Genomic DNA, 72,089 nt, shown 5'->3' on the forward strand with positions numbered 1-72,089 from the left:
GACCGATGTTTTTGAGTTTGGGCTGAGCCCAGGTCTCATCGACAAGGTCGTAACGAGCCAATCGAAGTGAGATAAAGAGTTTTATTTTTTACTTTTAAATTCAAGTGAAATTTGAGCAAAATTTGGGTTATTTTTGGGTGAAATTCAGAATTTGATATTTGTGTAATATGCCGTTGGATGAGTCTCGAAATTATGAGCACAACGATATTTTACTTTCTTTAATTCGAGTTCCAGTTGGCCCGAAAATCGTAGAGCAGTTTGTTGAACTGGATCTGATTGAATCCAATGCATATGATCCAAATTATTATGGATTTGGATCTTATTTAAGACCTATTTTAATCTGGATTTAATCCAGATCTTAATCTAATTTCGTTTTGGGTATGAGTTTGGATTCAGATCCAGATCCAAATTCATGTCCAATAAAAATGTAGTTGTAAATTCAGTTTAAATCTTTAAATCATAGCTAACTAGAGTTAGAAAGACTCCTAAGGTAATTAAACCAACTTTGGAAATTCAAAATTAATTAATTATATTATATTATATTATATTATATTAATTCTGAAATTTTGATTTAGGGCTGATTAGGACTTCTTAAAAGAGTCATCATGCTTACCTAAGAAGACTCAAGAAGGATTAAGAAAGGATTTTAGAAATTTGGAAAGTTTTGAAAAAAAGTCAATAGGAGGAATTTAGAAAATTTTGGAAACAAGAGAGAGAGTTTCAAATTTTTAGAAACTCTCATTCTCCAGCCCTTTTAGAAAGGGCTGGAGAAGGTGGGGGCGTCACCCCCCTCTCACTCTCTTTATATAAAAAAAAGAGGGGAAAGGAAAGAAAGAAAATAGAAAGAGAGGAAAAGAGAGAAAGAAGGAGGAGCCCTCTTTTCCGGCCCATTCAGTCTTTTTCACCATTGTTTCTCATTGTTCTTTCAATTTTTGCAAAGGTACGAGTCTCCTCTTTTGAATATAAGTGAGAAATAGAATGCCGATTCTATTTTATGCAATATCTTGGATGAAAATCCATGAAAAAAATGTTTATATAGTTGATTTCTCAAAAACGCATGGAAGATGATCCATGGATCTTCCTCCATGGCTGAATTCTTGTTTTTCTTTCATCTTCTTCATGAAAAAAAAAATTGTGCATGTTATAACATAATTTTTATTGATGTAGGAGTGGTTCTTTTAGAACCCTCTTTGATGGATATCGATTCCTATGGATGGATCATGATATGGATTGGATAGATGCATGAAAATATATGTTGGAATCATATTGTATGCATGTATTTTTCAGAAAACGTGTGTGCAATGGTGTGCTTATTGAAAAATGAATATGCATGCATTGTTGAGTAAGTATTCACAAGTAAGCTTAATGTTCATGTTATATTTATGAGCATGCTCGTGCTCCAATTTATTTTGTAAGCACATGTGGATGTGATCGTGCTTTATCATGTACAGTTGAGCTATGAATCTTGTTGATGCATGACTGTGCAAGTCTGATTATGTTTCCAATATGTTTTTATTCATGAGTTATGCATTGTCCATACATGTTTTGAAGAAAAGATTTTTTTTTTATTTTCTGGGTAGTGCATGGGACTTTTTTTTTGTCTCACAGTCTGGTCGAAGACCAGCCAAGCCATGCTTGGCTGACCTGTCAATGCTTTGACAGGTTTGCTAGGCTCGGCTGGACTGAGTCCAGCCAGCCTGGTAGGGCCTGCTGAGCCACAGGGCTCAGGTTCAGCAACAAAGAAAAAAAAGAAGGGGGATTTTAAAAATAAAATTTCTTTTAAAATCTTATTTTTTTAAAGCTTGTGGGGCTGTCAACCATGCCCTGATAGCACACACACACAGGCCCGGGGTTGACCAGACCTGACCCAACCGACTAGGGTCGGCTGGGCCTGTTGGAGATCCGAGCCGGCTGAGTGTAATTTCTGCAAAAAAAAAAAAAAGTATACGGTGCATACATGTGAATTTCCAGAGTTTTTGTGAATGTACTTGTCACATGTTAAGATCAAAATTGTTCTTAGGCACTAGCTGATTATGAAATCCTTATGCAAAGTATTATTTCAAGCTTGTCTCTAGGCATGTGCATACATGAAGTTTATGTGGGTTTGCATGTATGTGCACTTGTCATAAGTATATGGATTTAATAAAAGCATGCAATGAATATGAAGTTATGAACTCATGCATATGCATATTCTGGTTTTTATGCACATCCTTAATGGTATATATAAATGTGCACTTGGAAGGCATGTGATTTATTTCAGAAATGGCTTATTGTTGTGGTTTTTGCATGTGGTGCATCGATGATTGAAGTGAATTATCGTGGGCTTGGTGGGCCCCAAGCTTTGGTTTGCTCCTTTATTTACTTTAAATGCATCGTAAAAATCATATTAATGTTGTGCTATATTGCATTGTTTTGTGCTTTTCTGCGGGCGAAGGTCCTGTGATGGTTCCCGCAAGGGAATATACGAGCTTGTGTTTTTGTTTGCATAGCAATGTAATATACGTTTTGAGATCTTCTGTCGTTAGAATGAGAATCTTAGAGTTTCGGTTTTGGGGAATTACGAGGATACAAAAACATTGTGTGCATTATTGATTACCCTTAAACCCGATATTGAGGTTCTTTTCTTGACTATAATTTTAAGGAGAATGTCACTTTACCTAGGGTGGTGTGTAGACACATCTGTTGTTTTGGTATACCAAGAAAGTGACATTATTGGATGTGGAGGTCCTTAGTGTCCCGACATTAGATGTTGAAGTCTAATATTCTAAAGGTTATTTGGTTGATGACTAAGTTTGGAACCCAATAATAAAATACAACTTATGTATTAAGTTACCCTGGAAACCCTACTTAACCTCATGAAATTTTACCCATTTGGTATATCCACGGACAATGGTAATAAAAATAGAAACTTAAATTATGTGCATTTAATAGGAGCATGCATATAATAAGAAAACTTGATCAAAGATAATAAAGTATTCATGCATGTACACAGACATCATGCATATTTACCTCCTTCTCTATTTGCCCTGTATGATTGAATGCAAAATATTTTATCTTGTTATATGTTAAATGTTTTAAATGCTTATTTAAACCATGTTCTTATTGCAATAGCATTTCTCTAAATTATTATATGAATTCTTATCTGTATTTTTTATGCTTACTTATTTCATTAGAGAGATTCATACACAAAATTTCTCAGATTTTTGACACCCCTACTTTTGTTGTTTTTCACAGTCTTAGGGGATCAATGAAGTAACTCATTTCTAGGAGAGCTATGAGTGTTACACGTTTGCTAGACAGCTTCACAGATGGACAATGTGACTCTGTTTTTCTTTACTTTTTTCTTACATTTAATTGTCTATGCACTCTAATTTCTTATGCAGTTGTCTCATGACTATTATTTTTTAATTAATAAAATTTGGTTTGATATGGTTTGGATGATAAGTGTAAGATCTCTTGTGGTTGATTGAGTTATCCAATTGTAAGTGAAACTGTAAAGGCCCCGGGTTTCTAGGAATATTTTTGCAATGGTTAAAAAAAAATATGTTTTTAAGGGTTATGAGTTGGGGTCGTTACACTAAAGGTGATGCAGAGTACTTTATGTCATTCATAGATGACTACTCTCGTAAGGTTTGGGTGACCTTTCTGAAGCACAAATCAGAGGTATTTGTGAAGTTTAAAGAATGAAAGGTTGAAGTAGAAAAGCAAATTAGGAAATACATCAAGTACCTAATGACAAATAATGGGGTGAGTTTACTTCTGATGAGTTCAAGTACTTTTTCAGGAAAGAAGATATCACATATCACTTTACTACTCTTGGGACTCATCGACAAAATGGAGTGGCAGAAAAGATGAACAAGACACTGCTAGAGAGGGTTAGATGCATGAGATTGTATACAAATCTTGGCAAGGAGTTTTGGGGTGAGGTAGTTAATATAATAACATGATTAATAGATCATCTACTACAACACATGAAGATTTGAAGACTCCAAAAGAGGTATGGAGTGACAAGCCTGAAGATTACTTAAATTTGAAGATTTTTTGGTGTCCTACATATGTTTATGTGCAGGATGGACAACATACCAAGTTAGATCATAAGTCTCATCAATATATTTTTGTGGGCTATGTTAAAGGTGTTAAGGGCTATAAACTTTGGAATTCTGTTGTAAAAAAGATTATTCTTAGTCATGATATGGTCTTTAATGAGAACGGTATGTTGAAGGCAAATGGAAGTGAAGTAAAAAATAAGAAATATGATAAAGTTTCGGTGCAAGTGGAGCTAGAGGAACAAAACAAAGATAATGGAGAAATATCTAGAGAAGAGTTGTCAGAAGCATATTCACTGGTTGATGTTTCACATCAAGATGTGCCTTCATATTTGATTACAAAGGATAGACCAAGAAGAAAATTCAAGCCACCTATTCACTATAGAAAAGATGATGTAATTGCTTATGCAGTTTCAGTTGGATCTGGGGATCCATACACTTTATCAAGAAGTCATTGAAGCTGAAGACAATTTAAAGTTATTGGATGCTATAAAGGATGAGATGCATTCTTTGCATAAGAATCATATATGGGACTTGGTAGAACTTTTAAAGGGTAAAAGGGTCATTAGGTGCAAATAGGTGTTCCAAAAAAAAGAAACACCCCATGAAGGAGAATCTACTAAATATAAAGTTAGGTTGATTGCAAAGGGATTTTCTCATAAGGTATTTGATTATAATGAGGTATCTTTTTAGTTGTAAAACATGCCTCTATTTGTTTATTACTAGCTTCGGTACTATGTTTTTTTGGAGTTAGAACAAATGGATATCAAACCAACTTTGCTCCATGATGATTTAGAAGATGACATTTACATGAACAAACCAGAAAATTTTTATAAGAAGGGCCATGAAAACCATATTTGTAAGTTGAAAGTCATTTTATGGGCTTAAGCAGTCTCGTAGACAATAGTATAAAAGGTTTGATACTTGCATGATTAAGCATAGTTATAGTTATGTTCGTAGTAATTATGATTCATGTGTTTATTATCATAAGTTAGTTGATGGCTTTATATGTTGATTACAACAAAGAATATTTTTTATATTAATGTTTTAAAGAATATGTTCTGTTCTGAATTTAAAATGAAGGATCTAGGTGCTACGAAAATGATCCGTGGTATGAAGATTAGAAGCAATAGAAAGTTTGGCAAGACAAGGCAGATATATAAAGGTGTTGGAGAGGTTCAATATGAATGGTGTTAAACCTCATTGCACACCTCTTGGGAATCAGTTGAAGTTAAGTAAGAATCAATGTCCTAAGAATGAAAAAGAAAGAGAATGCATTAAGAAAATTCCCTTCTAGTGCAGTTGGGTGCTTGATGTATGTTATAGTATTCATCCGTCCAGATATTGTAAGTGTTGTTATTAGGTATACAACTGATTCAGGTAAGGCTCATTGGGATGCAATAAAATGGACTATATATTATTTGAGAGGTACTACAAATATTGGGTTATTGTTTCAGAAGGATAAAGGTGGAGGTGCATAATGCCCATTGACAGGTTATGTGTTCACTGAAGGAGAGTATTTGACAACAATTAAGACAACAAAATAAGTTATCTGGTTGAAGGGTGTGGTTAGTGAACTTGGCATCTCACAAGAGAAGGTATTTGTGCATTGTGATAACAAGAGTGCAATCGACTTGGCAAGGTCAAAGTATATTGAGATCTGGTACCATAAAATTCATGAGTTTATTGAAGATGAGAAGATTTCTACTAGGGAGAACCCTGTAAACATGATGACGAAACAAGTGACTGATAAACGTCTCGTGTTAGACATTGTTAGCTCTAGGGAGAGGAGGCATAGCTGAAAAAGAGATGATTGGGCCACTATGAGCATTCAAGCCAAGGTGAAAATTGTGATGATATGCCCAGAATTTGTTCATTATGGGACAAACATGTCATATCATGTGCAGAGTCTTCGTGAAATTCTATTTTGTTTTTTCTTTTGTTGACTTTTTTTATGCATTGAGGAAAGTACTTGAGAGAGAGAGGGCCTCTCACTTTTTATATGATGGTGGTATTGTGAGGGGGTTTTTGTGAGGAAAAACAAGAGGGACAAGAGCGAGGGTGAACCATTGGGAGCAAGGGTTGTTCCTCCATTGAAGACCATCATAGATGTGCTTCCTTGGTTACACATATAGGTGATTGAAAGAGGGAGATTTTGTTGCACACATTGTTCTTATTTGTAGACATAAATGTTATTATTCTCTTGTTATGGTTTTGCATATTTTTGTGCACTAAGATTGTTTCTCGTTAACAAGATCATCTCAAACTCTCTCCGTTAACATAGGTACATCGTTGAACTACGCAAATCTTCTTGTTGGTTGGTTGCACCTTTGCTTACCATTAGGTAATGTGTTCTCTCTCTGAAGCTCAATCAGAGTCGAACCTCTTTTCGAATTCGTGTTTGGGCCCTACAACCACAACACTTCCTATAGGCCACCTTTTAAAACAACTCGCTAAAGTTCTAATTGTTTCACGTGAGCTTTAAACATCATCATTAATTTCCAATGTTAACTATGTAACTTTATGAGTCAACTTCGTACATCTTCCTCTGCATTAAAAACAAAACAAACTAATAGACTTATTTGAAGTCGCAGTATTTTTTGTGTCAATCTTTTTTTTCTAGACTCTGTACCAAAACAAAATATAATTACAAAAGGCACTCGTTTGAATTAACAATTCAGAAAATAAATAATCATGACAGTAATTAATGGCGGTTACTTGCAATGATTTTCTGCACTTTTTGTTGGTTGTAAATTTTAGGTGTTTTTTTCTCGAGAAAATTTGTGTATCCAATATAAAAAAACACTGCATGTTGCAACAATTTGTTTTTTTGCAGCCCAGATATTTTACAAGATACCTAGGTCTGATCATCGAATCTAATGATTATAGGAGAAAGCAAGCTAAGATCAATAGGTAGAAAAATCCCTAAACTTGATCACACCTTCAGCTTGTTGATTGGGCTCTTATGATTAGATGCTTGAGAAATCGAAGACCTACTTCACAATCCTCAACTTTGTCCACATTTGCAAGAACTCATTCTCCTGGAACTTGTACACCGGGCAATCACATCTAGGGATGCCTGTGGACCAAAGGGAAACGGGCCTCACCCCGTTTGGACCAAGGATGGAGGACATGAAATGGGGAATGGACTAGGGATGGAGATTAAAATCAACACGGATGAACTTACTTTTGCCCCTGCCCTGCCCCCCCCCCCTTTTCTGTTAAGAAAATTATTATTATACCTTTATACATATTATAAAATCATATAACTCCTATTTCTCTTCTTTTCTTTTTTATTCTTCTAACGAGTGAGCTCCCATTTCTCTTCTCTCCTTCCTTTAACGGCGGAAGGCAGCAGTGGTTGAAGGACTGAAGAAATGGAGCCCGCCTCACCATGTTTGTATCAAGGTTAGAGGACAGGAACGAAGAATAAACCAGAAATGGAGGTTAAAATTAAAACCCATGTAAAGATGGAGGGCAAAATTTTGTGACCGGGTAGAGATGGAAACCTTGTTCCCTGCACCCACCCCAGTCTACTGCCATCCCTATTCACATCCTCTGTTTGGTAAGCAGCATTGCTGGAGCAAGTGGGTTTGCTAAGTGGAGAGAGAGAGAGATGAGTAGTCTGGTGTGGGTTGTTAACCATGAGAGAGATGGCTCAGAGAGAGCAAGAGAATGATGTTAAGACCCGTGAGTGAGGGATATAGGAATAGGCCGAGTGAGACGGAGAGAAAGATGGTGAGGGGTTCAGAATCAACAAGGGGAGAAGCGAAGGACAAGCTCTATTGTGAGAGTCGTGAGAAAGGGAAAGAATAGTAGACAGAAATAGGGAGAAAAAGATAGTGAGAAGTTCAGACCTCAATAGGAAGAAAGCAAGGGACGAACTCGACAGCGAGAGTTATGAGAATGAGCTGAGAGTGAGTGAGAGAGAGAGAGAGAGATGGTGAAGGTTCAGAAAGCGAGGAGCAGGTAGGAATATCCTTATTTTTCATTTAATTTTTTTTATGAAAGGCAAGCTGGGGTTAGACCGCCCCCAATGTACCACTGGGTTTTTTAATCTGCAACGTCCCACCCCAAGCAGACATCTCCTTTTATTGTATCAAGAGAACATCTTAACGTTGTTAACCTAGTGGGCCAGGAGTACATAGGATGCGTGACATTCTCAATGGGACCAATTACTTTGTTAAGTACGCTTGCCCGATCACCATACCACGCCTCATCAAACTCCCTTCGTTGTTTAAAGAAAATAAAAGGTAATTTGCATATAAGAGCCTAATGTATAGTAAAACTATGTTTAGACATTCCATTTTCCAAATATTGCTTACTTAATATTATATATATATATATATATAGAGAGAGAGAGAGAGAGAGATGTGTGTGCGTGTGTGTTCAGCTGAGTTGCTTTTTATATCATATAATTCTAGTTTTTTTTATAAGCAAGTTGGGGTTAGGCAGACCCACCATTTACAAGACATACCATTGGGATTTGAGCTTGCAACGTCCCAACACAAGGTAACGTGCACTAACTGCTCCTACCAGACAATCGGAGCCCCTGTTGGTCCCTTTATATCATGTAACTCTAGTTAATTCTTTAAAACGATATGTTTACTTCTTTTATTTCCTTTCTTTATAATATTCAGTCTTTTTGAAGCTAAAGTTAAAGGCAAATAAATCATTTCAAAGAGTTAAAAATAACACTTATCTAATTTGTTAAAAATAGTAGGTGTTGATTAAACACCAAGTGGTTTCCTCAAGAAAGAAAATGAAAGGTGAAACGCCTGCCCGTCCCAAATTGACCAACTGAATAGGGTCATTCTTATTAAGACACGGATCCAGGTATGGCAACTTTTCACTTTATGGATGTTTGAGGGACAAACTGAACTTCATGTCCCTCATCTTCTTTGTATGTTTCATGGCCCTTTATTTGGTCATACACATCGTTTGCCCCTGGTAAAAATATGACTAACTCTTGGTTATTGGAACCTGTGGATCTTTGATTTTTTAAAGCAAAAATGCAGCTTTTTTCACTGAAAATTTGTTTAGAAAATGGATTTGAGATCTATATTAGAATTTGAGAAGATAATGAAAATTGTTCTTCATGACCTCGAGCATTTTTTCTTCCATTGAGCAAGGATCAGCTGGATCAAACATGTCAGATCATTGTTGTTAGAGCTGTATTGCGAAGAAGCGTATCTCATACACGAATGCCTTGAAAAAACGAGTTTGGTGTGGGAACCACCAAAACTTGAAAATAGACAATGAAAACAAGCATTCAAAAATTAGAATAATCTAAACTTATAAAATGCATAAAATAATTTAAATAAGCAATGAAATACGCAAACCAAACTTACCATGGGCTTAGGTACCCCTCTACACGATCACTGAGTGCGGGGGAACATGGACAACACTTTGGTAAGGTTATAGAGTAATGTTATTTGAGAGTTTGATTTCAAATCCTCTAAATAGGGTGAATGACTCTCCTATTTGCAGGTTTTGAAGTGTATCTGGATATGTTCTTACATATCTAAGATTCATAGAAGGATTAATGACTGAAATTCAAAGGATTTGAACTGATGGCTGAGATTTAATCTCAAAGAGGAGATTAGATGATAGGATTTCTTTTTAATGGAGGTCATTAAGTGAGGGGGGTGTCCTTGCTCTTAAAAAATGGACAAAAATGTGCGGGATGCACCAATCTTGAAGCTGCAACATTTATTGACGTAGAAAGAGTTAATGATAAAAGAGTTAACAAAACAAAAAAGAGTTAATGATTTATTGTTATATCTTTACCAAAGAGTAATAACGACAAATGATTTCATGTTATTAAAAATCGACAAAAATATGTTTGATAGGCCAACTTGCCATAACTTTCAATCCAAATATTCGTTTGAGGTAATTTTTATTGTGTTGAAAAGTTAATATCCTTAACTTTAATTCATTTTTTTGAGTAAAAAACTAAATTTGATATATTTGAGGGTTAAAAATGCTCTTAAAGCATGACCTACCTAAAAACAAGTTTTTAACTAAACAAGTCATCTTGTTTTGATCATAACTTTCTACTTTGAAGTCGTATCGACTTGATTTTTGGTTAGTTGAAAAAATGAAAACATCTAGATTAATTGTTTTTTGACAAAATCCTTCAAGATGTCGTCTTGAGAGCCAAAATGCAGTTAAAGTTAGCAGAATCTTGAAATATGCCAAAAACATTGGATTTTTGGTACGCAACTCATGACATGAAATGACTTGGTCAAAATTTGTGTCTACAGATGCTCATATTTATTGGTGAGCATGCAAAACTTGATCGACAACAAAGAAGTTGACACGCTGGATGGAAAAGAGCAAAAAAATATCTGATCTTGTAAAGTTTAAAAAAAATGAGATTGACAAAGACAAAGTTATAGATGGCTTGGTGGTGCAAAAAGATAGTTGGAGATGTGTACGTAGCTTAACATGAGGGATTCCTTGTTGTGCCTATCATATAGGCTGAGAGGTTTGGCCAAATGTGGTTGGACTGTAAACTAAGCTAGTACCTTGTTCCACATGAGGGCTTTCCCTTGAACTCGGTGCTTTGAGCGGGAAGTCTTGTTTGAGCAAGATCAGAAAAAACAAAACAAGTGTCTTATTGCTTAAGAATCACACAAAAGACTGGTGATGATTTTGCCAAAGATAAAGACTTCTTTTTGAACAGTCAAATATAGCGATAAGTTTTTTGAGAAAAAATTGAAAAAAAACTTTATTTGAGATATTTTGGGGTTTTTTTGAAAAACATGAAAAAACTCATGTTCAAAGATACATCTCATAGGACAAAAGATGGGGTTTAGGATGGTTTATGCACTCAAGAGAAGGGTTTCATAATACTCCATCAATATGTGGGACAACCTATGGACTTAATGTCCATCTATCTACATGATTATCCTAAGATAGGAATGGGTAGGCTTTTCCTAATGAGACACAGGGCAGTTGGGTTCCTAAGCACTATGTTAACTGCAATAAAATTTGTTAGTAACATGCAGAAAAATACATATAACATGACATGATGATGCATGATAAAATATTTTGATTTGACCCATTTTGATCAAGATGATCCTGAAGCAAGTTCTCAAGATGAATTTTCTAACTCATGAATGATCAATTTTTTTTGAAAAAAAATAATGCAAAATTCACTTGACATTAGCTTACTTGAAGTTGATATTATCATCTTGGACAGAAAAATGATTATGTTGTCAACATGCATTTTCAAACGTTCCTCACTCCCTAACTTAATGACCAGCCATTCAAGGTGGGAGGGTTTTGTCGATGACCAACCATATGTCTCAAGACAAAGAAGGAACCTTGTTTCACATGAGGCTCTCCCTGACATAGTGAGTAGCCATGCAAAGTGGGAGGTCTTGCCGACAACCAACCATCGGTCTCAAGACAAAACAACCAAGGAAAAATGTAACGCCTTCGATTTATAACTCAATTTTTAGAGTAATTTTTTTTATGCAAGGCCTTATCGATGACATTACTCTAACTGAACTAAGCTCTAAGGAGTCAGCTTGTGTGCAAGTGTTAGCGTTTAATAACTATCTATAACCAGTTCAAGAAAGAGACATCCAAGGACAAAAATCTCTTATCATGAAAATAGAAAGAGCATGGAAAACGTGAAATCGAGAATGTTACAGACACAATATCAAACCAACAACTAATCTAATAAATTTTATAAATTTAAAACTCATCATTCATAATGAATTAAATTAAAATATTCATAATAGGTCAGGTTCAAAACCAATAAGCCAATCTCAGAGTCTAGTGCCAAAACCCATATAGCATCCCAAAACAAGACTCAATCAATCCAGTTTGCAAAATTCGACAAGAATCATCTAACAAGTCTCCTTACCTAAAATGTTAAAATTATATAGGGTGAGAATGTCCCTAAGCATAAAAAATCTCACAAATAAACATTGCACAAACTAAAACATCATCAAATAATTTTATTTATTCAATAACTTAACTATGACATGCATTAATCAAAACTAGATACAATTTTAACAATTAACACGTGTACATCTAAATAATAACAGTTAACAATTCACACATGTATATCACATTCATGCATGGACAGTTAATCAATGAATGAACAGTTAATCAATGCATAAATTTACCAAAATCATCAAACATCTCTTTAATGCATGTGTAGCTTTTATCTTTCTCATTATCTTTTTTTTCTTAGATGATGCATGCATGCAATGCTCTATCTACGTGCATAATACAAAATTGTTTACTGTAGGTATTATACAGTCCCAACCGGAGTAGAAGACAATGACTCAGGGTGTATATTCAAATAATTTATGACTTATTAACTTGGCCTTGCATATCTCTTCGGGTCTTGGGGTGGGGCAATCCAATGTCGAGAGAGACCCACACCCTCAAACCTGATATATCAATATTCATTCAGCTGAAGTACATATCACCCTGTGACTGCAGTCGTAGCTTAGTCTCCTCTCTCCATAACTGAGAAAAGTAATCTTATGTGCTATACACAAATCTCACAGAGCCAAAAGTACCACTTACACTCTCCTTATAAGCCACAAGAGAATTAGTGCACATTTCACTTTTTATTCAATTAATTCTATTGCCAATCATGCCTTGTCACATTTAACCACTCATAGGATTAATGACTGTCAATTCAGGCACAATCAAAGCCACCTTAAGCCTCATTTATCTGTTAATCTAGTCCAATTGAATTCTAATAAATGCAATCCACACATGCATTTTCATGCTCAGATAGGCCAAACAACAATTTCTTATACATGCAATAAACATAGCATTAATATATAAGTTACACCGTAAATGCATTACAATATTCATTCAACCATGCATTCAGTGCACATAAGCATATCATCATGCTTCGCATATATTATGTCATGTTAAATATAAATATATCATCATAATATCATGCAAACATATTAGCACACCATGCAAGCATATTAACATATCATGGAGTCTAATTTAGCATTGAAACAGGCTTATGAGGGGTCCCTTTTATAACCCTGTCATCCCTTAGTCCAATTAAAATGACCTCTCTCTCTCCTATCCCCAAATCATGTGGATAGGGGGAGGAGTCCAACTTGTTTATGTTTTTATTTTAATTAAGTCCCCTAATGTTTTAGAGTTCCCGCCTAACTAGGTTACCCATTTTTTAACTTTAATTTTAACTAACTACTCTAACTAAGTTAATTAATTAACCAACTAATTAATTAAAGAGGTAGAGAGGTGGGGACATACCACCCTCTTCTAGATTCCTCTCATTTATTTAAGAGTCTCATTCATGTGGGCTCTCACATCCCAAGTGGGTCCCACATGGGTGGCATCTCAGATAGGGTCTAATCCACATGATATTGGATCCATAACACTAATAAAAATCTGATTCAAACTCCCAATTAAGAATCCAAATTCAAACTCTTAAATCAATAGTCTAAATTCATAAATTAAACCTAAACCCATATTGAAACTAAATTCTAGGGTTTAGATCAATATTTAATATATCCAAAATTTATAAATAAACTATCCGAGAATCGAATACTAATTTAATTAAAAATATTCACACTTATAAATTACTCATAAAAATACATCTTTATTCATTTAAAATTAAAGAAAAATTATAAATGTTACACTTACCCCTTTTAGAGCTCGAACCTTGCCGAAGTGTTGTTCATGTTCCTCTATGCTCATCGATCGTAGAGAGGGCTACCTAAGCTCATGGTAAGTTTGGTTTGCTTATTTTGTTGTTCATTTAAATTGTTTTATAAGTTTAGATTATTCTAATTTTCGCATGTTTGTTGTTTTCTTTGTCTTTTTTTGAGTTTTGGTGGTTTCCACACAAAACTTATTTTTTTAAGCATTTGTGTTTGAGATACGCTTCTTCTTCGCAACACAGATCCAACAACAACAATCTGACGTCCCTGATCTGGCTGATCTCTGCTCAACGAAGGAGGAAAGACTCGAGGTCTTGAAGATTGATTTCTATTATCTTCTCAAATTCGAATATGGAACTTGGATTCATTTTCTAAACAAATTTTCAATGGAAAAACCTATATGTTTTTTTTTTCAAAAATCAAGGATCCGCATAATAGCAATCACTGTGGGATAGTTCATCTAATCTGAAGATCAAAGTTGTTGAGATAGCGTTGCAAGGTTGGTATCCGTTTGTGTGTTTTTGGATCTGGATCCAAATTCATATATTTTGTTTTTCCTTATTTCTAAGTCTGGTATTGTCGCAGTGACAAAACCGTATCTCAGCATTCATAGCTCTCTTTTCCACGTTCTTAGCTTCTTTAAAAAGATGATGAACATGACTACATTTCACATGTTTGGATCATTTTTAGATTTCATACATACAACCTCTGAAAATCAACATGAACAATAAAAAACAATCATTTTAGTGATTATTTTTACCAGAAGTACCTGATCTTTTATCCGCATCTTAATGATCCAATGATAAAAATGCACATTTTTTTATTCATTAAAAAGCTTAGATCTAGAACTAAGATTGTCTAGTTTTGAGTCAGAATCAAAAACTCCTCTAGAGTGCTCATTTTTTTGGTTCAAAATTTGCCATCAGTATTTTTCTAGTTTTGTGAAACAATCAACCGTTCAGCATTCTCAGAGACTTATCCCTCCAACCACTCAGCATATCGTTGTCATCTCAGTGATGTTGAAAAGATAATAGAGTCCTATATTTCTATTTTTATGTTATTTTCCAGATTTTTTAGTGCAGATGGCCGAAAAATAGGTTAGAATAGTCAAAATAGGCATCCTCACGTCTGTCCAACACATCTTTAGAAGTGATTCTTAGCACCCGTATGTCCATTTCTAGCGTACTATACACCGTTTGAAAGATAATTTTATTTGCTTTCTTTTTCCTATTGGATGTTTTTTCAAAGTTTACAATCTTTTGAGTCAAAAACAAGTAGCAACATCTGCTATTGTTTTCTAGACTTAGGAGATTTTGGGTAAAAACACCTTTCTTTGAACTGGATCCAAATTTCTTGGGTTTCAGAGCCCCGGTTGCCATAACCTGTGTTTTCATCTTGTCTTTTGTGTTGTATATTGTGTTTGGATTGGATATATCTTTTTGGATAAGATCCATGTCTATATCCAAAATCTAATCTATTTTATTTTCTCAGGTAAAAATTATTTTGGACACAACTAGTGTTTTCTCGCGTGCATTTTATGTTTTTCCTAGGTAGAAACAATAGGCATATTACATGTTTACTTTATTGTTTTAGATTTAAGAAAATAAATATAGACAAATTTGCTAGAGAATCACATCACTTAGAACTTCTTACGAAAAAATTGAACTTTCAACAAAAATAGGAAATCATTTTGGGTGAAAATAGTGTATTGCTTCACACATGTTCTCAATACTTTATCCTCTTTCTTAGGACTTTGATTGTAGATACTCTGATTTTATGTGTATATTTTCAAAACCCTCCAACCCATCCTATAATTTGGATCTTCAGATCCCCCCAATAGTACCATAAGCCTACAACTTGGGTATATATGTGGTGGACTAAAGAGACTGATAACACACTCACAGTACCAAAAACTTAAATTCGAGTATTTCGCGAAAGGTTCAAAGCAGAGAAAACACGTCCCAATAGAACCTATTTAGAGAAAACCTCACAGATTCGTAGAGCATTCGAGAAGAACTAAAAAACCCATTTTTGAAATCTTGATCTGTGTGCTATTTGACTTGTAAGGACTTGTTTTTTCTAGATCCTAAACCATGGTTCCACAAAAGGATCTCATTGTTCCTCTAAGGAACCTAATTTTATATTTGGGTCACTAACTGACCTAAGTATGCAACTTGAAAATCGTTTAAGAATCCAGAGAAGCTACCCAGAGGCACTCAAGAGTTAAGAGCCTTGTTAGTCAAGTTTGCACTGCAACATCTAGAAGCACTTTTATCTGGCGAGATATTCATCATTGTACCTAGTGAGGAAGATTTGAATTAGTCAGGACTGGAAGAAGAAGAAGAAGAGGATAAGAAATAGATCTGATACACAGAAACAAATAAAGGTAAAGGTGTGAGAGATTAATCTGTCTTGGAAGCCGTCGAAAGTTCCAATGAAGTTTTGGGAACCATCATGCAAGGTCTACAACAACAGTTCATAGAAAATGAAGCTAAGCTGAGAAGTTTCAAGTAAAGCCAAAAGTGCAAGGCATAACAGGTGTCAATCTGAAAGGTTCGATCCATCTGGATCCCATAATCACCAGCGATACCAGTTGTCAGGAGAACTGATTCCTGACCCAATGAGTATGAGGAGCGTCTAAAATATGAACTAAGAACTAAGAAATGTGACTTGTTAGATGAAAATAACCAAAGGTGAAAGAACACCATATGAGATCCAAGACTTTATTTTGGGTCAAGATATTGAACCTTTAGATCTCACTCTGTTCTTGAATATATGCTTTGATTGTCTCAACAATGATCGAGCTTTGATTCAATAGTTCCTAAGGAGCATAAAAGGAGAAGCTTTGTGTTGGTTCTCATCCTTGGATGTCCATCAGATTCGACAATTCCTGACTCTAATGAATCTGTTTATCGAGAGATTCAGGTTCAAAGTGAATGTGTTGCTGACGATCAGTCAATTATATGATCTTCGATAAAAGAAATATGAAGATGTGCAAGATTTCATAAATTGATAGAGATCCATATACCAACGTATGATGGATCCAATCACTGAATCTCATGCCATTACTTTGATCATTAAAGGGGTTCCTCACCACTAAAAAATATAACACCTTTGTGGAGTTCATTGATGTAACTAGTTGGATGGAATAAAACTTTAAAGGGGGCATGTAGGATGGGATTCTGGTTCACTTAATATGAAAATGATAGATCCAAAAGGAAAGATCTACCCAAGATCCAATTCAGTGTGACCACTCATCGAAGAGAAATAAAAAAATCAAGTCTCCAAAGCAAAACCAGAGACAAGCCCAAATTCCAAGATGGCCTAGCGATAGAGAGTTCACCAAGATCCAACAGACTCTATCTCAAGTCCTGTATATTTTGTTGAAAAATAAAAATTTTGAATTGCCTAATGTGTCAAATCCTATTCAGATGAAAGAAAGGGACCACACAAAATTCTGCAAATATCATCAGGCCATGTGTCTTGACATTGAATAATGTATTCCTCTTAAGTACATAATCCAGGACCACCTTGACAAAGGTGAACTAATCTTGAAAAATGAAGAAGTTCAGGAGGAACCAAGTTGCATTCAGAATGAGGAACTCCACATGATTAGCAGACCTAAGGCAATATTGAAAATTTTGGTCATAATTTCCTGAGTCTACATTGACTTTGCTAATCAAAAAGAAGCCTCACAGTTGTTTGAATCACTACAACTTGCCTATCCTCAAGTCCACCAATATTAGACTCCAATCAAGGAAAAAGAAGAGAACACTTCTGGTCAAGTCCCAGAAAAAGCAATTGTGTTTGAGTCATCCATTGAGACCGTCATTATAAAAGAAGAATAAAAAGTCATGTCATGACTTTAAAAGATTAAAGTCCTTCCATGGCTCCATAAGAGGATAATCCTACCAAGACTCCCAAAAAAGAAAGGTTCGACTATGTTGAAATCAATCATTGTTTCTTCTGCCTTAAAGGAAGAAAAGGTGTTTGAAATTTCATCGAAGAGAAAGATCATGAATATGTTGATGTGATGGAAGATTTTGACTCATCCAACTTGGCAAACATCGATAATCATACTCAGATAAATTGTCTAGATCATGTCATGAAGATTTCTCATAAAGCTGAAATTCCCCAGGTCTCACTTGAGAAAGAAAAAGTTCAGTTGATGAGACTCTGCATGACAACTCAAAATTTGTTGAGAAATTATATAACATCGTCATACATATGCTCATGTTAGTCATCAACCTTCTAATCTCAACCCGGACCTTGAGCTGTGTTCATAAAGCAACTAAGATCCTTACATATTCAACTCAAACCTTAGTGGATATTTTTAATAAGGTGGAAGATCAATATCATCTGCCATTTCACAAAGCCACATTTGAGGCAACATCATAGGAAAAGTTCAACTCGTGTTTCCTTGATAGATCGAGGTTGAAAAGATGAGGACAAAATCAAAATATGAATCAAGAGAAAAATGTCATTGACCTATCCTCACAACACCTAAAGCCTATAACTTGATCAGATCCAAAGCGCGCCATGTTTTCTATATAAGGTCAAAAAGTCATAAGAGGTAGAACGACACCATTACTCTCAACCTCTTACAATCCAAAGTCATGCATTCATCATTCTCATATATTTTGGGAATATGAATAAGTTGTTTGATCATCTTTTGTAAATAGTAATTTGAAAACCCCAAAAAATTAGAAAATAAAAAATCCAAAAAAAAACTTGATAATAAAAAAATAAAACTTTTTCAAAAATTTCAAAATGATTGCCTCTTTTGTTGCAAAAGTTTTGTCATTTGAATGATTTTTTCCAAGCAGTCATGGCATTTATGAGAAATTCACATGCAATTCATCTTACTCCATGCATCATTAGCAATAGTTGGTTTCTTTCCATATTATAATATTGTCAAACTTGCTTGCTTGGCAAGCAAGTTTGACTTGTTATTCTTTTTCTTTTTTTTTCCCTTTTTACACTTTCCTTATTTTTTTGTCTTCCTTTCTTTTTAACATTCAGCCCATCCTAAAAATATCTAGGATGGGACGTCCTCACCCCTTGGGAGGTTTTTCCTTAGGCATTTCGAAACATTTAACTTTTCTACTCATGTCTTATTTTTTGGTAAGTTTTATAAACTTTTGATTTTAAAGTTAGATTTTCATTTTAACTTTTTTTAAAGTTTGAAAAGAGTGCCATATAGGATGGGACGATCCACCTACGGACTCCTACATTTTTATGAAATTTAGTTTAATTACAATTTTCATTCCACTTAATTAATTTCTAATTAATTAAATTGTAATTTAGATTTCAATTCTTTTAAAACTAGAATTTAGGATTAAGTGAAATGGCACTAAATGAAACTTAAATTAGGTTTACATGTAGGTGAGTGTCTCTACTTAAATTTTAGTTATATTTGTTATTCATTAGTTTTTTTTGTCTAATCAAATATTAAATTTCTCATAAATAAATTTTGACAAAGGGGGTTTCACTAGGGTCGATAGGTCCCTTGGGCGTGTGGGTGTATTTCCTATATTTAATTTTTTTTTCTAAGTCTCTCATGACCCATGGTATATCACTTAGTACGAATTATCATATTCAACTTATCTAGATTATGTAATTTCTTTCCTAAAAATGTTGGTTTCTCATAAATGAACCTCAAAAGCGATTTTCACTAGGGTCGGTAGGACTCGTTGTCGTTTTGAGTATTGAATTTTATTTTTTTGTAAATTAGATTTCAAACTCATGAAACTAAATTCAAATTTATTGAATTCACATTACATACATATTAAGTTATCCTAAATTCATATGAAATCCTATTTGACTTTATTTTGATGAAATTTACCAATTGTTTTATTAAGTTCTATCTTTTCATAAATTCATTTTTGAATGCAAAATTTACTAAAATCAACTTTAATCAACTTTAATTTTTTATAAGATGTTTCTTATAATTCATCTTAAACTAATTTGTATTTTTACACTTCTTTTTTTGTAAAATTCATCATTGATTATTATTTTATTTATTAAAAATACCCTAAAGGATTCACAGGTATTACCTCTAAATTCAATTTATAATTTCCAAATTTAATGTCAACAAAAATACAAATTATTGTATATTTCAAACTTGAATTAACATTTAATTAAGTCTTAATTTAGATTCGAATTAAACTCAAATCTAATTATAATATTCAAGACATATTTGTTAAATCAGAATTTAAATCCAAATCTGATCTAGATTCAATTTCCCAAATTGAAATCCCAATTTGATAAACTCTAGAAATTGAAATCGAGATTCAATAAGATTCCAAATTGTAATATACACTCAATTCAAATCTGGAATAATATTAAAACTCAAATTAAATTTTAGTTAAGTTCAGCTTAAACCCAGATTAAATTTGATTGAAATCAAAACCCTGATTTAGAATAAATTCTCAAATTAAAATTTATTCTAAAACTTGATTAATGCTTGAATTATAATTTATTTTTTATCTTAATTTTAACTAATATTTTAACCTTAAATTCATCATTATTTCTCATAAAATATCAAAAAATTATGGGTTTTACACTCATTCAGAGCTTCAGTAGGACAACACTAACAATGTATGCATATAAAGTACTATGCATACATGAAACATGCATTTCATAATAACAATCATGCTAGAGTTTAATCTTACATACATTATAAACACATTCATGCATAGGGTATCAAATTAGAACACACTCATGCTTAATATTCAATTATCAAGGGTATATTTGTAATACACATGCAAATACCTACAAAATCAAGTACAGATAATCAGTTATGCATAAGCATATAACCAATGTGTAAACAATTAATCAATGCATGAGCTTACTAGAAACACTAATTCACCCCTTATGCATGAGTAACTTTTTATCTATGCTATCTTTTCTTACTTAAATGATGTATGTCTTGCCTTAGCTAAATGCACAATACAATATTGTTTTTCTTTTTACCAAATATGTGGGTACTACACAGATAACCCGAACTCAGTGGCAAAGGCCCAAGGTGTACATTAAAAAAACTTGTGTCATATTAACTTGGTCTTGCATACCTGTCAAGTCCCAAGTTTGAGGTGATCAAACATCGAGAGAGAAACCCAATATATCATAATACCTCCAATTGAAGCCTTATGCCTCCAGTTTGAAGTCTTATACCTACTACCCCACAGACCTCAATGATAGTCATGTCCCCTATCTCCATGGCTGGAGAAAAGCCAACCTTTAGGCTATAAAATAACTCTTAGAGTCATATAGTACAGCTTACCCTTGTATGCACAAGGAAATTAATTTATATTTCATATTTATTTCATTAATTTTGTCATCAATTTATGTCTTTAACACATTTAACCAACCCATGGGGTCCATAGCCTCAAATTGGGGCTCAAGCATTATCTCACTTAAGGCACAACATTGGTATCCAACAACCACAAACTTTCTTTCGAGCATTTAAATGTGCATGCATCTTTCATGCCTTACAACACAACATAACACTCATTCACATCAAATGCACATCACAATATTATTTTGCATGTCTCTTAATCATGCAATATGTCAAAGCATCATGCACACATTACATTCATGTTATATATCAAAATAGCATATGATATATGCATTAAAGCATATGAATCATACATAAAAGTCAAAGTACAATTCAACGCCACACTAGGCATATATATAGTGCACAAACAAATCAATTTTAAACAAAGTTCACTTCTGAAACTGTTTCATGTTCGTGGGGTCAACTTTTGGAACCCGAACAATAAAACAAACACATAAGAACTATGTGAACAAAATTTTACCCAACTTGTAAAATCTACAAAAAATTATAAACTAAATATTTGGCCCTCAAATTAATTCAATGTATTCATATATATCTTACCTGAATACATGCAAAACCTGACCTCAAAATCATTAAGAATGAATTTGTAAAAAAATTATAATGAGTCATATATATACTATTCCAACCTATTTGTTCATTGTAATATCAAATAAAGCACCTTAAATAATAAAATAAATTTAGGCAATTTTATAGCGAATAGCTTGACATGTCCACAACAAGTAAAAAAAAAAACAGAGCAAAAAACATTACCAAACATTAATTAAAAATTTTGTATCACCTATAACTTTTGTTCCTGGACAAGACAAAACACAAAAAAATACAAAATCTAGGCCATCTTGCCCGATTTTCAATTCTCATAACATAATAAACAAAAATGCAATTTTTTTTCACATGTTAACATATATATCTAGCATCAACCATAAAAAGATTTGAGCAAAATAATACAAAATCAGAGGGATGTGATTTTTCTAATGAAAATTTATCAAAACAGATTCACTCTTCTAGATGGATTATCTACATCAACTTTTAGAAGTCATACCTCATTCATTCGAACTCAAATGAGTGCAAGGTTTGGACTAAAGTCTTTCTCTACGTGAGTAGAATGTCCACATAAATTTTCATAATTTTCTCATGGTCCATCTAAGAAAAAACAAATTTATAAACAGACTAGTTAGATTATCTTTTGGATAGATTATCTACATCAACTTTTATAAGTCATACATCATTCATCCAAACTCAGATGAGTGCAAGATTTGAATTAAAGTCTTCCTTTACGTGAGTAGAATGTCCATGTAAATTTTCATGTTTTTCTCATGGTCCATTTAAGAAAAAACAAATTTATAAAATGACTAGTTAGATTATCTTCTGGATAGGTTATCTACATCAACTTTTAGAAGTCATACCTCATTCATCCGAACCAGATGAGTGCAAGGTTTGGACTAAAGTCTTTCTCTACGTGAGTAGAATGTCCACATACATTTTCATATTTTTCTCATGGTCCATTTAAGAAAAAACAAATTTATAAACATACTAGTTAGATTATCTTCTGGATAGATTATCTACATCAACTTTTAGAAGTCATACCTCATTCATCCGAACTCAGATGAGTGCAAGGTTTGAACTAAAGTCTTTCTCTACATGAGTAGAATGTCCACGTAAATTTTCATAATTTTCTCAGTCCATTTAAGAAAAAACAAAACAACATGCTATTTCAATAACCACAACAAGGAATCAAGCCTACATCAATATCCACCACGAAAATTCACAAAAAATAATTTTGATCCATTAAAATATTGTCTAAAAATGTATAACACATCTAAACATGATTTTAATACAAATCTATAATTCAAAATATGATTCCTTATACAAAACATATCAAAACAACGTAGGACATAGTCTTTTTCCAAAATCGATCTCCCAAAAACCTATTTTGAGTTTTGAAATAATGAAAATACATAAAAAATCATACTCATATCTGGACCAATATTTGGTCATAGGATGCATAAGAAACTCGTCCCTATGCATAGGTGTACCCTATCTCGTATATGCATCCAAAGTTAGCGAAACCCTATCTCAAAATAGTCAGGTCTATGAGTCCTTTATCTTCATCTGATCATATTGTCCCCAAACTCTAATATCAATGGATGTACAACTCCACCTCTAAGCACTAATGGGTGTCTGACGTAGGGTTTGAAAAGGTTGGTAGAGAGAGAGGGAATGCCAAAATTGAGTGAGAGGTTTTTTCCTCTCATTTTATAGATTCCTCTAGAGTCCTTATCCCAAAGAAATTCATATCTCTATGAGAACTATATCCTTACAAGAGGCTTACAGACACTAAGTCTCAAATGAATTTGACGTTTAAATAGTCGATTCAATAACCCTCAAAATGTAGATCATCGTGTTGAACTTCGATTTAATCGCATGTACATAAATCGACCGAGAAAAATAATCAATTTTGAAAAACACTAATTTTTTGCCTATAATTAGGAATGAACTTTGGCTAATGATAGAACACTTAAATCACCACCAACTTGGGTCTAAAGGTAGTCAATCTTGATGCCCTCAAGATGAGGAATGTCAAGGTTGACTCCGATTTAATTGGTGAGTCACCGATCAGTTGAAATTTTTGTCAGAACAATAATGACATTGTTCAGAGCATCCCACCATATGGGTCAAATATACCAATTTAAATTTAAAATAAATCCAAATTTAAAGTAAGGTTTATTTATTAAAATATCCAAGATCCATTTATTAGATGATCTGAGATCTATTCATTATATTATTCGAGATCAATTTATTAGACCAGGTATTAAAATTATAACTATCCAAATCCACTCTAAATTAAAATTAAATAGAAATTCAACTTAAAATGAAACACTAAAGTATATTACATTTTAACTAAAATCCAAACAAGAATTTAACATTAATTGAGATTAAATATGGACAAAATTCAAGTAATTATTTTAAATAAAATTCATCTTTATTTCTCATAATATTTTTGAAAATTTGTGGGTTTTACATCCTACCCCTCTTAAAAAAAAATTCATCCGCAAAATTTGGTTACGGTTAAATACCAATTAATTATAGGTTTTAAAAAGTTATGACTATTCAAACTAAAATATAGCAAGAATTTAAGATATTTTTATCTTTATTTCTTAAAAAATTATAAAAAACAATGACTAATCAAACTAAAATCTATAAAGAATTCAAGATAAATTTATCTTTATTTCTTAAAAAGTTATAAAAAATTCTCAACTGTTACAATGGTAAGTTGTTAACTATTACTATTTACCTATTTAGATGCATTAATTTCATGAAAACCATAAAAAACAATGAGGTGGGTGCATGAGATTTCTGGTTTACCATTTACATCATTATCTTTGATGGAATAGGAAGAGTTTGCATGTTCATGTGCATGGCCTGCGTGGAATATGAAGTTGCATTACCATGCATGTATCCATCTAGAACAAATGGACTTGTGTCGGTCCAGACTAGTCAATTGGGCCAATGGACCGGGTCTTGGGTTGCTTTTCAATTTTGAGTCCATTAAAAACCAGTCATAAACCCAGCCCATTACTAAATGGGCCAGGTCATGCTCAAAACTAGATTGACCGAGCTCCAAACGGGCCTGGACCAGGCCGGCATGATGCCCACCCCTAGTTAGCATGGACTGTGTGAGGCGAAAATTTTGAAAATACTATTGTCATCGTGAAGTAGGAGCCTACATTATTTTTATCTAACCCGGCTAGAAAACAAGCTAATATGCTGCTGTGGCTCGGGTCATGTTCGACTCAAATAGAAGCGACAAGCTGAACATGAATAATAGATAATCCGCCAAGCTTGTTAAATAGTAAAAAATATATTTGACATCATGTAATACAATAAAAAACATTCAATTGAACTATTTAGTTAAGGTTTAGTGGTAAAATCTCATTGTTTTTTCATATAAAGAAGTCAGTTCGAGCTACCAACGGTGGCTCTGCTTGTCTGGTAGGAGCGGCTAGTGCAAGTCACCTTTGTTGGATTGTTGCAGGTTCAAAACCCAATGGGACGTTGTATAACTGGTAGGTGTCTGTCCAACCCCAACTTGCCTTTCTTAAGAAAAGCCAGCTCGGATCTCTTGTCTCGTTTACGAGCCCTATTTACATATAATATAAAAGACATGGCTGGGAGCCTGGGGCCTAGGGTTTTAGGGCTCTTCCATCCCAAAGCCTATCATCATCCCTTCCCATTTCCCTCTCCACCCCGCCCCCCTTCTCCTCTCCTCGTTATCTTTCCCTATCGTCTTTCTCTCTCCTCTGTCGCTCGCCTCTTCCCGACTTCTTCTTCAGTTTTCCTTTAGTTTTAGGGTTTCATCGGTTTGAGGGGTTTCGTCTGTCTATTCCCTCGAGGGTTAAGTTTTTCGTCTTTCTTCGATCGGAGGATGATGCAACCTTCTTCTGTACCCCCTCCGATGGGCCCGCCGCCCTCCATGGACCCCAGTCATCATCAGCAGCAACAGCCTCCTCCTCAACAGCCGCAGCAGTGGATGATGATGCCTCCTCCTCCTCCTCCTTCCTCTGCTCCTCACATGCCTCAGCCCCTTCCGATCCCTCCCCATCCACAGCAGCCCTCCTTCCACCCCCCTCCGGTTCAGGCACCTCCTCCCATGTGGAACCAGCACCCAGTACCGCAGCAGCAGCCACCGCCACTGCCTCAGATGCAACCGCAGCCCCAGACCCAGCCTCAGTATCCTCTTCAGCAGCAGCAGCCGGCCAACACCGATGAGATCCACACCCTTTGGATAGGTGATTTGCCGTACTGGATTGATGAAGGCTACCTCCACGGCTGTTTCGCACACACTGGCGAGGTAATGAAGCGACCTCTTTTCCTCCCACCGTACCGAAGTGAGTGAATCTTTATTTTTCTGTTTCATTCATCTTTTGCGCGTATTGATCCAACCATGAGCGACATTAAATCCCTCTAGCGAGATAGGGATTTCCATTTTCACCATCGATTCAATATCTCGATCTATGTCTCTTTCCAGCATAAGAAATTTTCTAGTCCGAAAATGATCACTCTGGTTGTTTAGCGGCTATATCTATAGTTTCTTCTGTTATTGTGTGTTTCAAGTGCAGAGAACATAGCGCTCGATCTTTTTTTCTTTTGCCATCTATTTCCAGTATCATTTGCCTAATCGACGGTTTGCACTTGTCCTGCATGCAACTAGCGATAAAGCGTGTATCTAGTCGTTATTGTATTTGGCTCTTCATCTTGGATAGAATGAGGGTTCCGACCGACAACATGTTTGTGTGGTGTGCTATCTTATTTGTTTGTTGGTTCTTCCTTTCATTCGTGCATGCATTCTTTGTTGCTTCTTCAACGTCGGACTGTTTCCCTTCAAAGTTCAAATAGTCTTTTTTTTTCCTCTTATACCACATTTCCCTTGCTTTCTCTCTTTTTTGTTTTCCTATTCGTGCAACATTGGGTATTTTTTATGCTATAGCACCGTATGCTTTCTTAGTAGCTTCTGGGGTTATGAGTTTCTTGTGTTCTATTCACGTGGAGGTAGTCCGAAGGGTTGTGGAGGCTCCAGCCTTAGTTGTCAAAAGCTAGGCGCAGCCCCACTGCCTGGGCCACCAAGTTCAAATAGTCTTTTTTTTTCCTCTTATACCACATTTCCCTTGCTTTCTCTCTTTTTTGTTTTCCTATTCGTGCAACATTGGGTATTTTTTATGCTATAGCACCGTATGCTTTCTTAGTAGCTTCTGGGGTTATGAGTTTCTTGTGTTCTATTCACGTGGAGGTAGTCCGAAGGGTTGTGGAGGCTCCAGCCTTAGTTGTCAAAAGCTAGGCGCAGCCCCACTGCCTGGGCCACCAGGTTTGGGTGGTGAGGCCCCATATTGCCGTCTAGGTTTTTTTAGAGCCTAGGCTTTTTTTTTCTTTGAAGACATCATTTGTTTTATTCTTAGAGAGTATTGTTCATTCACATTGTTAGTTGTATGGTTTGTTTATTCAAATTGTTAATTTGTTTGAGCAGGTTAAGGTTAGCCTTTTTAGGGGCTCACCGCCTAGTCCCTATGCCTATCCTATCATTAAACGCCTTTTTAGGGTCTCAAAGCCTAGCGCCTATGACAACTAAGGCTCCGGCCTATCCTATCATCAAACCTTCGATTAGGATTTTCAGTTTGCATGGGTAGAAGCTATTCTGCTGATGTTGTTTGACTGCCAATGTTTTGCACAGTCCTGTATGTCATAAATGTTCTCTGCCTGCGTGTATGCCAGCACCAAGAATGATCGTTTGGTTTATGGAAACAGGTGGTCTCTGTGAAAGTTATCCGGAATAGACAAACTGGGCAGTCAGAAGGCTATGGGTTTATTGAGTTTGTAACTCGTCCAGCTGCTGAAAGAATACTGCAATCTTATAATGGGACAATGATGCCTAACACTGAACAAATGTTTCGTCTGAACTGGGCTTCTTTTGGAGTTGGAGAAAAGCGTCCAGACAGTGGTCCCGACTTTCCTATCTTTGTTGGAGATCTGGCTTCTGATGTGAGTGATTATGTCCTTCAGGAGACCTTCAGGGGCCGTTACAGCTCAGTGAAAGGTGCAAAAGTTGTCACGGATAGGATTACTGGGCGTTCCAAAGGTTATGGATTTGTTAGGTTTGGCGATGAAAGTGAGCAGTTGCGTGCTATGACTGAGATGAATGGTGTGCTTTGCTCCACGAGGCCCATGAGGACTGGCCCTGCAACTACGAAGAAAACTGTGGGTAGTCAGCAGCCTACAAAAGGTATTTGTCAGAAGCATATGATTTCTTTATTTTCTGTCTTTATTCAATATAATTACCTATTTCACAGGACAGATGAGGCTTTCTTGGTATATTGGTTCATTGATGGCCTGTTCTGTTACCTTTTGTTTGTCTCAGTTGCAGTTTGTTTGTGCATCCTTTTTGAAGACTGCTATCTGTGCCTTCTCTGTGCTGTTATTCACTGCTTAGGTCCTTTATTTGATATAAGCTTCTGTTAACATATGTTTGGTGCATCTGATGCAGGCAATTTTTTGATTTTCCAGATACTGAATTTGCTTTGCTTTTGTTGTTTTCACCATTATGCACTTGAAGATAAGCAGAATTTCTTGCTTCAGTATATATACGAAGCCATTTCCTTTCCTTCCTAGTACTTTCCTTTGTGAAGTTGGGCACGTTTAATTGGGTTTGAAGGTTATGAGCACTTATAAAACTCATTGTCTCGAAGCAGGACGCCCAGAGGCTCTATTCACTTAGGGGCCGGCAACTGATTTTGGCAGAAACGCATACCCCTATAGTGCGTGCCCTCGTTTAGGTCAGTTTTCCTGTTTATGTCAATTCTATCCTTTAATTCCGCATTTATGTGGCATTCTGTGCCACATTTGCAATTATTTTTCTTATTACATTTTTTAATGTTTAAACAACTGTCAGTCAAGTTGTTATGTCCATTGGGAACTTAGTTTTTAACTTCTAATAAACTAGTAGTTTGAAGTTTAGTTCCTTTTTACAGCTTTGTTGCATTTGATTCTGAAGGATTTTTCTTTCTCTTTTTCTCCAATGTATAAGTCCCATTCTTGTTTCAAGTGTTCATTCTACTTAATAAAAAACATCTTTTTCTGCGGGTGGTTGTACTGTTTCAGATCTAAGCTTCCCTAATATCTATTGCTCATGGCTATCTGCTTTGTGCATAAGTCATACGTAATGCCAACAATTTTACAGGATAGGTTATTTCTTTCCACCACTCTTAGTTTATTGGTCTCATCTGTTTGACTTTTTTGTTTTCAGCCTTAATTTTTCAGTGCCATCTGATGCTTTGAATTATTATAATTGTGATCAGTTTTTCTCTAATGCATCTTGCTATATTCTATCCTTAGGCACTAGCTATTTTTAGTAGAAGAACCAGTGCCAAGTATGTTTTAAGTGTATTTTATACATGCACAATGTGTCATATGGACACATGCATATCATGAATTCTTATTGGTTTTCTCTGCAGGATGTTTGTAGTTGTAAGGTACTTTAACATCTCATAATTGTTATTGTCTTATTGAGTATGTTTGCCTACTGTGAGTGTGAATCCCTCCCATGGAATCAGGTTAGAATTTTCTACTTTACATCTACTGCAAATGTGAGGAAATCATTTTTCCAAATGATTCTGCCCTTGCATGTTTTGCATCACTTTTCTATGAAAAGGATATTAAACTCTGCAAAAGCAAGATTTCTTAGATTAACTTTTCCAGTTGAAATCTTGAAATGATATCTACAATCTCACTAGACCATGATGCATATCCATGTAGCTGCCATTTCCTTAATATATTGTTATATTTTTACATTACCTTTCTCATAGCAGACTTAAGGTTGTTAGACTCCAGGTCTGACACATGGTGATTGCATTATCATCATAGTTCAAAAGTTGCTTTCATGAGGTGGAAAGGGTTAATGCTCATGAACCACACTAGCGGCAGATAAACTTATCCTACATGAGAGTGATCCCTGAGGATGTGCTTCTTTTTCTGTTTTTTTTTTGCATTGAGCGTGAGCATTTTGCCTGAATTTACTGAACTGCACAAGTGGAGGTGACCAATTTAGTGGGAGGCCTCTTGGTGTAAGCGACCTAAATATAGTTGATATATTTGTTTTCGGAATTGATTTACTTTGAGTTGATACAATTGAAGTTTTGTTCTTTGGCATGAGTTGCTCTCACTGTTGGTGAGGGATAAATGAAAGGACTAGGATTTGGCTTGGATTGGGAACCACTGATTGGGTTTTCAGCACTTTGGTTTAATATTCTGGGTACTTGTGGAGAATGACAGGATGTCATCCCTTTATATGTTGATATTCTTTTACTGAGTTCAATTGTTTCCTTTTTCGACCAAATAAAATTGTTTAGCATATTCTATTTGTTGATGAATCTATTCATTTGGAAGTTTGAATAATTTATATAATCCTAAGTTCTTTAGTTGTGAGGATGACTTGATTTTCTTCAGCAGCCAAATGTTCTACTATTGAATGATATTGAAACATATGTTAATGGTTTTGGCATTTGATGTATGTTTTGTTAAAATATATGGTCATCATATATATGTGTGTGTGTGTGTTTATATATAATGGTTTGTGTAATATATATCTATACATATATATATATTTCTTTGTCCTTTGTAATGTCCATTGGGACATTTTTGCGTTTTCTTTCTTTTTATTTTTATTTTTCATTTAATTAAGGGGTAATAGGGTCCTCTCTTAAAGAGTTGTTATGATCGTTGGGGAGCTCCCAACGATTCTTTTGGGAGCCCCCCTTGGTCCCTATGAGATGTATAAAATTCTATTGCTTTCTTAAGCATTTTCAATATATTATTTGTTATATTTTAAACTCTCTCTCACATTGTTGCGTGTGGTACTTAGCCTTTTGTGGCTTATTGTATTTTGCCCATTAGTGGCTTTTTGTTCAAGTGCTTGTGCTTTCCTTGTAGTCACTTTGTGACATTGTTCTTTGCACTAGTGTTTAATTTCATGGCATCAGAGCCCCTAGGTGTTATTCTTGGGACTCACTCTTATATTATTTTTGTATGCTTGTGTTTTGCACATTTGTTCTTTTCTTCTCTCCTCCCTTTCTTCCATAATGGCCGATAAAGATGCAAAGATTGATCTCTCATTTAAATTGAATGAGACCAACTATAGAATGTGGGTGGTCGCCATGGAAAACAACCTCAAAGTTAAGAAACTTTGAGGATATGTATGTGGCATGTAATGAAATAAGCGGAAGAAACCAAGAATGCTAAAGCATTCACTATGTCCCACACGGACAAGTGCAACAAGCACAAGAGAGAAAATCCACTAAGGGATATACAAAGGGCCTTATAAAAAGGCTACACACATGAAAAATAATATCGCTGTTATTGAAGAGGAGCTCTCAAGAGCAATACACCATACATGGGGGGTTCCCCCTATTTATAAGAAAAGGAGACCAAAGGGGCTCCCAATAGAGTCGTTGGGAGCCCCCAACGGTCACATATGTGACCGTTGGGGCCCCAACGACCACATATGTGACTGTTGGGGGCCCCAACGACTCCATTGTGGGGCCCCTTTTCGGTATCCAAAAAATACAAAAATAAAAATAAAAATAAAAAATGGTGAAATAAAAGAAACAAAATAAGTACCCCTATGGGGTACTTTGTGAAATGACCATAATACCCCTATCGGGCATTATTACATATGTTTTAACACCCCCCCTCAAACTTTACGGGGGAATGACCGAAAGTTTGCCAAGGAGGAACAAGAAGCGAGGAGCAGGCAAGGCTTTGGTGAAGAAATCGGCAAGTTGATATTCTGAAGTGACATATGGCATTGTTACTGTCCCACGAAGATATTCATCACGTACATAATGACAGTCCATTTCAATATGTTTCGTCCTCTCATGGAAAGTGTGGTTGCTGGCAATGTAGATGGCACTTTTGTTATCGCAACAAAGCTTCGAAGCCCCGGTAATTTCGACTCCCATATCTTGAAGAAGACTTCGAAGCCACACCAGCTCCATTGTAGTAGTTGCCATAGCCCTGTATTTTGCTTCAGTAGAAGACAATGAGACTTTCTGCCGTTTCTTGCACCTCCAAGCAATTAGCGAATCTCCTAGGAACACACAAAAGCCAGTAGTTGAGATTCGATCATTTGGGTTTCCTCCCCAGTCAGCATCAGTATAAGCTAGTAAATCTAAGGAAGAGAGTGAGGATAGGAATAGCCCTTTAGTCAAAGTATTTTTAATATATCGAATGATCCGGAGCACAACACTCATATGCACAGATGTAGGAGCATGCTGAAATTGGCTTGTAGAGTGCACAGCATGAGCAATATCGGGCCTGGTGATAGTCAGATAGGTGAGGGAGCCTATGAGTTGCTTGTAGGGCGTAGGATCATCCAGCAGAACTCCATCCTCCAGTCGTAGTTTAGCATTGATAACCTCGGGAGTTTCCACCTTTTTATCATCTGAAATCCCAGATTTGGAACATATGTCTGCAGCAAGCTTCATCTGTGACAATATATACCCTCGAGGAGAGTATGCAACTTCTATACCAAGAAAGTACCTGAGAAAACCCAGATCAGACATATCAAAATTATGTTTTAACATATTTTTAACTTTAAGAATACCGCTTTCATCATTGCCAGTGATGATCATATCATCAACATAAAGCAGAAGGATGATGATACTATTACCTGCATGTTTAACAAAAAGAGCAGTGTCAGTATAACAGGAGCGAAATCCCAATTGTAACATGATAGCACTAAATCTATCATACCAAGCCTCAGGGGCTTGTTTAAGACCATATAAGGCTTTTAATAACCGAAGGGTTTGACCTTGGTTAACACTGATTCCCGGCGGAGGGTCCATATATACTTCTTCATTCAACTGACCATTAAGAAAGGCATTTTTAACATCTAATTGGAATATAGGCCATTTCTTAGATGATGCTACCGCAATTAAAGTTCTAACACTTGTCATGCGAGCCACGGGAGCAAAAGTTTCCTCATAATCGATGCCATATTCTTGTGAGTATCCCTTAGCAACTAATCTAGCTTTATAACGCTCTAGGGAACCATCACTTTTTGTTTTGACTTTGTAGACCCATCGACATCCTATAACTTTCTTATTTGGAGGAAGGTGAACTATTTCCCAAGTTTTAGCTTTATTTAAAGCATCTAGTTCAACTTTCATTGCTTCAACCCAATGAGGTATACTTTTTGCTTGATTATAATGGGAGGGTTCATAGTAAAAATGCAAGGCTATTAGGCAAGCTCTATATTTAGGTGAAAGAGTTTCATATGAGACAAACCTATTAGGTGGAATTGATTCTCTAGAAGAACGCCTAAGGGAGGTTTCTTCTAGGGGTTCATTAAGCCGCAAGAATTTTTCTAAAGCACTAATAGGTTGGGATTCCTCACGCCGAGTGTATACTTGGAGATTGTCACCATTAGTTGGTGATACATCATTATCATGAGAATCATGAGTATTTTCTAAAATTTCCGGATGACTCAAAGAGTCATCATTTGAATCTTCTAAAAGATCATTGATAAACATATAATCAATTTCATTTGATTTTTCCAATATGTCAAATCCATTTTCATCTTCTAAAAAGGTTACATCTTTGGAGACAAATAACTTATTGTTTTTATGATCAAAGCATCTATAGCCTTTTTGATTTTCACCATATCCTAAAAATACACATTCTATTGCTTTAGGTGACAATTTATCTCTTTTATGTAAAAGAACAAAGCATTTACACCCAAAAATCCGAAGACGATTGTAGTCGGGTGTCATATTAAAAAGTTTTTCATAAGGAGAGATATTATTCAATTTTGAAGATGGCATCCTATTGATTAAATAGGTGGAGGTTAACACGGCTTCGGCCCAAAAATTTTTAGGAATATTTTTAGAAATGAGTAAGGATCTAGTGGTTTCCAAAATATGCCTATGTTTTCTTTCCGCTAGACCGTTTTGTTGAGGAGTTCTTGGGCAAGATTTTTGATGACAAATGCCATGTTGTTTTAGATATGATTGAAAATCATTTGATAAGTACTCTCCACCCGAATCAGATCTAAGAATGGATATTTGACTTTGAAATTGATTTTGAATTTTTGCATGGAATTCTTTAAAGAAGTTAAAAACTTCTGATTTAAAGTTAAGAAAATAAATCCATACATATCTAGTATAATCATCAATAAAAGTAACATAATATGAATAACCACCTTTAGATAGAACCAGAGATGGCCCCCAAACATCGGAATGCACCAATTCAAAAGGTCTTGTTGTCACAAAGGATCTAATAGGAAAAGGAGTAGACTTCATTTTGCCAAAAATGCAATCTTTGCAATTGATATCTTTTTCTTTACAAAACTTGTGTCCAAAAGGAAAAAGATACATTTTAGAGTAACTTGGATGTCCAAGCCTTTTATGCCAAGTTTCAATATTTTTGTCTTGGACATAAGTACAAAATGAGGTATTTGGAAGCATTAAATTATCCATAAAATAAAGGTCTCCCTTCCTATGGCCTTGCCCAATCCGCTTCCCTGACCGGAGATCCTGCACAAAGCACCCTTGGGATGAGAACGATATTTCACATCCATGGTCGGCTATTTGAGAAACGGAAAAGAGGTTAAGATTTAATTTTGGAACTATTCTAACTTTTGGAACAAGGAAATTTTGAACATTTTTAGAATCAAGAGTCCCAACACCATTTATTTTGAGAAAAGTTCCATCGGCCGTAGAGACACAAGACATTTTTGAATTGGTGTGCACATTGGTTAATGCATTTTCATGAGGGATCATGTGAAAAGAAGCTCTGGAATCTAAAATCCAAGAGTACGTACCGAGAGGTGATGATGAGGCAATGGCGGCACCGGAGGTGGAAGAAGTGACCTTTAAAATTTGTTGAAGAGCCAAGGAGATTTGTCCAAGAGTATCTTTGAGATCCCCGTTCTTGCCGTCATCTTCTTTGGTGGTGGATTCTTCAACGGAAGCCACCTTTGGCTTGAATGCTCCATTTAGCTTTGGGCAAACTGGTTTAATATGTCCCGGCTCATAACAATGGTGACATATAATCATTTTTCTTCCACCACTCCCTTGCTTACCAAAATGCGGTGGTTTGTATGTTTTAACATGATTGTCGGGTTTAGATACGGCAAGAACTTCCTCTATGCTTTTACCCATGCTATGCCTAGTCTCTTCTTGAGTAATCTCGGCAATAGCTTCTTCTAAGGGAGGAAACGTGGATCTATGGAGAAGTGAGGATCTCACTTGTTCAAATTCGGGACGAAGCCCAAATAAAAATTGAAACAATCTCTCTTGTTCCGTTTGTTTTTGTCTTAGAACCACATCCTCCATAGATACCCATTTAGGCTCTAAAAGAGCCAATTCATCCCACAAAGGATTTAGAGCACTATAGTAATCTTGTATGCTCATGTCTCCTTGTTTTGTGGTTCTTGCTTTTTCTTGCAAGATCCTTTTGGGTAAACATACCCTTCATAAAAAACCAAGCTTCATTTGCCCGGCTGAATTTTGCAATATTTGCACATACCTTAAGTTCGACATTATTCATAAACCATGCTAGGATTTTTGCATGGTTGCTCTCCCAGTCTTCCATTTGATGATTATAATCTTCAATGGCCTTGAGACGAGCATCGCCTTCAAGTGCTTTCTCTTGATCTCCTTCCATCTTTGTGAGCTTAAGTTGGGGTTCCGGAACGGTTTCCATTACATAACCCCAAAGCTTCTTGCCTTTGAGATTATTCTCCATTGCGGATGCCCACATCATGTAATTTTTTCCATTGAGTTTGAATGATAGATCGATCTTGACTTCCATAGCTACACAATGAAGATGTGAGAAAGAAAGGAAGTAGAGAGAGACAAGATTTTACCTTTAGTAGATCTTATGGCTCTGATACCATGTAATGAAATAAGCGGAAGAAACCAAGAATGCTAAAGCATTCACTATGTCCCATACGGACAAGTGCAACAAGCACAAGAGAGAAAATCCACTAAGGGATATACAAAGGGCCTTATAAAAAGGCTACACACATGAAAAATAATATCACTGTTATTGAAGAGGAGCTTTCAAGAGCAATACACCATACATGGGGGGTTCCCCCTATTTATAAGAAAAGGAGACCAAAGGGGCTCCCAATAGAGTCGGTGGGAGCCCCCAACGGTCACATATGTGACCGTTGGGGGCCCCAACGACTCCATTGTGGGGCCCCTTTTCGGTATCCAAAAAATACAAAAATAAAAATAAAAAATGGTGAAATAAAAGAAACAAAATAAGTACCCCTATGGGGTACTTTGTGAAATGACCATAATACCCCTATCGGGTATTATTACATATGTTTTAACATGGCACGATTCCAGAACCTCAATTAAAGCTCACCAAGAAGGAAATAAAGAAAAAGCCTTGAATGAAGCCAAGGCCATTGAAGAATACCAATCCAAATTTGAAGATTGGGAAAGTGTGCATGCCAAAATATTGGCATGGAAATGAAACATGGTTCTTCATGAAAGATATGTATATACTCAAAGGGGCCTTCATAGGCATTTCTTTTTGCAAGAAAAAGTTAGAGGAACCAATCAAGCAGATATGAGTTTTAAAGACTATTATAGTACTTTATCCTCTCTATGGGATGAACTTGCTCTCCTTGAACCTCAATGTGAAGGAAGTGTTATTGTTATGAGGCAAGAGCAAATCGTGAGAGAGATTTTTTCAATCCATTCATGGGCTTCAATTTGAATTTGAGCAACTAAAAGAATCCCTTCTTCATAGGGCTTCTACTCTCGATTGGCTCTTAGAAAATATATTGATGAAGTTCAGTATTTAAACCAGAAAATAATGACTTATAAACCTCATTTTTAAAAAAATAGCTATAACAATGATAGATGAAGAAAAATTGTTTGTCATCATTGTAATGAACCGGGACATCTTAGACCTGATTGTCCTAAGCTTAAAAATGTGGCATTGGAGACAACTCAATCCATTCAAGTGAAGAACCAAAAAGGGGATGGAGACATCAAGGACTCCATTGCTCAACTTACGGAAGCTCAAATAATTTATGGGAAACAACTCTTCCACACCTACTTTCGATGGTGCAATTACATCAACTCCTAGTATGTTTTTTTGGATTCTTGATTCATGTGCTTCCTTCCATATCACACCAAATGCATCTCTTTTATCCAAACTAAGCTTTAATTCTTTTAAATCATTTGTTTCCACGGTCGATGGTATATCTTTAGATGTTAAAGGAATAAAAAACCTTGAATTTTTTTTAAGCAAAGACAAATCTTTATGTTCTAAAAATTAAAATTATTCCAAAACTCAATTTAAATCTTTTTTTGGTTTTTCAAATAACCGATCTTGGTTGTAGTGTCTCTTTTTCACCTACAAATTGCTATTTGTAGGATCTCCGGTTCGTGATGTGGATTGGGCAAGGCCATAGAAGAGGAGACATGGATTTTTTGTCTTTACCATTTAAATCATTTTGTAATCATGTTCAATCTAAAGATGTTCTCACTTGGTATAAAAGACTTGGCCATTGTAGTGTCTCTAAGTTGTATCTTTTTCCTTTCTTAGAAAAAAATTGTAATGAAAAGAAATTTACGTGCAATTATTGTATTCTTGAAAAAATGCATTAGCTTCCTTTTCAACATAACATCTTCATTTCTAAAAGACTTTGAGTTAGTTAGTTCAGATTATGAGGACGGACACCTGTCATGTCTAAAGAAGGATATTCATATTATGTTGTTTTTATTGATGATTTCACTAGATACACTTCGGTTTACTTTCTTATACCAATCTGATGTTTTCTCTATTTTTAAAGAATTTCATATCCTTATTCAAAATCAATTTCAAAATAATATAGCTATTTTTAGATTCGATTCCAGAGGAGAATACATGTCAAATGAATTTTAAAATTACCTTAAACAAAATAGCATTATTCATCAAAGATCTTGTCTCGAAACTCCCAAACAAAATGTCTTTGCCGACAGAAATCATAAGCATCTTATTGAAACCACAAAAACTCTTCTTATTTCTAAAAATGTTCCAAAGAATTTTTGGGTTGAAGTTGTTATTTCCGCAATATATCTTATAAATAGGGTGCCATCCTCATCTCTAAAAAATATTTTTGTCTTTGAAAAATTATTTAGAATTTTTTGTTGCAAATGCTTTGTTCTTTTTCAAGAACAATATGAACTTTCACTAAAAGCTCTTGAATGTGCTTTTATTGGCTATGGTGAAAATCATAAGGGATATAGGTGTCATGATATTAAAAATAACAAACTTTATATTTCAAGAAATGTGGCTTTTCTTGAGAACCAAAATGGATTTGAAAATAAAAACCCCAAGGAAGATGTTGATTATCCTTTTCTATTTGACTTATTACCTAGAAATGAGTCTAAAATTTCCAATGATACTATTGTGATGATAAAAATGTTTATGATAACAATTACCATCAAAATGATGATTCTCCTAATGAAAATCCTAATGATATCTATGTGTATACTTCGTGTGAGGGAATTGAGCATCAAAATACTTGACATGTATTCATAAAATCTTTTCTTAGAAGTCCAATTTTAGAGGAATCCCTACCTAGACGATCCTCTAGGAGTAGTAGACTTCAAAAATTTGTCATATGATACATTTTCTCCAAATTATAGAACCTTTTTAATGATGATCCATTCCTATAATGAACCCTTCAACTTTAAAGAAGTAACATTCACATTTGATAGATGCTATGAAACTAGAATTAAAGGCACTCAACAAAGCTACCACTTGAAAAATTGTAAGTATTCATTTTGGAAAAAAGGCTATTGGGTGTAGATGAGTTTATAAAGTCAAAACTAAAAGTGATAGGTCATTGAAAAGATATATAGCTAGGTTAGTTGCTAAGGGGGGGGGGTATGCACAAAAATATGAAATTGATTATGAGGTGACTTTTGCTTCAGTTGCTATGATGACTAGTGTAAGAACCTTAATGACCTTAGCATCTATCAAACAATGACCTATCTACCAATTAGATATCAAGAATGTTTTTTTAAATGAGGATCTTTGTGAAGAAGTCTATATGGATCCTCTCCTAAGTCTTGAGATAGGGAAAGGAAAAACCCTTAAGCATAATAAAGCTCTTTATGGTCTTAAACAAGCTCAAAAAGCTTGGTATGACCACTTTAGCAAAGTGGTTCTTGATAGTGGATTTAGTTCTTGTTATTACTGATATTGCTCTTTTTGTTAAGAATGCAAGGGACCACATAACTATCTTGCTGTGTCACATAGGTTCAGGTGCGGGTGCAGTGATACAACATTTTAAAAAAAACTTGGGTGTGGGCGTGCGGGAGGGTATATATTTATATGAAATCTCGGACAAACTTGGCTCTGTATGCCCAGATTGATTCAAACCTAGGTTTACTTTGACCAGGTCTGAATCCGACTAGTCAAAGCAAACCCAACGGACCCAAGTCCAATTCAGTCCTAGGTCTGCTTTAACCCAAGACTGTCTGGCTTGGGTCAGAATAGGTCCAGGTCCAATTTAGATGTGGGTTGCTTTTCGTGAGCATGATGATGGCAAATGGAACTTATCAAGATTGTGGAAATGAAATGAAAGCTCAGATATGGGAGAAGCAAAGGGTGTAAATTTCAACAAAAGTGAACCCTTCTTTTCCCGCCCTTCACAGCAAAAATATTAAAAAAAAAGAAATCCGAGGATCCAATTGTTATCGATTTAAATTTCAAAAAGAAAAAACACTAGAAAGGCAAGTTACAACTGGTTGAAGATGACAAGTGTCATAGTTGATGTGACAATACAAGGGTCACTTGTCTTCCTTTAAAACTTTTTTTTTGAGATTTGAGATAACTCTCTATATTCCTGAATTTACGACTTCGTCATTCTCGCAATCTTCGAACATCGCTCTTGTTCTTTGGGTTTGACCCTCTCTCTTTGTTGATCCATTTTCTTTGCTTTTTTGGTGATATTTAAAATATCTATTTATTTGGGTCGATAGCGATTCAAGATTGAGAGGGAAAAATCTTGGAGGAGGAGGAGGACCCTAGCCCTCCTGCACCATGTCGCGTTGACGCGGGTGCAAGGGCCCTTTTGTCGAGTTCCTGTGACAATTATCTTGCTATTGTATGTTGATGATATGATGAGGATGATAAAAGGGGCTTTGAATCTATTAAAAATGTTCTTAAAAATATTTTTGACATGTTTGATCTTGGATATCTAAGGTATTTTTTGGGTATTGAAGTTGCATATTCTCTTAGAGGATATGTTCTTTCTCAAATGAAGCTTGCATCAGATATTATCGTCAAATTTGGATTAACTGGTGAAAAGGTGGAGACTCCAGAAGTAATAAATGCCAAGATGAAAGCTAATGATGGAACTCTTTTAGAAGATCTTACTCCTTATCGTCAGTCGATTGGATCGCTTACATATTTATCTATTATCAGACTGACATTGCTTCATGCTGTTCAAAGTGCAAGTCGGTTTCAAATGCCCCTATTACTATTCACATGGCTGTTGTCATGCGAATTATGAGATATCTGAAGAAAACAATAACGAAATGATTATTCTTATCTTCTTCATCTCCAAATTTAATTGTATATACTGATTTTGTTTGGATTGGTACCACCGTGTTTTTCTTGGAGATTTAGAAACAACAAAAGGTGTCACTATCTTTCACTGAAGCCGAGTATAGGGCGATGACCACAACTTCAACTTAATTTGTCTGGTTAAGAAGTTTGCTCAAAGATATGGGAGTCATCATCTCTATTCCTTCAAAGCTATGTTGCGATAACAAAAGTGCAATCTATATTGCCAATCATCACACCTTTCATAACGAACAAAGTACATTGACATGGACTGTCATTATTTTTTAGATGATTTTTTGCGGGTTTTTACCAAATCTTTGTCATCCTCCGGGTTCTCCTTTCTTCTAAGCAAACTTTTGGTGATCTCACTAGGGGTGGCAATTTCTGACACGACCTGCCAACCCGACCCGCCAACCCGCCTCTTAGGCGGGTTCGGGTTGGGCTTAAGCCAACCCGTTTAATAAACGGGTCGACCCGTGTAACCCGTTTATTAAACAGGTCGGGTTCGGGTTGGGGGTATGCCAACCCGCCAACCCGGCTGACGCGTTTAATAAACGGGTTAGGCGGGTGGGTCAACCCGACCCGCCAACCCGTCTGCCCGACCCGTCTGCCCGACCTGTCAACCCGACCCGCGAACCTGAAAACCCGTTTACCCGACCCAACCCATTTATTAAATGGGTTGGCGGGTCGTGTCGGGTTACCCATTTATTAAACGGGTCGGGTTCGTGTTTGCCACAGCCAACCCGTTTAATAAACGGGTCGGGTTCGGGTTGAGGTATGCTGACCCGCCAACCCGACCCGATTGCCACCCCTAGATCTCACTATCACTTTGAGGGAGGGTATTAAAATATATGGTCATCATATATTTCATGGAATGCATAAACACACACACACCATATATATATTACGTTTTGTGTAATATATATCTATGCATATATAGTTTTATGTCTTTTGTAATGCCCATTAAGGGCAATTTAGTCTTTTCCTTGTCATGTAAATAGACACGTCCACTAGGGAGATTTTTTTATTTTTTTATTTTATTTCCCTTTTTCTTTTTCATTTAATTAAGGCATAAAAGGGTCCTCTCTTAAAGAGTCTTTTTCAATGACTCTTTTGGGAGCCCCCCCCCCCCCATGAGATGTATATATACAGGCCTTTGCTCCCTTTATTCCTAATGCTTTTTTAAGTATTTTCAATATATTCTTTATTATATTTTAAACTCTCTCTCTCACATTGTGTGTGTGGTGCCCAGCCCTTTGTGGCTTATTGTATTTTGCCCACTAGTGGCAGTGCTTGTCAAGGTTGTTAAATGCGATGAGGCGAAGCGAGGCGTTGAGCCTGCGCTTCGCCTCTGAGGCGTACGCCTCTCACAACTGGTATGGAAGTGAAGCGGTGGGAGGGGAGGCAGGGAGTGGCGGAGGAGCAGTTGGCCGGCACGTGGCGGTGGATCCACCGGCACGTGGCGGTGGATCCACCGACACTTGGGGTTAGCACAACCGACGAATCGGGCGGAGGAGGAAGACTTGGGGATGAAGGAGGGGGTTCTGGAGGTTGATGAGGGGCAATTTGCGCATCACAGCACGCCTCAGTACCTTGAGCGTGCGCCTCGCCTCTGAGGCGTACACTTCAGGTACTGAGGCGTACACCTCTCACAACACTGGTGCTTGTGCATTCCTTGTAGTCATTTTGTGACATTGTTCTTCGCACAAGTGTTTTATTTCATGTTTATCGGTTATCACCTGCAATCAAACTGCTAACAATAGTTATATGTAGCATTTGATGCGCTGATTGCATTTTCATCATTTATCTGGAAATGCCTAAATAAGCATTTCAACCCTCCATGTTCGTGCATCTCTCAAGTTTTCTGAAACCAATGCATTTTTTAATGATCTCCTCTCCTTCAAGACCAGCCATTTGCTTTGCCACCATAATACTGGAACCATCATTGTCCATTATATGATTTACTGATCTCCCTACCATTGACAAAACACTTATCACCATTGACAAAAGATGATTTCAGCAAGTGCATCATGCTTTACTGGTGCCTGTTTTCATGTAGTGTGAAGGGGCATCATGTTGCCATCAGCTACCGCATTTTTCGTGGTCATCACCACCACATACAAACCATCAACATCTCCACAAAATTCATATTAATGTCTGGTGATGATAGAGGCACATGATGGTGATGGTGAATAGTAATAACAGTGATGATACATCATTTTTGTTGATTGATTCCATCATGCTTGAATGTAACAAGGAAGCAGGACGTCCTGTTGATTTCATCATGTCTGTAGTGTGATATGTACTGTTAGGAATACATTTTTTGGGATATGTTTGTAATTTCATAAGTTTATTTGCGTTATATTGTATTAAGGGTAGTTTGGTAAATCACAAAAATCCTAATATAACTGCAGCACTATATATTCATCAGTCACTGATATCACCAATAATTTGAAAATATTGTGATATTATTGGCTATTTCAAGGTAGCCGATAATATCGGGAATATATCACGATATTTTCAAAATATCGCTAGAAACAAAATATCACAATATTTTTTTAGAACATTTATTTTTTTATATTAAGTTTATATTTCCTATTTTTTTCTTCTTTTATATTTTAGAACCTTTATAACATGTTTCTTTATATTTTTGAAAGAAAAATAATCACAACTTATTATTTTCTTAGCTTTTTTGTTGTTATTTATATTTTTTTTTTGAAAAATTTGAACTCCCAAGATTTTCCCTAGATATTCCCGAGATATATCAACTTTTGAAAATCTCTCCGAAAAGTACCCTAGCTTAGAAATTACCTTTAACGATATAGGTGACTATGATATTCATAAGGATGTGCAGCTGTCCCAGAAAGAGGAAATCGAATATACAGATCAGCTTATTGTCGTTCTTTTCTCCTTTTTTTATCATGTGCGCTTCCATTGATCAACCTATTATGTACAACACGTCACACCATGATCCACTTCCTGTGTTCAGTTCAAATATATGGTGAATAGGTACCAAGCTTCTAAATTTTGGGTTGCAGATGGTTCTGTTCAAAGTCAAGGTTGGATATGACATCTGCAAGTTAGATAAGATTGGTCACTGTCTTACAATTGATTCTGTATGAATGTTCTCAGGGGTATCATCGATAATTATCTTTATGACATTGTCACCCATGTTCGCTTGTTGCAGGCTAGTGGTGACACATATAGGACACATATCTTGAAGGATTATTTTTATTGTGCTTTCACATTCATCTGCTATAGGGCACCAGAGAAACTCATCAGGGCACACATTGGGCACTACGATCAGCACTGAGAGTCCTGTGGTCTAGGCCTATTGACTACAAGGCTACATTTTTCTGTACAAAGAAATAAATTAGGAACTTGTGGAGCAGTGTATAATAGATAACTTGTTCTCTTCATCACCAAGTCAGGTATAGGCTGATTGGAAATTTGGTTTAATAGGCTCAAGCAAACTAGCAGTGTCTATATGCACAAGTTCATGCGAGCTTGTGGAGTATCATAAAGTCTTAGTCATTATTTCTTGAACACGTTTGTTATATTGCTTGTGTTTGCTTTAGATAATGCTATGCCTTTAATTGGGGACAACTTGGTTATATGTTATTACTGATTTTTTTTCGTGTGCAAGGATATTTGTCTTTTTGCTGGAATCTGTTGAAAGTACTTGTGAGAGTGAATTTATAAAGAAGAGCTACACATGATGTTGATCATGCCTTGTCATTTGTCTTTATTATAGAAATATGATGAATTGAACTGCTTCACATGTTTGCTAGTTGCTTTTTAGAAAATAATGATGCATCAAACTGTGGAGGATAAAATTGATTTTCAAGAATGATTTATGGACGAAGCTTGGCGCAGGTTTATTTTGATGAAACAAACCTAGTAATTCTTAGTAGATCTTGCTTGTGCATTCATTTTTTATTTTCCACCTTTGTATTTTGTAAGTGTTATTCAATCTTTATGCTATTTTAATGCCATAGCTATTTGAAGTGTACCATCAGCTTCTCTGTTGTCTATGACTGCAGTGCACCCCAGAGTAATGAAAAAAAAAGAGCGACTTGATGCTCCTATTCAAAAGGAAAAGAAAATATCAGTTTTTTTAGACGTTTGTTTTCAATGTTTGTCTGGCCATTGAGGGGCCCAAGCATCATATCTGTCCTCAGACCTTTTATCTTGAAAGTGGTTTATCTGATGGATAGTAACTATGTTTTGCAGCAGCATAATCAGTTCATTTTTTCTGTTTTGGTTCTTTTGATATGCATGTTTGTTTTTTGACATGTCTGCTATGTAATGTCTTTTCACTGTTTACAGTCAATTTTTTTCAATACACTCCAGATGTGCTTGGATTATTTTCATTTATTGCTCTTGTCCATATTTTTCCAGCTCCGTATCAGTCTAATCCTCAATCAACTCAGTCTGAGAATGATCCAAATAATACTACTGTGAGTATGCATTTGACCTTTGTAGAGAAGGCGAGATGGTGCATTGTGCTAACTGCTTTTGGTTTCTGAGTGTAGATATTTGTTGGTGGTTTGGATCCAAATGTCACTGATGATCTTTTGAGACAAGTATTTGGTCAGTTCGGGGAGTTAGAACATGTGAAGATACCTGTGGGAAAACGCTGTGGATTCGTTCAGTTTGCTAACAGGTTTGTGGCGCTTTCTGCTTCATGCTTCATGGGACATTAGTGTTTCCTTGATTTCAAGTTGATGTGTTCTATCAAAGTTGTGACTATGTTTTGGTATTGAAGTGCTTATTTCATTTGCACTGTATGCTGTGCATTGAGTTCCAGATGGCAAGTACTATCTGTGTTTAGGATTTGGATTGATTTTGTGTCCAGTATATTATTTGCTGTCTTCCTGTTGATTTATATGCTTGTCTTGAAAAAAACCGCAGGGCTTGTGCCGAGGAGGCTTTGTTAATGCTGCATGGTACTCAATTGGGCCAGCAAGCAATTCGACTCTCGTGGGGACGTAGTCCTTCCAACAAACAGGTAATTAATTAATTTGTCCTGAAAATTGAGGAAAATATTATCCAGAACTTTATGTTGGAGTTCAAGTTTATAACTTGTGATAAAAACTGACATTGCTGAAGGACCCACCTACTGGATTGGTTCAGCCGCAGCCAGATCCAAATCAATGGAATGGTGGTTATTACGGTTATGCTCAGGGATATGAAGCCTATGGATATGTTCCACCTCCTCAAGACCCTAATATGTATGCCTATGGAAGCTATCCTGGATATGGAAACTATCCTCAGCAACAGGTAAAATCAGTTGGAAGATATAATTTTTGCCGCCATATTTTGTTTTGGGTAGAAAAAATGCTGCTGTTGAGATCCTCTTAATGGTTGCATCTTCATAGTCGTTTATGTTAATATTGCAGTTTATTGGCAAGACAATTTGTGGAAAAAATAAGAAATAATCTCTTTGGACAAGTTTTTGTAATTTAAAGAAAATTAAAGTACTGAAGGCACAGGAAAAAAAGAAAACCCTTCAAAAATGGAACAGGAAAAAATCATCTGTGATCCCGAGTGCTGATAACTGTCTGCTATGATCAGTTAAGTTAAAGACCAGAATCTTCTCCACCTTTTCTCTATTAGCTCCAAATGTACCCTTGATTTTTTATAACTGGTTGCAACTTGCATGTAACATGATGGGAACCTGAATCTTGTGTTATATTATTGGCCAATGTATCGCTATTTACTAATGAAGGGCTCTGCTTTTATTAAAACCACGACACCTAGAGTTGGTGAAGTTTCACATTTATTTTCTGGCACATTTTTTTCCTGTTAATCCCAAACTGTACACGAATATTGAGTTACAGGCGTTTTGAAAGCATCATGATATTTTTACTGTTGATATCATTTTCCAATATCTTGTAGAAGTGGTTATATTTGTATGATATTGGTGCTATTTGTGACTATTTTCTTGTCATCCATTTATTGGCTGGTTTGGTTTATTCATTCCACCAATAAGTAATGGTGTATCTAATTGTGGGTGGGGGAGGGGGGGGGGTAGTTTTCTCTTTGAGGCTTGAGCTTGGTCATTATCACGTCTGCTTGAATCGTCTCCCTCCCCTTCTGCGCAGTGTCATTCAAGGTCAAAGGACGGTGTTCAGATTCTTTTATTAGCGAATGACGTGTTATTCTAACCCGATCTTACTTGCTGCCCATGTTTCTTGGCTTAAGCTGGTATATCAAAAAAGTTTTACACTACTGTTGGTCTGATGTGGTTTCATGTGAGTTCCTTTTCTTTATGTTTGCAGTGAGTTAAGGAGGCACGGAGATGTTCCAACTGGCAATTTTTGCTCTCTATCTTCAGATACTGCAACTGCATGTTTTTTTTAACTTGCGAGGGATTTCTTCCCACATGTAACCTCAAGACAAGTTTTCGCTGCTGTTCTTTTCTTTAAAGGGATGGATCGGTTACATCTTGCACCATCTTGTGACTGACATGGGACTCGTACCTAAACGCTGGATATTTCGTGTGGTTTTATATGATACTGGATTTTGATTTCCAATTCTGCAATGAACAGAATGAGCTAATCTCTTTCATGAATCTGGGTTGTTGTTAGTTTCTGTGAGTTGTGATTTACCTTCATCTTATTCTACTTCAATCACCTCCTGGGAACGGAAGCAGATCAGGTCATGCTGAAAATGAGCGTTTTTGCTCATGCGGACATCGTGGCCACCTGTTTGCATTTTGGATGAATGACACGTGGTTTTGTTGAGTTTTGAGCTTTTTAAAATGCAAATCAGATGGCCACGATGTCAGCATGAGCAAAAGCTCTCATTTTCAGCATGACCTGATCTGCTTCCCCTGGGAACGGGGATTATGTTTGTGTTTCGCTGCTTGGTGAAAGTTTTCATGCCAATTTGGTTAAGAGGATAGTTTATAATTGTGAGAGTTAACTTTCACTGCCTGATATGTCTATTATCAGTTTAAGGTGATACAGCTACTCTTTTCTCTGGATCAACTTGACGCTTGTTGATATCTATGATTCTCTTGTGCTTGTTTCTAATTCAAACAAGTCTTGGAATTCGAAAGTAGGGAGTACATGTGACAAGCTGGACATTCGACTGTAACCTAACTGTTTGCGGATTCCTCGTGCTGTGCACGAGAGAATAGAGACCGGACTGGGCGGATTTGATTGGGGCTTTCGATGACAAATCTATTTTCTGATATAAATCTGAAGTTTTGAACGGGCAATTTGTGTGTAATATATGTTCGAGATGTGTGGGATCAAATCTATCCATGTTTTAGGTCTTCTTTTCATAGAGGTGAAATATAAAAATTAGCTTATTAACTTCGCTCCTCTCTGCGCGTTTTTGAATAGGGGCAGCATCTCTCTCAATCCGATCGTTGACTACTGCCGGCAGACAAGTCATCGTGCAAATATGTGCCTTTTTTTAACTAGTCCACCCTCATTCGCCAACTACACATTTGCAATCTTCTACATAGTAGCATAGCCCTTGAGTTTCCCCTGCCCACCAGGGAGTATACCCAGCTGACTATGCCGAAGATTTAATTGTGTTATCATGAAATTTTCAGTGTTATTTGCTCTGGCAACTGGCCTATTTTTTTCTATGGGAAAGGGTGGGTCGGTTATATGTTTCCTTGCCGTTCATTTTCCAAATGGATGGTCAAAGGGGTGTTCTTTGGGGGAAAGGTCATGGTCAGGTTGATGGTCGATTCGCATCCCTGGGCAATTCTCCCAAAGGACTTGGATGGCTGGGGGTCTTTGGGTCGGTTCATGAAAGAAACCAAGAGCGTCTTTCATGAACCCTGCCCAGGTCTAAAATTTTGAGTTATGCCTAAACAATTCATTAAAATTATATCCCGAACTGGGCTTACGTGCACGTGGGCTATGCCAAGAAAGTTCAGTGCCAGAGCTTGTACATGCATCTCGAACTATATAGGGGAGAAGTCCATTCAAACACACGCACACGCACACAGACAGATGCATGAGGTATTGCTTTGCCTCAATGTGGTAACAAGTCCTTGCAGCCGATTATGAGCAATACAAGGGCCATGAGCCTTGATCCTTTCTCCCATCCGTTGTCGTCACTGACCGGCTTTTTTTTTCTCCCGTTTGTCTACTTCAATTCCTGGATTGTAGGTCATAAGTTGAATTGTTTCACCAACACCAAGACGGCCCAAAGTTTGCTCGTTCAGCCCTCACAGACCGCCTGCAACTTCCATAGCCAAAAAGCAGTATCGACGTGGATGGTGTGGATGCACCGCCTCCTCCAGAAATGTAAATACATGCTGGGTTATTGCGTTGTTTCTGTAGGATGATTATCGTTGTGTCACTGCGTCAAGGCTAGGGAAGTAAATGGTTTGAATTCAGGTGAGATGTGGCCAAGTATCATATCTGACAAATCGGATGTTTGCAAAACAGATTAGGAGTGGCCATCGGGCACGGCCTGGCCAGATGAGATAATAGGGCTCTAATCGGTCGGACCCTTGTTTAAAATACACGGCCCGACAGGCCCAACCCATTAAAAAGGTCGAACCTAAATGACCCGGCTCGAGCCCAAGTGTGACAGAGTCGGGCCGGGCTCGGGCCAAGACATGGGTCAGGCCTTATCGAGCCGGCCCACCTGGCCCGATGGCCACCCCTAAAATGGATTCAAATTCGGATTGGGACAGTGAAAAGCTCTTCCCAAATCCATTTTTTTACTTGCAGACAGATTTCAAATAACCGTCAAATGTGGATATTCATCGAATTCGATTGCAAAAACTCGAAACAATATCCACATCCAATTATAATCATATATGGTTTTGGCTAATCAAATTAAATGCGATCCATTGACATTCCTAGTTGAGGCAAACAATGCGATATTCCAACTTATCCTACTTCACCAAGCACCTTCCATGAGTTGCAGGTTTCTTTATGTCCTTCCGGTTGCTTGGAGAGAAATGCACATCATCGGTGACATTTTTTGTAAATGCTGCTGGCGTCAGTGAGAGGAGCAGCAAAGATGAAAATCATGAAGTTCCCACAAATTGTTAGCCATTCTGGGGTTGCGATTGTAAATGGCAAAGAAGGCCAAGACCGTGGAAAAAACGGCCTAACAGAGGGCTGGCTAGAGGTGATAGACAAGGACAGACTGAAACCACCACTGAGAAAAAGAGCACCTGTGATAAACCGCTGCTCAAAATGGTTCTGAAGATTGTTCGAAACCGCACTCACTTTTCTTCAAGCCTGTGCATGCATCAAATTGCATAAAGAGAGGCGCTACAGCCTACATATTAGTTCCCGTAACCTCGTGCACCTTTTTTCTTTCAGGAAAAAAAAAAGTTGTTTCTTATACAGAAATTTCAAGGCAGGGCTGTAACTCTTCTTATACAGAAATTCTAAGTCAGGGCCTTCCACAAGCATCATGATCAAAGTACTTTGCTTAAACCAACGGGGGCTCCACTTGTCTGGTAAGAGCAGCTAGTGCACGCCACATTGTGTTGGGACGTTGCAAGTTCGAATCCCAATGGTATCATTGTATAACTGGTAGGGGTCAGTCTAACCCCAGCTTGCCTATAAGAAAAAAAGTATTTAGATTAAATCTGAGCGGCCTAACCCCAACGACCCCAAAAAGTACTGATATTTAGTCACTGTTTGCATGAAAACATAGCATAAATTAATTACTTTTCTTTATCTACACAATGAAGGGGGTAAGGATCAGGAAGAAGGGGTAAAAAAGGGAAGGTGGGAGAGGGAAAAGAGAACCATCGCCAAAATCTCAATATAAGAGGAACTCAGTGCAAAGAATTCAACAATTTGAGGGCTAGAGCTTCTTGTTCTGCCAGTGAAATCGAGTCTGGATTCAGACCCACATCCGTCTTCATTCTCTTGTTCTTGACACCATCATCATTGTAATTTTCACCATCTGATCTCTCTCTCTCTTGAAGTATACCTTTGATCCTTTCATAGATTGGTTCAAATGATTGTTAACTTCTCTATCTGAACCAGCAGCCTCATCTTCATCGTCCATTTCATCCATCAACCTTTTCTTGTACTTTATTTTCTCTTGAATTCTTTTCTCAAGCAAGAGCCATTTCAAAAGTATCTTATCCTCCTCATCTCGAACCTTCATTTCCTCTCTCAGCTTCTAGTACCACTCTTTTACTGTTGAACAATTCATTTGTCCAAAAATAAATAAAAAAGAGATTTCAGACCACTAATGAAACATAGATACAAGAAAGCATTCTCTACATGCAAACTATTTAAAAAGAAAAGAAAAACAAAAACCTATACAGATTGCAAGTTGCTCAGCATGAGACGGTTATTAGCAACATGCCTACATAGAGCACTTCTTGAAAACACATGCTATTATATGTTACTTGGGTGACCGAAGCATGTTATATGTTCCCCCCAACATGCAGGTGCGTCTTCTGGGGTCCAAATGAGCGCCACGTATGTAAGCACATGGGGCTCTTGTCCTCGTGTGTGTCGGCATCAGTTAGCATCGGAGTCCGATGCGGTTGCAAAGACTTAAGTAACCTTTCTCGTCATTCCCGTCACGAAACAATGATTCTAGGAAAGGACAAAAATGTCCTCCATCCAGAAAAGAGAGAATGAACTTAACACTTTAAAGTCCAAACGTTAACAGGAGATCCTCGTAATATTTCACCATAAATATTTCGGATCACCCTTTGACAATGCACCATCTGCTATAACAGAAGCTTCCTTTAACGATGTACTCTTTGTCGTTGTCTGCTGCCACCAGAGCACCATTTGTCGCTACACTCTGATCTTATCTCTACTGTAAATCGCTACTCTCTAATTTGATTTTTACTGAAAATCGCTACTCTCTGATCTGGTTTCTACTGTAAATTGTTACTCTGTGATCTGATTTCTACTGTAAATCGTTACTCTCTAATCTGATTTTCACTGTAAATCGCTACCCTCTGATTTGATCTCTATTGTAAATCGCTATTCTTTGATCTGATTTCTACTATAAATTGTTACTCTCTGATCCGATTTCTATTGTAAATCGTTACTCTCTGATCTGATTTCTACTGTAAATCACTACTCTATAATCTCATTTCTATTGTAAATTGTTATTCTCTGATCTGATTTCTATTGTAAATCACTACTCTATGATCTGATCTCTGTTGTAAATTGTTGCTCTCTATCTACTCAGTTCGATGTTGCCACCATTATCTCTTCTGTAAATCGTTGTTCTCTGTCTATTCAGTTTGACTCCTTAATGGCACTTGTTGAAATGTTTGTGCGTCTGCCTAACGAAAGCTAAGAAGAGAAGACTGTAAAAAGAGATGGCCGACAAATGCCCCTATGACGCCCACCAATAATCGAACCAATCGATCGATTTATAGTTATCTCCACAAGGTAGGAACAAACCCAAAAATGTTTTGTTGACAGTTATCTGTTCTGATGTTTGGGGACCTGCTCCAGTTGCTTCCATATCTGGAACTAGATATTATCTTTTATTTGTTGACGCTATTCTTGGATATTTTTCATGAAACACAAATCTGAGACTTTCAAGCTGTTCCGAAACTTTCATTCCTATGTCAAAAACCAATTTTCTGAAAACATCCTAAGTTTCCAATGTGACGGAGGAGGTGAATTCTCTTCCATTGACTTTACTAACTTCCTTCAAAGTAACGGGATAAGAAAAAAGGTGTCTTGCCCACACACACCTCAGCAGAATGGGATTGCTGAAAGAAAGCATCGCCATATCGTTGAGAGTGCGATGAGCATGATGCATGACAGTAGCCTTCCGATAACTTTATGGACAGAGGCTTTTCATTCTGCAGTTCATGTGATAAATCGACTGCCCATGACTATTCTGGAAAACAAGTCTTCTTACTTGTCTCTTTTTGGTGTACATCCCAACTACTATGATTTGCATGTGTTTGGTTGTTTATGCTATGTTCATATTGATAGTTCAATGAGACATAAGTTTCAGGACAAGGCCCTGAAATGCAGGTTTGTGGGTTATGCTGATGACTATAAAGGGTACAAGTGCTATGATCCTATGAGCAAGCGCATCAAAATATCAAGAAATGTCATCTTCGATGAATTGAATTTTGATTGTCGATGTACTAGTTCTTCAGAATCAAAACCTAAAGTTGAGGCTTATTATCCTTGGTTGAATTATGAACTTCTCTCAGAAGCTAGTGATACTTGCTCAAATTGCACTCAAAAGGATAAGAGACATGTGTCTACCGATGAAATGATTGCTCATGAAAATACAGACCCATCTTTGAATCCAGAAAGGTATAAAGGCCTTGTCTACACTCGACGAGAAAGAGAGCCGCCCACCATAGTTAATTCAGACATGGACATGTCTTCTACATCCAGCATCGTTGATACTAGAAGATCCACACGTTCTCGGCATCCAATTGAAAGGTGGGTCAGTTATGAAAATTTCTCATTAGATTTTCAACTCTTTCTAACAGCCTTGAATAAAGAAGATGAACCCGCAACGTTCTCTCAAGCATCAAATTCCAGAAGATGGATTGAAGCAATGAATGAAGAGATGGAAGCTCTACATGAATGTGGTACGTGGGATGTCGTATCAAGACCACCTGACAGAAACGTTGTTGGTTCGAAATGGGTGTACAAAATAAAGTATAAACCATATGGGACTATAGAGCGATACAAGGCGAGACTTGTAGCCAAAGGATTTACACAGGAGCAAGGACAGGATTATGATGAAACCTTTAGTCCAGTGGTGAGGATGGGGACAATCAGAGTCATACTTTCTCTAGCTATTGAACATCAATGGACTATTAGCCAACTTGATGTGAAGAATGCCTTTCTTCATGGAGATTTGAGAGAAGTATACATGGAACAACCCACTGGTTACGCAGAAGGCCATCCTACAAAATATGTCTGCAGACTAAAAAGGGCGATATATGGATTGAAGCAGGCATCTCGATCTTGGTTCGACAGCTTTTCTCTTGAAATCCAAAAATATGGTTTTAAGAGATCTCTTCTTGACCACCTTATTTATATTCAAGAACCAAGACACAATTACTCTGTTGTTGATATATGTAGATGATATCATCCTCACTGGTAATTCCAATGAGCATATTGAAAAAGTCAAACATCTCTTGAATCAGAGGTTTAAAATGAAGGACCTTGGCAAACTACGATACTTTCTCGGAGTTGAAGTCGACAGTACTTCTGAAGAGATGACTCTCACTCAACATAAGTATACCATTGATGTTCTCAATAAGGCGGGTATGAAAGACTGCAGGCCCTTGAGCACTCCTAGCGTTCTTCATCAAAAGCTTAGTTCTCAAGATGGAGATCCACTTGATAATCCCACACAGTACCGTAGCATAGTGGGTATGTTACAATACCTCACTTTTACTCGCCCTGATATAGTCTACTCGGTGAATCAAGTTTCTCAGTTTATGCATGCCCCATGTGAAGGGCATATGGAAGCAATTAAACGGATACTTCGATATCTGAAGGGAACGGTTGGGGATGGTCTCACATATAAGCGAAAGACAAATGGGCAAAATGCACATGAGATCACTGTTTATTCTGATGCGGACTGGGCAGGAGATCCAGATGAACGCAGATCAATATCTGGTTATTGTGTTTTTGTTGGGATGAATTTGGTTTCTTGGAGTAGTAAGAAACAAAAGGCTGTTGCCAGATCCAGTACAGAGGCTGAATATAGGTCAATGGCAGCTGCCACTGCTGAGGCTACTTGGATTAGACACTTACTGACAGAAGTAGGAGAATCGATCTCTCGATCACTTCTTCTGTGTGACAACCAGAGTGCCATTAGAATGTCTTTTAATCCAATCCATCACAGTCGTGCCAAACATATTGAAATAGATCAGCATTTTGTGAGACAAAAGGTAGAAGAGAAAGAGATTGAGCCTGAATTTGTTCGAACTACAGATCAAGTAGCGGATATATTTACAAAAGGATTGACAAAAGACAGATTTTGGATGTTAAAAGGCAAGTTGTTCATGGTTCAAGACCATGCACAACTTGAGGGAGGGTGAAAAGAAGTGTGTTGTTATTACGGGTCACGGGTCTGGAGATCCAGACCCGTGATCATTACATTAACACACTCATTAATGGCAGTTTCTGTAAATTATCTTATTGTAATAAGGGTACTTTAGTACCCTAATGTTAATACATAAAGTAGCATATACAGCAGCCGACCCTGCGTATTGGGGGTATCGGTTTTCTCTGCAATTTCTCTCTCCCTTTCTCTCTCTCTCTCTCTTTCTCAGCTCTCACGTGTAGAAGGTCTTGAACAGTGAAAATCTAATTTTCCTTTTGAAAAAAAATGAAAAATGCCAGCAACAGCAGGGTTGCCGGCGATTTACAGAGGCGCAGGGACATGGAGAACCTTGTCCCTGCCACTCATATGGGTGGTGAAAATAAGGGAGATTGCCTCTATCATCACAACCAACAACCTGCAGGTTGCCAGTGATGGAAAAAAGTTTGTACAAAATGCAACAATGTTGCCGCTTTAAGATGGAGGGTAGAGGGTGCCCTGCAACAATTGTTGGCAACTGTGAGGTTGTCGGAGACAGCTGCACAGCGAAACAGAGAGAAGACAATATCAACCCGAGCATTTGGCAGACTTGGTCTGCGTTTAACAGCAAATCAAGTCGCTCGTGCCGCTCGGTCTCGGCATGACCCAGATCGAGCCAAATCAAAAGATGACCGGGGCGACTCGATCTGGGAGTGCCAAACTGAGTCAGTAGAAAAAAATATATTTGACAACTTGACACACTGACTCGGTCTGAGTATTCTCTACAGATCAACTCAGTTTGATTTTTTCTTAGCAGACCGGTTCGGTCTGGACAGACTTAGTCAGGTTTGTTTTATTCGACAGACAGATCGGCTCGGTCCAGATCGAGTTGAGCCAACGATTGGGTTAGACTGTCTCAGTCTAAACCGAGTCGGTCAGGTTTTAAAAAATATATAATAAATAATGAAAATTATATATATATATATGTGTGTGTGTGTGTGTGTGTGTGTGTGTGTGTGTGTGTGTGTGTGTGTGTGTGTGTGTGTGAAAACCGATATGGACATGTACACGAATGTTATCATCGCAAAATTTTTAACTTTTGAGAGTCAAACTGACCTTTGAAATAGTTTTTGAAAATAACTCGCCTCCGTTTTTAAAATGCGGGATTATTCCGAAGAATGGGACTCGCCTGTCGGTACGAGGTTCGACCGTTCCTGCCACCTTTAACAGGGGTAATCGAACCAAGGATCAATCTACTGCTCTGCTCTATTCAACTTGTCTAAATCATATTCTAATTTCTAAATGCACATAGAATCAGGCATGTGCTATGAATTTCTGAAAATGCACATTTGAAAACATGATGTTTGCTTTGAATAACTGAAACACTTAGAATAGATATCACACGAAAAATCGTGAATTGGGATTTGAAATATACTTCTGAGAAAAGTAAAAATCGATTTCTGAAGAAATGTAAGGATTTTGTGAAAATCAATTTTTAGAAATATGAAATAACTTTGAAAAACTTGATTTCTTTGAATTCAAACTTTAAAATTGAACATATAACTTAGAAAATCGAATTTGGAACTTGGGAAATACTTGAAATATCATTGGCAAATCCATATTTTGAGAAAATCGATTTTGAATCAGACTTAGGAAATTTTGAAGAATTTGATTCCTTTGACTTGGAATTTGAATTGGAATTGGAATTGGAAAATTCATGAAATGAATGAATATGATTTTGAGGAATTGGGAAAAACTCTTTGTATTTTTGAGAAATGCAGTGCACTTTGAAACTAGCCTAAGAGTGTAGGCTGAATGTGTCTAATGTGAAGATCATAAATCTAGATATCCTTCATATTCTGACTATGGCCATAAATACGAATTCCACCAAGTTTATAAACTTCATAGAAGCTAGTGCATGTGCCATTCGTGTAGACCATGGTGAGTTTGAATATGCATGAATCATCATCCATCACACATTGAAATTATAAAAAAAAATAAACTATATGCAATGCAACCTAAGCTAAGCAGGAAATGTAAATTCTTATTCCAAAGTTTAATTTAATTTACATCACTATTGAAATTTAAATACATGAAAAATAAAGTCTTCAATGTACCTGCAAAACTAGAAAACTTGGTTAATGAAAATATGTTGGCTTTTCTAGGTTTATCCAGTAATATCTAGAAATTAATGGATTTTGCTAGATATAAGCCTTTTCCTTGATTCCCTTAAAAAAAGGATAAAGATATGAAATCAAATTGAACAAATAATGAATATAAGATATGGAATTTCGAAATTGGGGTCCAAATGACCAAATTACCCATAATAACAAGACTATGGCCTTGAAATTAGGGTTTTTAGAAAGATATTTTTGATAAAATGCAAGTTTTGAAATTTGAATGGAATAGACTAAGCTAAATATGATGTGACATGCTTAAATATGTGAAAATTAGGGTTATGGATTTCGAAATTGAGGTCAAATAACCAAATTGCCCCCAATAGCAAGACTATGGCCTTGAAATCAGGGTTTTCTGAAATAGATTTTGGTAAAAATTTGGGTTTTATGACCTAAATGAAATCAAATAACTACAAAATTAAACCTAAAGTATCCTAAGATGCTTATGAACATAATAAAACCCTAAAACTATATGCTTATGCACGAAAATCCAATAATATCACAAAAAAATATGATTTTAACAGTGTTTTTGGATCTTTCAGGTATCCTGTTTTGCAATTTTATTAATTCAGACATCAAATGGATTCCAAAATTCATCAAATTCGGTACCTGAACTTGTTATAACCCTAATGTCGAATTGGAATTATAAAAATAATTTTTTGACATTAAATTAATCCAAAAATTGCATTAAACCCTAAAAATATGCTATTTTTGACCTAATTCACCAACCAGTTTCAATCCAAGACCCGAACCAGGGGTCAAATCTCCATGAAAATTTATGAAATTTTACAGAGACTAACTAAGAATAAATACCGAGATTTCCCAATTTACAGATTGGAAAAAGAATCTCCGGTTAGGGATAAACCCTTCCGGCAATCTGAGCTAAAATATATCACTTTCAAGAGGGATTAAAACGGCTACTTCAGATTGAAAATACATACATAAATAGCAATCCTAAACAAAAATCTCTGAAAATTTAGTGGTGAACAGTAGACAGAAAAATAACAATACTCACTTTTTACAGATCATGAATCGGATCTGTGGTTTGGGATTTATGACTAACACAAGTCTGATTAGGGTTTTGGTAAACCCTAACGAGTTCTGAATTTAAAAACAGATTCTCTGAAAGAGGAAAAATACTAAACAGTAATCAAAAAATCCGAAAATTTCGCATCAGACAGATCTACTCAATGTGAATCCATAGCACTTTACAGATCTAAAATCGGATATAAGATGAGAGAAATATCATAACAGCAAGTTACCTTCTTGATTTTAACCACGATTTTAAAGCTTTAAAACCCCGATTTGATGTCTGATTTTTTTGACAGGGTTCCCGAAATCCAAAACCTCTAATTTTTCTACAGTAACTCAATAACTCATGCATGCATCACATATAAAAAAAATCAGAAATAAACAATGAGTACTTCAATCCGAAATAACATTATCTTTACTGTTCTAAACCTAAAACACACATAAATTTAAGAAACTTGAAAAACCATGCATTAACTAATGTAAATCAATAAAATAAACCATAAAACAGTAAATAAAAATTATTTCTATGCTATATAACGTAAAACAAACATGAATAAACCATGAAAATAAAATAAAAACAGGGACTCAAGGGCTGGAATTCGATATCACCTTTAAAACATAGATTTAACCCATTAAAAGGGTAAATCATATATTTTATTGGTTAATAATATAAAGAATCATATTAAAATCAATTCTAATGGATTAAAATCTCTGTAAATCACCCAAAACAGGGTTAGATCACCTTCTTGGATCGTTCTTGCTGATTCTTGATGGTTCTTGAGGTGAAACCATGGTTGAATCCATGAAATAGGAGGTATTAATGGCTAAAATTTATTTAAAACTATTAAAAACATGAAATAAAAGCTAAAAATTAAACAAAATAATTACCTTGAGGTGGCTGCAATGGAGGAAGGGCTGGAGAGGAGAGAGAAGCTCCAAGAATCCAAAGGAGAGCAAGTTGGAAAAATCGACCCCCCCATGGAGACTATTTATAGAATTTTTTTAGGTTTAAAAATTGGGAATTTTGAATTTTTTGGACTCTAACAAGGGGGGCGATTTTTGGGTGGAAAGACCTAACTACCCCTAGCCTAAATTATCTAAACTAGTGCCTAATTAACCCTTAGACTTTCCTAAAAAATCCCCAAATGTAATGTCACTTGGCATTTTCTACATTTGGCTTTTTAAAACACCTTTAAAAACCTTTAAAAACACTAGTTTTAAAAATTAACTTTCAAAAATGAGTTTTTTTTTTAAATGGTTTTGACTCTTATAAACCTCTAACACTAACCAAGACATCAACTAACCTTAGTCTAGCCCTGACTGACTCGAATATGGCACCACTCCGAGTGGGCCCTACTTGAGTTTTTCAAAAAGCGATTTTAAAACTTGAAATTGAAGGAGTTTTCAAAAGGATTTTCAAAGACAAACTTGAAATTCAAAGTTTTGAAATGGCATAGGGTTTTAACTGAGTCAGAACTCCTCTGGATATGGCGCCAACTGAGTGGGCCCACATCGAGTTTTGGAAATTTTGAAATAAACACTGGAAATGGCTTTGAAAAGGGGTTAAAATTGACATTTGAAACTCAAGATCTTTGAAAATAGGGTCTCAAGCGAACTGGAACTCCGAGTTAGAGTCCTGAACTCTTAAGACTCTGAGATTTTAAATTTTAGAATTCAAATGAAAGAATTTTCGAAAGATTTTATCGAGAAATGATGAAATAAGTCAGAAAACACAGTCAGGGCTAGACTCCTAACTCGACCGAACTCTAAAATAGAGTCCTGAACTAACTGGACTCTGTAAAAAGACCTGAATTTTGAAAACAAATGGAAATAAATGAAAATGAAAGTAAACAGACTTCAAAACAGATTTTTGACTGGATTTGGACTCTGGGACAGAGTCCTGATCGGACTGAAACTTTCAAAAATTTGAGAAATTTGATGAATAGAGAAATTCAGAAGCGACCCCATCTCAATGGGTCTCATCTGAGAATTGAAATCGATTGAAATTTGAATTTAACATGAATCCAAATTGTTTTCTGAGAAAATATTTCGAAATATAAAGTCCTGGGGTTGAAAAATGACAAAGTATTGAATAAAAACCCAGGTTTTGAAATTGATTTTGAAATAAAAGCTTTAAAATTCAAATCTGGATTGAATGTTTTGAAATAGAAGTGCTGGATCTCAAGAATGAGATGCAATGACATGCAATGCAATGCAATGAGATGGTATGCCGAATGCATGCAATGATATGCAATGACACATGAAATGGACAAACACTGGATGAGGGTGAAAATTTGGGGTGTTTACAGATGCCCCTCTTTGCTGCTAAGCCGATTGAAAGTCGAGCTTAGTGGCAAAGAAAACATACCAAATTTGAACCATAAAAATGCCCCAGTTAGATAAATCTGACTGGGTATGCAAGAATTAATTCAAATGATGATATTAGATATGAAATGGAGAATAAGGAGAAAATTTTATTTCAAAAGAAGTGAGATTCAGGTTTTGCCCTTAACCTGGATGGGACGGGAAATACCTCGTATGGAACGAAGCTCAGGTTTTGACCCTTGACGTGATTGGGAAATGAAATACCTCATCAAATGAGGCTCAGGTTTATACCCTTAACCTGATTGGGAAATGAAAATGGAATACCTCATCAAAGGAGGCTCAGGCTTGTACCCTTATCCTGATTGGGAAGAAAATGGATGGAATCCTCGAAAGAAGAGACCGTGATGGAACCTTCGGATTTCCGCATAATGAATCTGATAGGGGTTTTGCAAAAGGATGGAATTGGGGTCCCTAAAGTTTAAAAAGGGATTTGATTTTGGGCGCCTCATTGCTGAGACTAAGTAACTTTTGAAATTGCCTTTTGCTGGAATTGGTGGCTTAACCTCAAGCCGAAATTGGACTGTCTATGGTGGGACAGTGGGGACACAGGGAAGTGTGCGAATCTGAGAGCCCATGCGCTCAGATTATACCAAAGAAGGGAAGGAATCTTGAAAACTCCCGTTATCAAGTCCTAAAAAGGGATGGTGTCAGGATGCGCCAAAGATGAACCTCAAGCTCTCGCTTCATGTCAGGATAGCTAAAAAATATTGTCAAAATGTTGAAAATTGTTGTTGATTCAAAATAATTGAAAATGATGCACATTGTTTTGAAAGTATTCCCTCTTTCTACCTGAAGTATTACCTCCGACTGGGCTTAACTCCGTAGAATCAAGATTCGAATTCAAATTGCTTGCGATTGACTTTCTTTCAAGGAAGCTATCAATTTCCTTGATATGGACGAAAAAGAAGATATTCTTGATATTGCGAGAGCTATTGGTGAAAGAATATTGATAAAAGAATTTCACAAAATTAAAGAAGATTCTTGATAGATTTGGAAGTCTGATATCCTGGGATTCTTTTCTCATGATGATCTTTCTGCACTCTCTTTTTAGCAGATTGGAGCTCTCTTGGATTTTTCGGGAATTACATCATCCTTCATTTTGGAGATGTCCTAACTTTTCTCTCTTTTTTCTTTTTGGAAAGGCTACGTCACAAACTCCTTCATCTCAGAGATGTTCTGATCCTTCTTTTCTCTCAAGGATTATCTTGATAGTTATTGGCTCATTGGTCGGAAATCTCTTGATGATAGATGGAATTAAATATCTTTTAGGGTTTGTCGGTAGGCTCATCACACTCGCCTTCATCTTGACGGTGATCTGAACTTTTCCTGGAAGGATTTGTCACAAACTCCGTCATCTTGGAGATGATCCAAATCTTCTTTGGCCCCGGGTGTCAACTCGCTTAATTCGCCTTCATCTTGACGACAATTGAGAGATCCCATTTGCAGGTATTTAATTGCAGCTTAAGTGATTGAGGAGATATGAAAATTGAGTGGATTTTTCTGTATCATCCAAGCTATTTCGACTGCTTTATTTTTCAAGAATGGTCTTTAAAAATGTGTCATTGACTGCGATCAATATCAATCACTCATGGCTTTGCAACAACATTGAATTCTCTTTGCTAGCCATATCGCGGATTTATTCTTCATCCTTTTGGTTGGCCAATAGAAAGATTTTGAACTTTGAATCCTTTTTCGCGAAAGCATTGTCCTTTCGGAAGTAATACTGGGGGTATTCTGAAGTAATAATTTTGTGTAATAAAGATTTTTGAAATCAATAAATATTTAATGACAAATTGGCAAAATTTTCTTGAAATCCTTTATGAAAGCGAGCATTTGAAGCACAACGCAACACATCCATGACAAAAATTCTCTTCTCCTTTCTCCAAAGGAGAAGATTCAAAAATTAGAATTGGGAATTACTTCTCTCTTCCCTGAAGAGGAGGTGTTTGCAAAACGAACTTTCGAAGAGAAATTAAGCTTTCGTCAAAACTTCCTAACATTAGGCTTCTCTTATGGAAAGGGGGCCGGAATTGGTGAGATTGGTAAATTGGTCATAAAGGAACGAGTTCATCACACTCTCCCTGAAAAGAGGGTTCTTCATGATGAAATGACCTAGTCTGAAATTATGGTTACAAGGAAAACGAACTTCCGTCGAAGCTCTCCCTGAACTAAGGGTTTCTTGTATGAAATTGGAATTTTGTTTTGCAAACGGTTCGCAAAGACACGAGTCCCTTCAAACTCTCTCTAAAAAGGGGCTAAGTGAACGAATTGGATAGCATGCGAAAAGAGCGAGCTCCCTCGAACTCTCCCTATAAAAAGGGTCTCTCGCAAGAGAAATTTTTGGAATTGGTATTGAGTGACCAAAAGGTCGAAATTTGGAATTTGGAATTTTGAATTTTGAATTTTTGAAATTGGAATTTTGATATTTGAAATTAGAAATTGGAAGTTTGGAATTTGATATTCGGAAATTGGAAATTAGAAATTGGGAAATTTGGAAATTGATATTTGGAAATTGGAATTAGAAATTGAGAATTTTGGAAATTTATATTTGGAAATTGGAAATTAGAATTTTGGAATTTGGAAATTTATATTTGGAAATTGGATGAGTGATCAGCACGAAGACTGAACTCAAGAGGTCGATTGACATGACCATTCAGTGAAACACTAACATGAGTGCTCAATTTTGAATGGATACCGGTATGCATACCGGTTTAAAAATGTACCAGTTTGGATACTGGATTTTGGTTCAGTTCTGGTGATTGTCTTTCAATCTTGAATCGTTAAGAATTGTGATGGGATTGATAGTTGAAATCTCAATACTGACCAAATCGTTATTAATGTGATTGAATGCAAATTGATGCACATGAATGCACAAGTGCGTGAAATGAGAGATTTGTTTATCCTGCCTGCATACAGGATATTTGTAGATAAAAACAAAATTTTAAGATGCCCCAGTGTAACTGGGAAAAAGAATTTTGATCATTATTGAAGAAAATTTGGAAGAATTACAAAGAATAGGAAATTGTTCAAGTATAGAATTTTTTCAAATGTCGATCATTGATGGGATCTGGTAATTCTATTCCATCAGCATTGATGAGCCGATATGAATTGCGAGGTAGTGCCTCTTTGACAACATAAGGACCCTCCCAATTTGGCGACCATTTGCCACTCGGGCGGTGCCTGAGATAAGCTGTTGATCTGAGCACTAGATCATTGACCCGAAATTTTCTCTCAATGACAGATTTTGCATATTGTCGGGCTATCCTCTGGCGATAGGATTGAGCATGCTCTGCTGCTCTGAGCCTTCTTTCATCGAGCAAATCAAGCTGCACCAGTCGTTGTTGCTGATACTGATCAAGAGGTAATTCTAGAAGTGATGCAAATTTTAGAGCAGGTTTCTGAACATGTAGAGGTAGTACTACTTCAGTTCCGTAGACAAGTTCTGATGGAGTAGCATTCGTTGGAGTTCGAATGGTGGTTCTGTATGCCCATAATGGATCATGAATCTTTTCATGCCAGTCACGGCCCGTTTCTAAAGTTCGCTCCAGGATTCGGATCAGAATCTTGTTGGTGGCTTCTGCCTGACCATTCCCTTGAGGATAATAAGGAGCGAAAAAATGATGATGAATTTTGAACTTTGAGCAGAATGTCCTCATTCTCTCATTCTTGAAATGACTGCCATTATCCGACACAATATCATGCGGTATACCGAAACGGCAAAGGATATTCTTATGGATGAAAGAAACCACGTGTCGACCTTCTACTGTGCGTAGAGTGACTGCTTCTACCTATTTAGTAAAATATTCTGTTGCGGCAAGAAAATATTTATGATCATTGGAAGCTGAAGGAGTGATGGGGCCTACAACATCGAAAGCCCACATGGAAAATGGCCATGGCGAGACGACAGATTGTAAGTATGTCGCTGGCGCATGAATGGAAGGCGCATGCATCTGACGTTGAACGCACTTCTTTACAAAACGATAGCAATCTTGTTGCATAGCTCTCCAATAATATCCTGCTCGGATGATTTGTTTGACGAGAGTCTGATAGCCCACATGACCACCGCAAATGCCTTCATGTGCTTCTTGCACAACTTTTTTGGCTTCTTCTTCGTCCAAACATCTGGAATACTCAGAACTGAATCCACGACGATAAAGGACGTTGGCAAGAATAAACTATCGAGCAGACATGCGTTGAATTGCTCGTTGCTCTCTCTTTGATAATTCTGGAGGAAATTCGCCAGTTTTAATGAAATTCTTGATATCATGATACCAGAGCTTCTTCTTTTGCTCAACCTGGTTTATCTGCTCTACTGGGACGAAAGCGGGTTGATCAAGTCTGCCAATTTCAAATGAGCGACAAGATTCTCCACCCTTGAAAGACATGATGGATCCCAGATTGGCTAAGCTGTCTGCAACTTGATTGAAGTCTCTCTTGATATGAAAAAGTTGAATTCTTCGAATTTGTTGACAAGAGCTGAGACAATCTTCTGGTAAGGAAGTAATTTCTGATCTTTCACTTGCCATTCGGCTAGGACTTGATTGACGACGAACAAAGAATCGCCATAAGCATGCACTCTTCTGACATTAAAATCCTGTAGAATTTTCAGACCTTGTATCAAAGCTTCATACTCGGCCATATTGTGAGTGCACTGAAAATCCAGTTTGAGAGAAAATGGGATCATCTCCTTCTCTGGTGTGATTAGCAGAATTCCGATCCCTATGCCTGCCATATTCTTGGAACCGTTGAAGAATAAATTCCAAATTGGGGATTGTTGAATATTGCAGATCCGCTCATCGGGGAAATCATCCTCAACTTTAACATCCTCTGCTAGAGGAAAATATGCTAATTGGTCTGCAATTGCTTGGCCTTTGATAGATTGCTGAGAGACATATTCCAAGTCGTATTGCATTAATAGGACTTGCCATTTGGCGATTCGTCCGCTGAGAAATGGTTGTTCAAGAACGTACTTGAGAGGATTTAATTTAGATAGAATCTTGACTTCAGACGCCAATAGATAATATCTCAATTTCTGACACATCCATACCAGAGCTAAACACGTCTTCTCTATCTGAGAGTATTTCTTCTCGTAATCAATAAAGGTCTTGCTCACATAGTAAATGGCATGTTCTATCAAGCTACCTTCTTCGTATTGCGTCAAGAATCCGCCGCAAGCAACTTGATTAACTGAAATGTATAGCAATAGGGGTTTCCCTAATTCTGGCAGCTTTAAAATAGGAGGATTGAGAAGATATTTCTTGATGCGTTCGAACGGCTGCTGACACTCTGGTCCCCATTCGAACCTCACTCCTTTTCTGAGCAAATGATTGAAAGGCTCACATCTCATGGCCAAATTAGAAATAAATCACCGAATTGATTGCATACGTCCTTGAAGACTACGCAATTCTTTGAGATTAGTTGAGGGCGGCATGCCAATGATAGCTTTGGCCTTAGCGGGATCCATTTCTATCTCCTTCTTGCTGACCAAGAAGCCTAGAAACTTACCTGATTCGACTCCAAAGACACATTTTTGTGGATTGAGTCTTAGCTTGTAAAGAATGAGTCGCTTGAAGACTTGATTAAGAGCTTCGATGTGATTTTCCTCTTCTTTGGATTTCACCAGAATATCATCGACATATGCATCCATAGTCTTGTGCATCTGATCATGGAAAATAACAGCCATAGCACGCTGATATGTTGCCCCAGCATTCTTGAGCCCAAACGGCATAACTGTATAACAGAAAGTGCCCCATGGCGTGGTAAAGGATGTTTTGGATTGGTCGCGAGCGGCCAACTTGATTTGATTATATCCGGAGTATCCGTCCATAAAGGAGAACATAGCATGCTCGGCTGTGCTATCGACTAGGAGATCAATGTTTGGGAGCGGATAGTCATCCTTCGGAGTGGCTTTATTGAGATCACGGAAGTCGATACAGATTCGCACTTTACCATTTTTCTAAGGAACTGCTATGATATTCGCCAACCAATCCGGGTAATCAATTGCTCGAATGAATCCTGCTTTAAGCAGATCCTCAAGTCCTTCCTTGACCAGTTGCTCGATTCGAGGATCCATTTTTCTCAACTTCTGCTTGACTAGTTTCGCCTCAGGCTTCAGAACGAGGCGATGTTCCACCAATTTCGGATCTAAACCTGACATATCCTCATAAGTCCATGCGAATACTTCTTCATGCTGCTTGAGGAAATTAGTGAGCCTTTCTTTCTCTCCTGGACTCAAACCACTGCCAATCTTGAGAATTCTAGGATCGTCTTCTGATCCGATATTGATATCCTCAGTCGAATCTTGAACTAAGGATGATAGTTCATTTTGCTTCTGAACCGATGCAAATTCTGGCAGTTCTTGAAGAGCTGAATCGAACTCTGCGGATTCTTCTGACTGCTTTGCAGTCTGACTACATTCTGTTCTTATTCTGACCTGATGAATTATTGCTGATTTCGAACAGGCTTTTGGATTAAAGACGAGCTTCTTGATAGATCGGGAAGACATTATGAAAATTGGAGGATAAATTGATTTAGGGAAATTGCTCATCATGAAATAAATTGCTTTTATTGAAAATAATTGGAAAGATAAAAGAGCAAAATGATTTTAATTTTGTGAAGATTTAATATTGAGAAGTAAAGAGACAAATGGCACCAAGATAGACAAAGGAAACTTGCAACTTTATTGAAAGATAGAATTAATCAAAATGACAATGATGAGAATGAAATGGGATATCATCCCGACAAAAGAATAGAAAAGGAAAGACAAACGAATTCTTCTAATGCGTTCCCTTAATGAAAACAGTCCCTTTCTGAGATCTTCGGCCATTAAAGCCCAATCCTGCCCTTTTAGGGCAGTGCTGAGGAATCACTGGTTCAAGACGACCATCTTCATTTTTGCCTAGGCCTTGAAAAGGCTGGTAGCCGTGCTTCACTAGTAAATCAAATCCCCTTTTAGCCTTCATAAATTGGGAGAATAGAGGGTGACCCTTAAGTGCGCTATAATCAATTCATCCTCCAATCTTGAAGAACTGTGGACCTCCCCATCGGGTCGTAGCCACTGTATGCTCGAGTTGCTCTGTCATCTGTATTATTCCCGAATTCTCTTCAAAGCTGACCTCTTCAATACCCCTAATGCTAGGGATATCAGTAGTGAAAGAGGGCCTGGGAACCATGGGCTGTGCTAGCCTCTGCTCCGGATCTTCGCCTAAGACTGTCGTGATCATACCACCTTTTGACCACTTGATGCACTGGTGCAGGGTAGACGGTACTGCGTTTGCGTTGTGAATCCACGGTCTCCCGAGAAGCAGATTATAAGTGGGCGGCACATTGACCACGTGAAAGAGAATTGAATGGACCGAGTAATCAATGAAGATCTCCAGGAAGATTTTTCCTTTCGCTGTTTGGCCATGATTGTCAAACCCATAAATGGTGATTGGATCTAAAATGTATTCTTCTTCTTTAATGCCCAAAGCTTTGGCGGTCATTTCCGGACATATATTGAGGCTGCTGCCTCCATCGATCAGCACATGAGGAACTGTCATCCCTCTGGTTCGAACCACAACATACAGGGCGTTGTTATGGAACACATGAGGCTTAGGGAGATCCTCATCGGAGAAAGTAACTGGAGCATTAATCATGGCCTGATTGACTATGTGGGCCATATCTTCTGGAGTTATGCTTGGTTTCACCTTGATTTTCTGCAACAGATTATTTAATACTTGCTGATGTTTAGCGGAAGCTTGGGTTAAGTCCAAAATTGAGACATTGGATAATGTTGTAATAGGCTTTAGAGTGGATGTCCCACTTTTCTTTGGGGTGGACTTAATGAGATGCTTAGGGAGCCATGGCATACTTCTGTCTACCTCGGGAGATACCCCAGCGGGATTGTCAGATACTTTCAATTTGCCGAAAGCTGAAATAAGGTCCATCTTCTGGGCCTTGGACTGAGCCTGTTGCAATACCAGGACTTGATGCTGAGCTTGCATATCATTTTCAGAGCACGGCCTGATACGCTCCTGTGGTTGAAACGACTGTTCGGTGATGACTACTGTAGAATGACAAGGAAATGGCTCTTTTAGAATATCTATATTTTTGTCTTCCGCACCTTCTACCAGAAGATTTTTATCAATTAGGTCCTGAACAATGTTCTTCAGAACGAAGCAATTCTCAGTGTTGTGCCCCACTGTTCGATGAAATTTGCAGAATTGGTCTTTGAATTTTCCCATAGGAGCGGAAGGATCGACCAGCCTGGGCAATTTGACCATCTCCTTGGTCAACAGGTACTCGAGTACAGTCTCGAGTGATTGATCTAATGGAGTGAACTTCCTCTCATAGCTCCATCCTTCGTGCTTCACTTTCTCTCGGGGTTTTGGTCCCTGCTCTAGCTGAAGCAGCTTGCTGAATTGCGGGATCAATTTTCCTTTCTGGTCATTCTTGTTTGAACCTCCTGTCCCATAACAGAAGTCTCTATTCTGCCCCTTGCGATGATTCTGTTTATTACTGACAGAATTAGTGAAATGAGTCTTCTTTTTCGACTCATTCTGACTGTTGTTCTTGGTGAAAGTGAAACCTTCGTAGAAACCATTCTCCATACTTAATTCGAGCCATTCGGCTCGCTCTGTTAACTCTATAAAGGTTCTGGACGGTGTGGTGGAGATGAGGCCTTTCAGTGGTTGCGAGAAGTTACTTAGAATCAAAGACAAAGCATGCCCTTCTGATATGGGGTCTCTCATCTTGTTACAAGCTGACCTCCAGCGGTGGATAAAATCTCGGGCCTTTTCATTTTCTCTCTGTTTCAGGCCACAGAGGTAGCTGAGGGTCGGGAGTGCCTCAGCGTTGAACAGAAAGCGCTCAATGAACATATTCACCACCTTATCAAATTCTTTCAGCTCTATGAGGTTGATGTGCTCCGAGTACCATTTAGCTGTCGTTCCCTCCAGACTGCGAGGGAAGCAAAGGAAGAGTGCCCGATTGTCACGCTTGAATCGTGAACATTCAGCGAAAAACATGGCGAGGTGAGCCTTAGGGTCGCCAGAACCATCAAACTTGATAAATTTTCTTGGGAGATTATCCAGATTGTCGTCCTCATCTAAACCATCATAGAAGTCTTCGCTGGTGAAGACTTTCTTGCCCTTGTCGCGGGCCTGCAGATCTTTGACCATTTTCATCATATCTTTTAGTTGCGACTGAATAGGGTCATCAACAGACTGATTTTTGGATTTGTAAGCCGACCCCTGGCCCTGAGTCGACCTTTTGAATTCATGTTTATTTTCACATTCCTTGTCAGCATCGTCAGCTAATTTTGATTCATCAGACATTTCCTCATGACGACTCTGCTTTTTGCTGATATTCTTGATGGTATGACCCTTATCTTTCTGTTTGGTCTGAATTTGCTCAGTACTGGCCTCAGCTTGCTCTGCCAGCATCTTGGTCATCATTTTCTTGAACATGACGTACATTTGAGGATCAATGTCGTCCTCAACCTGCTGTCCTTGACTACGGGGCGAGTCCATCTCTTCTTCTGAAGCTACTGAGTACGCGATGCCTTCAACTGATGTGGTTTTCTTTCCGGATCTTGTATGAACCATCGGGTATCACAAATGTTCTCTTGGATATTGCTGATGCTCTCTGCAAGGTAGGATTGATGGTTAGGTTCTTGAAGGAAATTTGGTTGGAGGAAAATATTTGTTGAGAATTTTGGTAGACAATTGAAATAATATCCCATTACTAGGGATTGAGTCGTCGCTGGAGTTACGACAATTGCGTTGCTATTCTTTGCAAAATAAACAACTGAAAATATGCCTTATTACCTAGGCGATGTCGTCAAACCAAAGTGAGATATAAAATAAAAGAATTTTATTGAGGGAAAAAACATGATTTTATCAATAATACACTTGATAGAGGGGAGGGGGACAGACAATTTTCCACCACTCTGGATAATCGGAAGATACACGAGGACCAGGAAAAATAGTAAGACTGACAAAGGAATCCCAGCCATGTCTGGCAGAATGGTATGCTCCGGACCACTAATCTGATGTGAGATCGAATTCTGGCAGAACCCCTGCTAGTGGACAAATCTCTACGCGCTTCTGCCTCTTAGAGAACTGCCTGACACACCGCTCTGGATGATAGTATGCGCAGAAGAATGGGCCAAGTAGCCTGAATCGCTTGCCATATGCATAAGTATATCTGGGAGGTGATTCCTGACGATCGAAGTAGTCCCATACGACTTCTTCCTCCTGAAGGTTGTCGATCAAGAACCGGTATCGCGCAACTGGAAGAAGCTTCTCTCCATTGTATTTGAATGAATTGGCTCGGGCTGGCACATGCCGGAGGAACCAGGATTGCAATGCATAAGTGCACCCTTCGACTAGAATCGATTCTCCGAGTGCGAAACGAGTCAACCCTCGGTATAAAAAAGCAAGTGCAGCCATGGCTATTGAGAGGTGGCTGGTCTGTCGACTTCCCCATCTCCTTAGAAGCTGAATTATTCTGATATCCATGTAATTCCGTCCATCGGGAAAGAAAGTTAATCCCACCGTGCATGGAACCATCGCGTGCTGAATTCTCTCTCGAGTTGTCCTAGACAATGAGCTGACTTCCATAAATGTCCCATACTGTCTGTAGATTTCGAGCAGGTCCACATATTCGTTTCCATCCTCCTCTATGAATGGCCAGGATTTGCGTCCTATCATGCGAGCTAAGGCATCCTTAGGGTCCAGACCCTTAACATTAATCAGAAATTGTTTCTCCAATGGATCTCCAGGCTGACCGGCTGGCTCGAGCAATCCCATGATTTCTGAAAATTCATCCATCAGTATTGTCATCTCGCCCCACGGGAACCAGAAGGTAGAAGTGCTCGAATTCCACCGTTTTGCTAGTGCATGGATCAAGTTGTCGTTGACTGTCTGCTTTCCCACTGCAGACGCCAGTTCTAACCCACAATCGTCCAAGTGGTCCGGAAACATATGAGAGAAATTCTTGAACCATAAATAGTACCACCGGGGAAAAAAGGATCCGATGCTGAGGACTCGATGCTCGGGAAGACTTTATCGCACCTCGTAAGAGATGTGACCCTCAGGGAAGACTGAATCAAACTGACTGGATGTCATCAGACTGGAAAACATGGAAAATTGGAATAAGACTTGGGAAAATACAGGAAATTTGAGGAAAATGCAGGCAGGATAAAAATAAGGTAGGAAATTCGAGATCTAGAAGACGGGAAAGATGGGAAATCACCTGGAGTTTTGAAGGAAATTAGGGGAAATTTGGAAAATCGTCCAGGGTTTGATGAAATATGAAGAAATAAATGAAGTATTTGGAAAATCGTCCAAGGTTTTAAACATGGACATAGATTGGGGAATTTTGAGAAAACCGTCCACTATTTTAGAAAATTGGGAAAATATAGAAAATAAAAAGGAAATGACTATTCAATTACATCCTGCACAAACAAGTATGCACATACAGCATTCCCTAAAAGCTGACTCTAGATGCACAAATTTTGGAATAGCTGTAGGACCTTAATCCTAACTCTAAGGTTCAGATCAACTGTATCCAATTCAGTTATGCCTATATACTCAAGCCAAGGCTCAATGTACGTGGCATAAAATCAATTCCTCCGGTTCTAGGTTCAAGTTTTCCAACATCCTTGAGCACCTGCCGATATACGTTGGACTATGGCCCTTGGTACGTGGCAGGGGGGGTCTCACCCAAATAAGTGGCCCAGTTGTGAGGCTCTGTCCCGAACTATGGTTCTGGAAGAGAGCCCAGCAACGTAAAGACCGGGACAATATAGGTAGGGTGATTTTTGAAATATGAGCACATGCAAGAAAACAGAGGGCTCTAAGTCCTACAAAGATAGAATTTTGAAATATTTGAAGAAGCAAACATTGTTTTCATACAATTCCTAAATTGAGGAGTGTTGTATTAGACGTAAGTCTATGTGAGCATGAATAATTCTCCTCAATATGGTCCTACCAAACCATACCTAGTCTATATGCATTCCATGTCAGCTGGGTTCAAGTCTAGGCTCCTAGGTTCACATGATATCATAAAGCAAAGCTGACATTCCATGGAAATCGATTTTGACAATTTGAACTAAGTAGAGCATTAGATTTATCAGGCAAAGACAGGTCCCATCTCGGTCGCCAAACCTGTTATCATCGCAAAATTTTTAACTTTTGCGAGTCAAACTGACCTTTGAAATAGTTTTTGAAAATAACTCGCCTCCGTTTTTAAAATGTGGGATTATTCCGAAGAATGGGACTCGCTTGTCGGTACGAGGTTCGACCGTTCCTGC

General features: G+C 37.2%; 1 protein-coding gene across 2 annotated transcripts; it reads left to right on the forward strand.

Annotated features, from left to right (window-relative positions):
* Positions 1-25,255: 25,255 nt before the first annotated feature.
* Positions 25,256-46,782, forward strand: LOC149844348 (polyadenylate-binding protein RBP45-like). Of its 2 annotated transcripts, none has more exons than XM_089994275.1 (7): positions 25,256-25,932; positions 27,381-27,855; positions 44,607-44,665; positions 44,741-44,871; positions 45,120-45,216; positions 45,342-45,488; positions 46,490-46,782. In XM_089994275.1, exons 1-7 carry the CDS (start codon positions 25,507-25,509, stop codon positions 46,490-46,492), a joined length of 1,338 nt encoding a protein of 445 aa, XP_089850401.1. In that variant the 5' UTR covers positions 25,256-25,506; the 3' UTR covers positions 46,493-46,782. The 2 variants fall into 2 exon arrangements, with proteins under 2 accessions (XP_089850401.1, XP_089850397.1); XM_089994271.1 differs by having other exon boundaries at positions 25,258-25,932; positions 45,318-45,488.
* The last annotated feature ends 25,307 nt before the right edge of the window (positions 46,783-72,089 follow it).

The sequence above is a fragment of the Nuphar pumila genome, chromosome 2 (genome assembly GCF_984573655.1).
Source record: "Nuphar pumila chromosome 2, dmNupPumi1.hap1.1, whole genome shotgun sequence".
Lineage (NCBI taxonomy): Eukaryota > Viridiplantae > Streptophyta > Magnoliopsida > Nymphaeales > Nymphaeaceae > Nuphar > Nuphar pumila.

What these genes read in the sequence shown, in the direction of transcription:
- LOC149844348 (XM_089994271.1), top strand. Translation starts at nt 25,507, where the DNA reads ATGATGCAACCTTCTTCTGTACCCCCTCCGATGGGCCCGCCGCCCTCC. An exon ending in ATGATCCAAATAATACTACT is followed by an intron (nt 44,666 to 44,740) that starts GTGAGTATGCAT and finishes TTCTGAGTGTAG; the next exon opens with ATATTTGTTGGTGGTTTGGA. An exon ending in GTAGTCCTTCCAACAAACAG is followed by an intron (nt 45,217 to 45,317) that starts GTAATTAATTAA and finishes ACATTGCTGAAG; the next exon opens with GACCCACCTACTGGATTGGT.